We start from the raw sequence: 63,041 nt of genomic DNA on the forward strand, positions 1-63,041 counted from the left end.
CTGTGAGCAAACAGTGCTGTGACCATATGTTGTAAGGCTGGAAGACAAGGGGATTAGCCTGTTGTCTTTGTTGCTTTGCTCAGAGGAAAGTGGTGTACTACTCCACGTGATGAACAAAAAGAACAAAAATATTCTCTTCAGATGGATTAACTGTCAAATGCCTCTTATATTTTCATTTGCTGTTACCAGCAGAGCCAGGGGATTGATGAGACAAGCTGTACTTCATCTGGTTAGAGCTCTTAAATATATTCACTATGCATGCTCTTGGGAAAAATTTGATATTGGAAGACTTTGCAATGCAGATTTACATATGGTTCCATAGGCCTGGGAGTAACTGCCCATTGATGCTTTCGGATCTCCAGCAGCTCCCATATTTGCAGTAATCTGGAACATCTTTTTACTGGACTTCAGAAGGGGACGGACATCTTTGCTGTGAAACTGGTCATTTCTTGGATTCTGTGCAAGAAAAAAAGCCAAAACATTTAAGGAACCCTTCAGCAGCTTTCTAAAATACAGATAAGGAACACAGGATTTGCTTGAGTTGAGAGGTAGCACAAATCATGAACATTAAATGCATAACAAAACAGGCTATTCTGTAAGATGGTAAGAATGGTGTGAAGGAAAAGGGCTTCAGAATGAATACACTGAAGGTGAGGTTAGGGACACGGGGCAAGGTATGAGGAACTAATCCTACCCTGAAGCACAGACCGAGTGGCCTTTTTGGCTAGCATCTTGTTTCCAACAGTTGTGAATACTTTAAATGTACAAAAGAGGTCATCATCATTGCCCAGGATACTCTCCAGACTTCTATCAATCTAATGGCTTGATGACTTTCCAAATCGGAAGCTGCATATAGATACTCCATTTAACAGCCCCCGGGGCACAAGTTACTAACATACTAAGGGGGTGACAGAAGGCTTGAACCTGCAGTTCAAGGAAAGATGCTTCACTGCAGCTTCTCCGTTGTGAGCCTCTATAAATTAACTGAAATACAAGAGAGTCTACTTTTACTGTGGCACTGGCCACTCTCATCGTAGTGATTATAGCAAAGTCTTTCTCGGTAAAATGGCTGTAAATAACAGCTTAATGAACCCAGTTGGACAGTGAAAATGCAGCCTGAATGCAGAGCAAGATGGAATGGAAGGGCCTTTAGAGCAGGGAACTGGTGCCTCCTTCCATCTTTTTTTCCTCTACTGTAAGCTCCCTTGATTGCCTTGTGCTGGCTGGACTCTCTTTGAGCTACATAGCAGACAACTAGCCCAGAGCAAGGGAAACAAACAAACAAACAGAAACAAAACAAAACAAAAAAAAGGAAAAAAGGAAAAGGAAGTCACTGAAGACCCCAATGAGCATAAAGATTTGTACAAGGAAGGCTGATCAGGAATGAAAAAGAGGAGAAGAGAGGAGACAAATGAAACCTCCACTGTTCAGAAACAGCAATCCAGCAGGCTGATTCCAGAGGTAACATGAATTCTCCACTGAATTCCAGAATGATCCAGTCTGAATCTAGTCAAAAAAACCCCTGCTACCTACAAACTGGACAGGACGTGCCATCATTGGAGAGAAATTAAAAGCAACAGATTTGTAATTCTGAAATTCAAAGGAAGTCTTAGGAGCTTCTGACAATCTAAACACTGCAATCATCTGAAATGATGTCTGAGTTCTCACTAGCCCACAGTGATGAAAATGAAGTGGAATGAAGCTGAAAATTGACCTATCCTCTAGAAACTGGCCGAGAAAAGGTCATACTACTTCGCATATTTCAAAAGAAGCTGTATTAAAAACTCTATGTGGGAAAAAAGTATAGGTAGAGAATGTGCAGAGACCTTTTCAGTTTCCTTACTGAGTGCATTTAGGTAATATATGAGATCCATTATAGCTAACCTTTGTAAAAAAAAAAAGGTTACTAATGAGGTAGAGGCCTGGATTTACAAAAGGAGTCATACTCACATGATAAATATTCTGCATAACTGGAGGTAGCCGAGCATTTGCATGTGCCCATGCGACTTGTCTCCCCAGTTTCCCATTGTTGGAGTTTCTCTCCAGCTGAGGTGGTGGTGCAGAATGGTTCCTGACCACAAGACCAGAATTTCCATTACCTACAGGAAAAATAATATTTAAATAAGAGAAATGAGAACAGAACACAGATTTTAGTGACGGAGGCATGGACAGAACATAAAAACCTGAGTCGGCTCATGCCACCTTGCCTCCTCTCACAGACTTGGACTACTCAAAAAAGGAAAAAAATATTCAGAATCAAATTAGAAAGCAGAAATAAACAAAGAGTTTAAAAAGGCATGGGAAAACATAACAGCAATAGAAAAATAGCAAAGAGAAAAGAGAAAGAAACAGTCAAGACTGATGCAGCAATGAGATTAATGACAATGTCATACACAGAACTCATTCAACAGTGTCTTATTCTTCAAGTATTTTTCCTTCCACTCATCCATCCTCTCATCCTGCCATGTAAATTCCTTCTGTTAAACTCCTCTTTCCCCGTTCAATCTCCTTCCTTACTTCTCACACAATAATGCCTCATGGTGAATTACATCCCCATGTAGGAAGGTTAGACCTACTTTGAGCAACGGTGTGTGTTATGGGATTGTATATCATGTTGGTCCTTGACCTCTGACATAAAGTTCTTGCTAAATCTTCACTCTGGTTGGATACTTCTGTCTGGATGCAAGTTGTGGTTGCAGCATGCATATGTGTTTTTTTTAGAAGAGGTGATCTTGGTTCTCTCTGGCCTTTCTTGGTAGGTAAAGTCACAGAATGAGAATTTGGAAGAAGTGGCCTGGATTGAGACTGACTTTGCTGAATTGTTTCTCTTGCCACTAGCTCTTTTGGATAGCTATTTGTTTTCTTTTCAAGGATCATCTGCAAGAAGGAAAAGTTGATTAGACTTAAAACAGCTGTACAGCAGAGCAGAGCAATAAAACAGAAATAAAGAGAAAGGTAGGAAAATCACTAATTTCACAAGATAGGCAACAATTACAAATGGAGAATTAAAATAGAGTTAGAAAGAAGAGAGAAATATAAAGCTCAGTGGAAAGAAAAAATAGGCTAAAGAATTAAGGAAAAAAAACTACTTGGATGAACAGACAATGTCAATATATCCTGAGGAAGAACACTACTACATAACATAGGCAATAGCCTTGGAAAAGAGAAAAATCTGCATGCCAGAAGGTTAACACAATGCCATTTCTTACCATCCCTTTCTAGATTTTTCCAGATCTATTTTTAAATAGTCAAGATGACATTCATTTCAATCATTGCATAATCTTTCCTTACCTAATTCTGCATGGCAATTATCTAGCATCAAAATCCTTGGCAAGCTTTTCAGGTTTTGGTGTAACCTGCTCACTTTCCTCTAATCACAGTCCTCATCAATTTGACACACTATCACTAAAATTATTCAAAACTATGCATTTATTTCTCAGCCTTGTGCCTAGGTTATCTGTGAGGAATCTGTTGTCCTTTATGATCCTTTTTCTAATTACGCTCACTATCTATCCACTTGACTCGGTCATCTGCTCAGGGCTTCTAAAATACTTTCATGGTAAATTTTATTAGATTCCTTCTATTGTTGAAGACCTGAACAGAAAATTTATAAATATGTCCAACTTTTAAAATTTTAACTTTATTTTTTTCTATTTTAATTGCTGTTAACAGAAGCAATAACATTGTTCCTTGCTCTCTGGGAAGGTGAACACATTTTCTCGATCTTGTATTTTCTAACCTCCAAGCGTCCTTTTTTGGTCTTCTGTTTACACAACCAATCTTCCCAGCTGTTAGCTTTATTCTGCTCTCTGCAGAACTTCCTCTACTCTCTCATCTTTCCTTTCTCTTACTTTTTTTTTAAGCAGATCTAATCTACTCATGGCTTTTCATTCATGATCTACTTCTCCAATTTCACATTCTTCCAAGTCAGCTTAAAACTAACATCAACTTTCTCACTCCATGACCGTTTCTGCCTTGTCACTTGAAGTTTTCATTTTCCTTGTTTTTTTTTTTTTAATCTGCCTCTCTTTCCCTATTATGTAAACTTGCTAGGAAAGTTCAGCTTTTATTTTCCTTTTGATCTTATCCTATATATCAAATAGCATCTAAAATACTATCTTTCCATTTCCTCTGCACAACTAAAGGTTAAGACCTTCAGCTTTTATTTCTTCACTTGATTATTGGAAAAAGGAAAAAAAAAGAAATGGTAAAAGTGCAATTTTCCCATGTTAATACATTCAAAATATGGCTCCTAAAGAATTGCTGTTTTTTATTATTATTTTTGCATATCAGCTACACATTAAATTCACTTCCTTGCTTTTCTTTCTATTAGTTTTAATTCTTCTGGAATCTGATAATCCTGTTTACATGGTACAGCATGACTTGGCACTTGACTACTCTTTAGCACCAAGCTGCAGTCTTTCTCAGCTATCATGCTTTACTGACTCTTCTTTTCCCAGCAGGAATGTAGATTTGAAGATCTCTTTTAAAAGTCAGGACAGTTGGGAACTGAATAGTAAGAAATGACAAAATGTAATTGTAGATATTCATGGAAAATCCAGGGATGACAAATAGGAGAAAATGACAGAATTCAATGAGTGTGTGCAAAAACAGCACGTTATCTAGAGGAGTAGGGTTTTGGGAAATAGGATAAGAGGAACTACCTCATATAATTTATTTCGATACTCTGCTACAGAGAGCTGGATATCATCATGTAAAGGAAGAATCACATCATAACCCAGAGAGGGTTCCCTGGCAGGACAGTGAAACCTGGGAAGAAGATAACACATAATGTTACACACTAAGACAATACACAGATTCATATCACATCAGAAAAGATTGTTCAGTCACTTAATGTGATCTCCATTCTAAATGGAGTTAGAGAGAAATACGAATTAGCTTTGTCTCTTTTTTTAGCATGTTACAATGGGAGCTTGTGACAAGAGCAGTTCTATCATGGTTCACAAGACAGCAGGGGAAACTGCACATTGACATCATTCTCACCTTTTCACATAAGGATGCTGCAGTGCCTCCTCTGCTGTTAGCCGTTTATCAGGGTTAAATACTAAGAGTTTTTTCAGAAGATCCAAGGCATGTAGTGGAGTAGAGGATGGCAAAATCTCCTCAAATGTTACTCTTTGCCTAAAAGTCAGGAAACAATGGCATAAGCTCCCTATGTCTAACTCACAGTTAAAAGTCACGAATTACAGTTCTGGAAATCACATCAATAGAACATCTATGCCCAGAATTCGCTCACCAACAGTATGACATAATCCAGGAGCACTCCACCATATTCTCTGAACTAAGCTCTCACCTTGTCGATTAGATTGGATGCCTCCCTCCTAGCCTTGGAACCTACACAAAGTGCCTAATTTAGAAGTCTACTCTTTCTCTTGCTTTAGAAATAAACTTGCAATACCACACCAAACACATTAAAAACTACTTTTTAATTAAAGTTAAATAAATAAACTCTTACAACCATTCCTTAGAGGTAGAAAAATAAGCAGAAAGGAAAATTATTTCCAGTGGTGAACACTGGAAAGTCAGCATCAAGTGAAGAGGTGACATTTCTGTCCATGTGATGCTGTGAATGGTTGACCTCTGAGACATGGCTATACAGGGCTTACCGGGAGCTCAAGCGGTTGATAACTGAGGCCCTGTAATCTGACTGCATAGCCAAAATATCTGCAATAGAGAAAAGATAATTAGGACAACAAAACTCAGTGAGAGATCTTATGGAAGAAGGATGAAATATTCATTTACAAATGTTCTAAGTTGAGTTTCTCGATTCCTATTCATCCTCTTATACACTGCATATTCCTGCCCTCATATACCCACACACTCAGAAGTACCACAACATCTTAAGCAAAATGGTCTGGCCAGGATTGCTTGTGTGTGAGGCAGTGGACAAAGGGTATCAGCTATTGAGTTCCTCATCCAGTCCCTGGGTTTCTTCTTGGCTGATGATGAACTATTTTCTGTACATATATTTCAAGCTCTTTAAGAGTAAAGAGTTGTACTGGAATGGTCTTTTGCTTCAGAACCGCACATCTTTCGTGTCCATAAATTTTGGTCAAGAGGCCGAAGACTACTTGTTTGTTTTCCCTTCTTTGAAATAACGTTTTGACCATATGTTTGTTCTACTTATTTGGCTAGTAGAAAATGTCACCTGTGATATGATGCAATCTATCATCCTGTGTTTAGGATGCAGGACCATCTGCTAGTCATGTGTCCTGTGGTCTTATCAGAGTGTAGGTCTCCTGATTTTGACATAATCAATGCATTCCTTAAATTTTATTACTGGGGAGCTAACATTTTGTTACCTTTGTAGGTTACTGCTCAGTCCTTGTTCTGTTCTTTTTCTTGGTGTTTTCACACACACATTTCCTTTTAGATTTCATTCACCCCAACCTGTTATAAATCTCTAATAAAGAATATAAATAAATGTAAACTAGAATGTATTTTTTCAAGACTGATGCCCTTAAATCAAAGGTGGCTATTTTTCTAAAAATATTCATGAGCTATGTCAGAACACAACAATATGTTGCAAAAAATAATAACCTCTATGGATTGGAAGTCAGAAAAGATTATCATAATGAAAAATCTTTTAAATATATGTACTCTGGCTTTCATGTCTGTTTTTAGATTAGCATTCTAGAAAGTCCAATTTACTGCTACCATACAAGTCCCATTGAAACGCAATATTCTGTTTAAAGCTGTTATTCTCTTAGAAATCTCAAAAATGTTTATGAGAGCTTAGTTCTTACTTCTCATTTAATCAAGCACAATTCTGTTTTCCTCTAATACTGATATTTCACAATTAATTCTCTAATTTCCTTGGAAAGATGCAAGAATGAATCATAACTGATATCCTCTTTCCTGATACAGCTGCCCTGCTTTCCTTTCTCTCTTTTCATCACTTCTCTGTGTATCTTCCTCCACAGAAGAATCTTACCTTCTGCAGATGGGGCAGGGATGACTCTCAAGATGCGCTCTATTTGATTCATGGTTGATGTTCCAGGAAAAAGAGGTTTTCCAAGTAGCATCTCCCCCAGAATACAACCAATGCTCCACATATCCACCCCTTTAGTGTAGCTATAAACAAGAATAGAACAGTGTTAGGACATGATCAAGCACGCATATTCCTGTATGTGATATTTTCAACCTTTATGTGAGCTTTTTCCTGTAGGAAAACAAGTTCAATCTATTACTTGAAAAAGAATCCTAACAAGTTTTGACCATAAGGTAAATGAGATTAGAGCAATCATTAATCAGAGTATTGTGTCCAATCCTGGGCTCCCCAGTACAAGACAGACATGGATTTACTGGAACAAGTTCAGTAAAGGGTCATAAGGATGATTAAGGGAATGGAGTAGAAAAGAAACTAGAAAAGGTGAATATCCAGACAAGCTCGTATGTACTTAACATATGACCAATAATGAAGATACAAGTTGCTGCTGTTTGGAAATAGACGGCATAACATGACTTTTCAGGAGAAAGTAATTACAGTTAAGCAGAGTAAGTGGCAACTAATAGGTATATGACAATATGCAAAATACACACATTTCAGAATTGGAATCTTTGCATGTTGTTCAAGTTTAGTCTTATTTTTTATTTTAGTAGACAAAATCAGAAAATAAAATATATATAGTCAACATTTGGTTATAGATATATACACTATATGTATATATATGTATACACTATATATAGGTATAAGGTGTATGGAAAACAGATTCTTTGATTACTTTGAAAAAACAACAGATTCAAGTAATGCAGTGAGTGCAACCTTTTTGTTTACTTTATTGTAGGTTCAAATATGCCATCTAATCTATTGACAACAGCACTGTAAAGCAGACTGTTATGAGACTTCTATTTGAAAGCCACAGAGAATGTCAGTGGGATTTCAAAGTTAATGAGGAAAGGGAATATACATAATTTGAGAGGCAGGCAAGTGTGAAGAACAGCTCTCTTATTAGCACTGGCCAATGGAGACTTCCAGCTAGGGCTTTGTCTGAGGCTACCACTAACTATTGAACGTGATGTAAGAAATTGCTGGATGCAAAAGCAACAGTACAAAAAGCTAACCAAAATTACATATAGCATTGTGAAGACTGGATGGATTTCACAGGCAGTTAAGGGAAAGCTCCAAATTATTGAAGAGGATTTTGGGAGTCTTTTTGGGGGATCAGTAAGGATGAACTAATTATGGATGGGTTGCTTGTTTGGGAGGGGATGGGGTGGTAGACAGGGGAAAAAATGGGAAAGAGAAAGAGAAAAAAATATGAAAGGGGTAGTGAATAATGTGATCTGGGCTATTTGGGAGTCCCTGTCAAACAGACCTCCATCAGACTGCTATTCTTTGAAGCGGGACAGTAAGCTGCTGCTACCACCACACATGTATCTGACTTGCTTCACCCATCAGCAGCAAGCTGGTACATCTTGCCTGCTATTGGCAAGGAAACCCTGGAGAGTAACAACTGCCAATGTACCATCCCCTCCCAAATCTCCCTTAAAAAATAACAAAATGCTAACACTTGTATCATTGATTAAGTCTTTTCAGAAGACATCCTTAGATGGAGAGGATTGATGATTATTCTACACTAGCCAGGACATAAAGGCAAGGCAGAGAAAGTCTGCAAAAACGTGATAAAAAATACTGAAGTGAGATTTGTGACCTAGAGAGGCATGGTCTGAAACACAGATCTGCACAAGGAGGAGGAAACTTCTGGGAAAGAAATCGCTAGGAAAATAAAAAGGCGAAAGCTGATTTATCTGCTAGGCTTAGAAAGAAGAGCGTAAAGTTCCTTAAGCAAGCAAGCATACAAAAATATAAGACAAAACAAAAGCAAAACAAAAAAACACATACACACAGAAAAAACAATACCATAAAGAAACACCAGCTACTACTGTGGTTTCTCGTTGGGTAAAAATATGATGGGCCAAAACTTTCAGCTCTGTTCACACAGAGAGGGAAAGAAGTAATTGAAAGCCCACCTTCAAAGAATCTTAAAGCAAAATTTGGAAAAGAGGACTGAGATACTGAAAAAAAATGTAAAAATGCAGATTTAATGGGAGAAAGAATATGTTTGACGAGAGAATGGATGACAATCATACAAACTGGATGATGTATGCAAATGGGAACCCTAAGAAGACAGCAAGGAACATGCATGTAATGAGACACTTTTCTGCTGCAAAGCAGAATTACAGGCGCACATTGAGATTTTGGCCTGAATCTGATGACTTTGTATCTGATGACATCTACACTAAAATAATGCAAAACTCCTCAGCCAATAAGGCTGAGCAAAAGCAAAATTAGGCTTTTGACACCGTCCCTCACAACATCCTCCTGGGCAAGCTCCAGCAGTGTGGGATAGATGAGTGGACAGTGAGGTGGATTAGGAATTGGCTGGATGGCAGAGCTCAGAAGGTGGTGATCAACCGTGCAGAGTCTAGGTGGAGGCCTGTAGCTAGCGGTGTCCCCCAGGGGTCAGTCCTTGGTCCAGTCCTGTTCAATGACCTGGATGAAGGCACAGAGTGCTCCATCAGCAAGTTTGCTGATGATACGAAACTGAGAGGAGTAGCCGATAGCCCAGAGGGCTGCCTCTTTTCAGTGGTGGCCACAGATAAAACTAGAGGAAATGGCCAGAAACTAAAGCATCAAAAGTTCCACAGGAACTTAAGGAAAAATTTCTTAACAGTGAGGGTGATGGAGCCCTGGAGCAGGTTGCCAAGAGAGGTTGTGGAGTCTCCTTCTCTGGAGATCTTCAAAACTTGTTTGGATGCAGTCCTGTGCCACGTGCTCTAGGTGACCCTGCGTGTGCAGAGGGGTTGGACTAGATGACCTCTAGAGGTCCCTTCCAACCTTAAGCATTCTATAATTTCTCCCAGTAGTGAAGAAATGATATAATCCCATCCTTCCTGTCACATCAGGCAAATTGTTGCCCACTCTTAAAGTTACCTCTGAGAGGAAAGTAAGATCTCAGGGGCTCGATACCAGCGTGTTGCCACATACTCCGTCAGTGCCGGGTTGCCTTGGTCCTCATTCATCTGACACAGAGAACGAGCCAGCCCAAAATCACAGAGTTTAACAAAGCAGTCTGCATCCAGCAGGATATTTGAAGGCTGTATCAAACAAAGAAAAATTAATAGGCTCTTTACTCTCTGAAGAGTGGGTTATTATTAAAGTTCTTACACTAGTCTCATTCTTTTCACATTTTCACATTATTATTTAACAGAAACATTGAGTGACTGTCCATTCCAATAAAGATTAGTGGCTGAACGATACCTTCTGATCCCTGTGAATAACATTTCCTGAGTGGATGAATTTAGTGGCCTTCAAGAGTTGGTAGAGAATGTAACACTTGTGGATGTCTTTCAACAAATTCCCCTTCTTAATGACTGCATGTAAATCTGTCTCTGTAATACAGATAAGTAAAGGATTACAAACTGTGAATACAAGTTCTCCAGAGAAAGGCCACAGAGACTATTCCCAACGCCGCGATCTTTCAAGCACATCCTCAATGGAAGCTGATACTTCAATTACTGATAGTACTGCGATCCTTCGGTATTATAAGGTCCACTGCTGAGGTATAAATGTACCTATTATACCTCTGAGTCCCAGGTTAGCAGTTTCACATAGACAGAGAAAAACACACTCCTTAACTCTGATTAAGAACACACTAATTGTAAAGCTAGCATAACACCTCCTGACTTATTCACATTCTGCATTATATATACTGATGTATACTTTGACCTGTAGAACTCATGCTATACTAGTTCTATTGCATAATTTTATTACAGTAAAGACACATACAATCATCCCATGCAATTTTTATGTTTCCACAAGCCTTCTAATTTGGTGCTCACTGCCTTCCTTCCACCTCCTCACTCAAACCAGTTTTCATAATTTTTTCCATTTAAGTTTTACTGTTATTCCCATCTAACCACAACCAACCTAAAGACCTGTACAGCTCCTATGAATCTGCCTACCTCCATCATTACTCACATTAGTCATTGTCACAATACTGTCAGGGAACAAAGACAACCCATAAGAGAGGATGAATTTAAATGGTTGGTGCAGTGTTGATTCTCACCCATGGACTCAAAGATGAGGTAGATGTCCTTGTCATTCTGAGCTCGAATAACATCATGTAGCTTAATGATATTTGGATGTTCTCCAAACTCCTGCAGAGGAAATAGACAGACTCAACTGTTGAAATCAAGAGCCTTTTTGTGAAGCAAATAAAGAACAATAGCTTATTTTATTTTGTATTGTGCTCTACCACATTAAAATTTTATCTCGTTCATTGCGCTTTTGCAGAAAAACAATTTTTTTTCTAAACTTGCTCCACAGTATGAAACTGTCAAATTAATCTAAAACAAACAAACAAAAAACACACTTGTTTGAGACGTCAAATAAAAACCTTTCAAATTTTATAAACTTATTAAAATTGATACAAAATTGTGTAAAAAGAATGTATAAATAAAATCCGATCAACATTATGTACCTCATATTTTGTACTCAGGACAAAGAATTATTGTGGCAGTGAAACTATGATAAAGGAGTCATCAACATTTATTATTTAACAAACAAATAAACACACCAACACAATTCAGCTGGCCAATCAGAAACTACGTATTTGAGGGTAAGCTGAAATGCTCTATAGGTTGCACTGAACTGACTTTGATGGGAGATCTGTGAGCATGCACTAGATACCTAAATACAGATATTCTATTCTGAAGGGTCATCCTACCCTCAGTTTGCAAGCTGATAGTGCTGCCAGGAACACTTGCTTGGTCCTCAGCCACAGCAACTTTCATTTCCTATAACTCACAACATAAACTAACATCACTGTTAACATTTCACAGTATGCCACTTTCAAAAACCACCCTGCGCTGGAAAAGTAGGTGCACCATAAAACCTATGCATGAAATACATAAATTAAAGCATCATTATTCGCACTAGTAACATAGACTACTCATCACAAGTTCATTTAAAAACAAAAGAATCACATTAAACTATCTCCACAGTAATCTTAGAAGAGCATCAGCTTCCTATGCTCTGAAAACAATACAAAGAATGGTTACAATGTACATCCAGGAAAATTTGCAACTAACACACCCATTTGCAGCAACCAGTGCAAATACAGTACAAACCTGTAATATAGAGCCAGGCCATCAAACATGCTTATGTTTATTCTGGGAAAAAATATTCATAATACCCACTTTAATCACCTGAAGAAATCTTTACCAAATTACAAAGTTTAAGAACTTAATACTGAAGGAAGCATCCACTCTCTCACACTGCCTTGCCCTGGAACTAATAATGGCAAGTTATGAAAAAGTTTCAATCAAAACTATAAAAAAAATCCAAAAAATCCTACAATGAATAAAAACTTGACAGAGCCAGTTCTGCTTATCTTTGCTTAAGGAACCATACTCTCATTAACTCATTACCAAAACCACTTTTTACACTGGGACCCAAAAAGCACCAAACAGATCTGGATTTCTGCTGAGCAATAAATGCAAAACACGTCAGTAACATTATGATCAACATACTACATATCAGATCAACATACTACATATCAACCAGAAGAAAACCATCAAAACCCCTGGATTCTACACACACACTTCTCCGGTATAATGAACTACATCCTGGGCATCAAATACCCTATAGCAAACGTGCAGCTGCAACTAAATAATCACTACACACAGGAAGGAACTCACACAGACAAGGAATATAAAATACACTATCCAGTGTGTCAGTTCTGATCCTCAAGGAAGAAGTACAAACACATTCAAAAAGAAGAGGTGGCAACTAAAATTCTTAAGTTTACTGAACATCAAAAGCCATGAAAGTAATGCCCCAACAGCACATTATAACATCCCTTGGGTCTTGTTCTCTCCTTTAGGGGGTACCCACCTTCACTCACCTGCTCCAAAAGTGCTATGCTTTCAGAATCTAACTTGTAATGTAAATTAATCTTTAAGCAACTTTACTTAGGAATTTTTAGCTCTTAAGTCTGTCGCTTCTATTTCATGTCTAAAGAAAGGTTTGGGTGTCCATTCTTCCTTAAGACCTCTCATGTAGAAACATGAATGTTTTGGAAAAGTGGCAATGTTGTTACAACCATGATCATCTAAGGGAACAAACAAGACAGGGTTCATAGCAAGAGATAGTTCTGAAGATCGTTAAGTTTAGGTGAAGAAGATGAGAGGTTTTAGAGATATGATTCTAAAGCCACTGCCACTGATACTGTAATTAGGTCTAGTGCGGTTACTAAATAATAAGAGCAACCTTAAGCAACTCTATATAGAACTTCTCCCTTTAGTTATGCTTTAATTATTTCAAGTGGTTGAATTTCTTCCTACACAAGCGAGGAAGAAAGTTTTAACATGCAATTCTCTTCCATTTGTCGTCCCCACCTCCGAATCACAGCATTTAAACTTCAAGGAAAAAGATCTTTCCATCCATAAAGAAGGAAGACATGAGAGAGAGTGCATATCCACAGTGGTTATAGAGTAGACACATTACTAAAACTGGTGAAAGAACAAGGCACATCTGAAGGAAAATATAAGACAATTGTCCATTTCATTCGGGAGCTTTTGCAGAGTCATGGAAAGACTGTTTGCCAAGACAGACAGCAAAGGAAAGAAGCAAAAAAAAAAAAAAAAGAACCATGACAACATTGAGTACTGCATTTTGAAAAAGAATGAAAAGGAGATACGTGAGTGACAGCAGAAATAATTAAAAATCAGAAAGGACGAGCTTACCTGCAAGAACATAATCTCTCGAAAAGTTCTCTAAAAACAGAAACATTTATTGTCACAACAGGATGACAGAAATTAATATGCACTTTCAGTGAAGAAGGATCCATTCTAATGATAAAAAGGCTAAACATCGTAAGTCTGCTCTCAGTTCTTAGAGAAAAGTAACAACATAAGGGAGAATCAAACTGTACATTTCTATACGGACACTTTCCCCTCAGTAACATCAGTCAGTAGTTTGTAGAGGCTATGATACACAGAGCCTCATATTTTTGCTCATTTTTATCATAATATAATTTCAGACTATAATATCACAACTGTCAAATAGCTAACCTTTTTCAAAGTGTAGCCAAGTTGCCTGTAGGTCAATACACATATGTAGGTCAATATACAAATCCTCAATAGGAGGATGACCAGAGGCCTGGACATCCCTATGAGGAGAGACTGAGGGAGTTGGGCCTGTTCAGCCTGAAGAAGGGAAGGCTGAGAAGGGACCTGAGCAGTGTATACAAATACCTCAAGGGAGGGAGTGTAGAGGATGGGGTTGGCCTCTTTTCAGTGCTAGCCACTGACAGAGCTAGAGTTAATGGCCACAAACTGAAGCACCAAAAGTTCCATAGGAACTTAAGGAATTTTTTTTTTTAACAGTGAGGATGATGGAGCACTGGAACAGGTTGCCAAGAGAGGTTGTAGATTCTCCTTCTCTGGAGATCTTCAAAACCTGTTTGGACGCAGTCCTGTGTCACGTGCTCTAGGTGACCCTGCGTGTGCAGGGGGGTTGGACTAGATGACCTCTAGAGGTCCCTTCCAACCTTAACGATTCTATGATTCTATGAATAGCTATGAATTCCCAACAAATCCTTCAGGACATGTCAATACAATGATTTCTTACCTGAGCATCTGTTCTGTTCCTGAAGGCATCAAAAATCTTTTTAACAGCAACTGTTTCTCCTGTCCTGCGATCAATTGCTTTCCACACAATGCCATAAGCCTGGGGAAGGGGAAGCGCAGATGAGCAGTGTGCTCAAGCTCAGCCCACACTCTTAGTCTTGAAGCAGAATGTACGCAACAGCTTAAAAAAAAACAATTACTAACTACCTAGGACACAGAAAATGAACAGTACTTCTTGACTGAAGGACTAAGGACATCCATACTGAGTCAGAGCAAAAGCAGCCAATAGCAAAAAAATATAAATAGAATAAATATATAATACCTCCCCTTAAATAATTTTTGGCTATATACCTGAGCGAGATGGTTTCAATGTAATTTAACACAGGTTTACCTTCTATTAGCTGGCCCAGTTTCCTCTCAACAACATGCTGAAGTATCAATAACAGGCTGCTCCGAGAAGAATGTTTGATTTTCTAAGAAAGAAATCCTAGCGTGACATAGCTCAAACTAGTAGGATCCTCCTGATTCAGTGTTTTGATTTTGAGCAAAGGCATAAAATGCTGACCACAGTGACCCCACAACAGCAAGGTAGAAATCTTTGGAGTAGCTTCTATTGGTAAAGAAAATATCTTAAATCTTGGAACCAACCACTTAAAGCAAGCGCCACCAACATACCTACAGAGCAATAATGACAAATATCCTCAGCTGCATTTGCCACATTAGTACCTAAAAAAAACTATCTGGAAGGAGGTTGTAGTGAGGGGGAGGGTCAATCTCTTCTCCAGAATAACTACAGACAGGACAAGAGGAAATGGCCTGAAGTTGCACCAGAGGAGGTTCAGGTTAGTCATTAGGACAAATTTCTACACGGAAAGAGTAGTCAAGCGTTGGAATGGGCTGCCCAGGGCAGTGGTGGAGTCCCCGTGTCTGGCAGTGTTGAAGAACCGTGTAGATGAGGCACTTAGGGACATGGTTTAGCAGGATGCTGTTGAAGGGTTTCCCATTGGACTCTATGATCTTGAAGGTCTTTCCCAACCATAATGATTCTATGATTCTATTCTGTGATTCTCAGAAACCAGATAAATGAAGAGTTATTTAAACTGTATAGTAAAATAAAATAAGAAAACAGAAGGGATGTTTTTGACAGTTACAGAGCCAATGTGGCCAGAAAGATACATTTATTTCTGATCACGCAGACATGTTTGTCTCAGAGATTAGAACCACACACACAAACAAAAAAATTGCCAATTGCCAATGTCTCAGCACTTTTACTCTATTTGCTTATTTTGTCTGACATGCAGCAAAGGTCTGGAACCCATATTCCAGGCCAATTAATATTCTTGGGGAATCCTACCTTAATATCAGAGAATTTAAGCATAGAAATCAGTCATTTTCTCACACTAGAGCGGTTTTATTTTGTACAGTTGCTTAAATATTGACTGAGCAACAGAGCAAGAAATGACTCTATTGTGCAGGAGTTAGGCATCCCCTAGAATGTGGAAAGTTGAGATTCAGATCTATTAAAAAAAAATGGAGCTGTTCTACAAGGGAGGCTGTATATACACCATTGCAAATATCACACAAGTTAACTCCTCCAGAATAGGAAAAACCTCATGTTAAGGTTCCTGTTCCCCTCATAGGCAATACTGATTTTAATCTGAAAAAAAGAAAAAAAAAAAAGAAAGAAAAAAAAGGAATTGTCTGAATGCCCTCATGGTAAAGGAAACACTTATCTCCCTTGTTGCTGCCCATCTTCCCTGTTCTATTTCTGCAGCAGTCCTCACTTGTTTCAGAACCTACAACAGTCTTTCAAAGCCTCGGGTGAGATCATGAGCTGGGGAATCTAGCAAATATAGGACTTTCTGCATACAAGAGGCAGAAAACACTGATATTTAGGAGACTCGCACCACCAAAGTTAAGAGCTTCACTAGTAGTCTTGATAATGTCAGTGATGCCTAGATGATGAATCTAAAGCCACTGAGGGCATTTAAAGGATCCATGTTTCTGAAACAGCCTCCAAACAAAACCCTCAATCTGGTATTACAGATGAGAGAATAAAACTATTCTGCTATCAGAACATAACATGTTAAAAGATGCAACATATTATACTCAGTCAAAAAAAAGCTGGTAAGTACTAACGAGATGGCAAAAAAGCTCAGACAAACTTAGAATGAAATATGTAGAAAAGACTGGCATGATTTCAAACTAGAAAAACTAGGAGAAAGGAGAAAACAGCGCGCGTCACATCCAGCTGCACATGGAACACTTAGCTGTAGGTATCAGCGCAAGTAAGCAATGGCCCAGCTGTCAGAACAAGAAAAACGGATCATTAGGAAGGGCTCAGAGACAGCCTTCAGGAGAAAGAGCTGAGGAAATAACTCTGCCTCTTTAAAACCATATATAAAAAAATATATAAATACTTTATCAGGAAAAACTACATGAATAGGGCATTATACTTGACATGATATGGTTACAATAAGTGTGAAAGAACCTGACTCTCACAATCTCTTTTTGAGACACATTTTACTATAAAGTAGGTGTGTATGAATGGTCTGGTACTGCTTTCTGTGGTAATGTGAATTTATAGCAAAAAAATATGGAAATGGGAAGGCTTCACCAACAAAACTGGGGGGAGGGGTGGAAGGGGAAGTGACAAGGAATTTTAAAGGCACTTTTTTCTTTTTATGTGTTACACATCATGCCTATCTTATTTTTATCGAGAAACAGGAAAAATCAAATAAAGCATGAGGGTGAGAGTTCTGATTTTCCTCCTCTCTCGGGCACTGTAAGTAATTCAGGCCTCAGTACTTCCTCAGCTTTTTGGCAGCCTCTCCAGCTCTCCCGCTGGCCGCAGCCCCCGCGCTCCGGGCCCCGCGCCGCGCTCACCCCCTTGCCCAGGCGCCTCCTGATCTCGTAGTGCTGCGCCACGAGCGCCTCCACCTCCGGCGCGCTCATGGCGGCCGCGCCGCGATCCCCGCGGCTCTGCTGCTATGGAGACGGCCGCGGGCGCCGCGCGCATGCGCCGGCTCTGGTTGCTACGCAGCCCCCTTCCCGCCCCAGCAACCTCTCCGCCTGCCCGGGCCTGTGCCCAGGTCCCGGCCTCCGCTACAGGTTGGTATTTGAGGAATTCTATTTAAGTATAAGGAAAAAAAAAAGAAAAAAAAAGCCTTTCTTGCCATGCCAGTGATCAAACACTAGAACATGTTGCCCAGGCAGATTGTGAAGTCTCCTTCCTTGGAGATACTAAAACCTCTACTTGACACAGCCCTGAGCTACCTCCTCTGGTTGCCCCTGCTTTGAGGTCCCTTCCAACCTCTGCTATGTGATGGTTGTATATAAAATATCTCTGTGGGAATATCCAAAAATGGAGGAAAAGTGACTTCTGATGTTGGCCCTGATGAGGTAATTGTTATTCAAAAGTTTTCACCTTGGAAAGTGAATATGCCTGTAGGCTATCAGAAACAAGAGTTGATTGCCCGTTGTTTCCAAAGTGAAGCATTGAAGTAGGCAAAAAAAAGAAAATTGATAAGAATATGTTCAGTGAATATAGCTTATTGACAGGTCTGACTAAAAGTTGAATATCTTATATTACTACATATATTAGTTAAAATAATGTAGGTGCTTGGTTATTTATTTAAACTCCTTTTGAGACTAATGAAATATTAAATTAATTACAGTCCTTCAAGAAGTTTTGGGAAGATGAATTTTTTTGGATGTAGGAGTTGGCCTACGCCAGTTCAAATTGTGGTATCTGTAGATATAGTTGGCAGTGAAAAGTAACGAAGGTTGCATCACTAGGTCTAAGAATATAATTCACAGGTGTAAAGTTACTATATATTAAAAATAATAAATGATGAAATATCAAAGCCTATTTTGAAAAAGAGAAAATCTCATTTTATTGTGGGGAGTGAAAGAATTGCAGTTTCAACTGTTACTTAATGTGGATGTTGTGAAAGTTAAAGGCAAGTTACCTTTCAGATGTATTTGGCTGTGTTCTCAGCACAAACTCTGAATCAAACCGTTCCTGCACCCGCAGAAACGTGTCAGCCATTGGCCTTGCTTCTGCCTCCTTCGTTGCCTGACGCAGCAGCAGTCCCCTGGGTCCAGTGGTAAGCAGTGTGAGTGAGGAGCAGAGAAGTGCTTCTTCTGGGCTACTGAGCACGTCTGAAGGGCTGGTGGAAGCTGTAGGTTTATCTGTTTGCATCGGGTACCTCACGACGGGGAAACCAGCGACGGATGCGTGCCATGTCCTGGCTGTACTGGTTCTCCTGAAGAAGCTGCTGCTGCTGCCCCTTCAGTTGAAGCTTGATTGCTTTAAGAATGTGTGAGCATTGGATGAGATTGAGCAATTCCTGGCGTAGATGCCAGTTCTCTGCCTTTATTTGTTTGGCATGCTGAATCAGAGATTGTACTGCTGCTTCTTCTGCTTTCTTGGTCAGAAACTGGATCCTCTGATGACACTCTGCCTCACAGGCAGCCTTGGCCTGGAGAAAACTGCTCTTGATTTTGTGCATTTGTTCTGCATGCCGGATCTTTGTGACCAACAACTCCTTCTCCAGGTCCTTAATCTTGTTAATCTGTTCCAGCTGCAGGTCTTTGAAAGGCTGCAAGCTTTCAACCTCCTTGTTCATAAGAGAATATTTTGCCTCCATATCCATGAGGTAGTTCCTTACTTCCTTCTCTTTTTCTGCATACTGTGAGATTAGCTTCTCTTTCTGCTTCTTGATTTGAGACAGATCAGTGTGATTCTGCTCATTTAATTTTATTATCATATTCTGGCACTTCTGGCTGTGTTTTGTTATGTAGGAGAGATAAGCATTGCTCTCTTCCTGATTCTGTTGAGCTTCCTTTTCTAGGATATCATTCTCATGAAGGAAATGCTCCACTCTTCCCATATATGTATTCATATGTTCTGAAAGGGTCTTGTATTCCTTCTGCAAATACTGCTTCCTCTCTCTGACAAGTGCTTCTGTGTGGCTTCTTCCTTTGGATATTTCTCCATTTCTGGTTCTTAGTCCTTCTTTATTTGTTCCTGCACGTATAGTGTCTTGTTTCAGCTTCTTTTTCTTGGATGTCATACTTCACACTTAATCTGGCAGAATGAAAAATCAGGAATTCTAGGGAGTGTTCTGGTCACACACATGAAGGTTGCTGTTTCCCGCCCCCTGGTCATGTCCTCTTATTTTCAACTGCTTATAATTGACAGCTAAAATGTTTTGCCTAAAATGTTTCATATCTGACCTCCATCTCGACTTGAAACTCACATATGCACCCATGTGTATGTGCATTTTTTATAGTCCTAGATAACTGATAAGTATTTTTACTAATCTAATTATATATATTTATGTATATATGAAGATCTTTTTGCTGTTGTTTTTCAGTGTTGTGCTATTTCTGTAGTTTGGAGGATGGAGTCAAATCCCTCTGGGCAATTACTACAGTTTTACCCTATGTGCTGTTTCTCTGTAGGCAGTGGGATAAACCTTCAGCCAGACAATTGGTACTGACTAGAGACATGACTGAAATCCATAAATTTATAAATTATAAAATATGGCTGCAAAATAATTGAACTAGAAGGTATCTGAATTACTCTGAGGAGAGTTACGTTATGGAGAGAAGTTCCATTTCTCCATCAAAATCAGATTCCTGTTTTTATACTTGAAGAAGCAGAATTCACAGCCACGTCTTTTTTTTTGTGAAATTACTGTCTTATGAAATGAGAGCAGAGAGGAAAGTGTTGCTTCCTGTTTAAACCTAAGGCTTCAGTGATTGATCAGGATATTCAGTTACTTTGGGGGGTGACTACGTTCTTATCCTTCCTCTACTTGAGATAACATGAACTGACACCTTCTTGGACATCATCTTAACTATTATGCCATAGTATAATTTGAGATACAACTTTTATTAACTGATGCAAATATTCACGCACACAGGAAGAGTGAAAGAATAACTGTGAAGACTAATGTTGCAATCTAAGGACACTCACCAGAATGAGGAGAGAGTTGTGTTCCAACACTCATTACTCTTAGATGTACACCCAGGTTTCCATGGCCAGGAAACAACATCCCAGGTTAGAGACAAGAGGAAGAAACATATGTGTAGTGCAAATAATGACAGTAATTATCATCATGTAAGAAAAAAATGGCCACAGTAAGATGTACCTTTAGAGCTCACAATTTCTTTCCAGAAGGGCCAAACATTGCAGAACAATAATGGGCAAGCACACTAGCAAGCAAGAAGCTGTATACATCTGGAATGTATGTTTTTTCTTTAGTTTCAAAATAATGCTTCTGTCAATCCTGATGTCTGTATGCCAAAGGCTCATACTGTTAAGTATAGCTTGCAATCCTGAATCCAAGAAGTAAGTTGAAAGACTTGTTTTGTAATGTTTGTGGGTTACTTAAGTGACTTAAGACTTTGCTTTTTTTTTTTTTTTTTTTTAAGCAAACATGGTGAAAGCAAAACTGGTGAGATAGGTGCAATATAAGGGGCATGGGTAGAAATATTGAGGGAAGGGAAATTCATCAATTTGAATCACTCTTGCAGATGTAACTGTGAAAATAAAAGTGCATGGTAGTTTGTATGCTGAACTTTTAAACTACTTTTTCAGAGGAGGAATACTGTGATCAAGGCTTTAATCACAACCAAGAAGTCTAGTAAGTGTTCTCTCATTGAAAACTCAAGTTTGTATTCTAATAAAAGCGGTATCTTTCAAAAAATGTCCAAAATTCAAGTAGATATATGAGCAAAGTTGAATAAATATACAAAAATTGTGTAGTAAATATACAAAATTTGTATAGTAATATTAGAACAGGTTCCAAGCTGTGAATATGGCAGTTGCATTGAAAGTACAGTGCGTACAGAGGGACAGAAGAATCTGAGGGAGAAATCATTCCATCTTGTTTTGGGAAACACACTGGAAGACTAGAAGGGTGTCACGGTGGAAAGTAGTAGAGATCAGTTAACGCAAGGCAGTTAGGGTCAGGGGAAAGACAGTTGTAGAACTGTGTGAATGTGAGGGGAATGGCTAAACCTGCAGGGGAAAAAATAGGCTTCGCTAAAGCTGGTATTATACAAAATGTGCTTTTCAGAAAGCCACTGACCTTTCCTGCTCGTGCCGCCTTAAAGTTTCGGGATCGCTTCTGAGGTTGCTTCTCGTGGCTCACAGAGCAGTGTTTGAAGAGCCACGCGGTGCATTCTGAACAGTGGCACTGTTTACAGGCTGGCGTGTCCATGGCGATGGAAGACTGCAACCGCAACCAAGGCCGTGCAGCGAGATTCTGGGAAAAACCTCAGTTCCCAGCTGGGTTGTTAAGCTGGACTGTAAGATATTCTGTTACCTACCTGGTGATGAGCTGTCAGTTAAACAGAAGTGTAAGGGCAGAATACCTTGTAAGAACAGATTTTTAGAGGCCACTAGATTAACGCGGGAAAAAGTCTCAGCTAGCTGTTAGGATTTGTTGAAGGAAAACATATGGATTAAGCCCTGGTCATCCTTGGGAATTAGATGCCAATATCTCTTCAAGGATTTGTAGACATCATATATTTGGATTTCCTTCGATGAGGCATCTGAGGTGTTAAAAGTTCTGTGGGTGTGCGTGCACGTGTATGCGTGTATTCTTCTCCATGTTGTGCTTTTTGTGTTGCTGCTCTTTTAATGACAGTAGCCAATATTAGGAGGGATGTGTCTCCTCAGGGAGAGAAGTGTGGAGTTTCTCCTCTTCGGAGGGGGAGACAGCTGGAACTTGGATGTATGTCTTGCTTCTATGCTCTGCTTTTAAGTTGTGCTTCTCTGTAACTTCAGCTAGTGAAATAAAGTATTGCTTCTTTCCCCTTTCCTGTACGATAGCAGGTAGATGATAACCAAGTAGGTGACATTTGCCCCAGTGACAACATTTAGAGCAAGGATGGGGGGAAAGAGTGAAACTCTTTGAGGCTCCGTGAATCTGTTTAATTTCCTTTTCAACGTCTTCCTTTCTTTGCCTTCTCACAGGGCATCCATCCGCTAACAACACGAGAAGATGGAGGAGCCTGTGCAGACAGTAGAAGTGATGAAGGTGGCAGGACAGACGGTCAATGTAAACACGCCAGAGCTCCGCCACGTCCCAGGCACTCAGGTGTGCAGTTCCCCGCTCGGGACTGCCCTGCGCAGGGGCAGGGCGCCCTCTCGCGGCAGTGTCGGGAGCCCGTGGCCGCGGGGTCCCGCGGGGCTCTGCGGCGCAATCCGGGCGCGCCCCGCTCTCGAGGGAGCCGCCCCAGAGCGCCGCTGCCCCGGCCGGCCGCAGCAGGGGTGTCCCGGGACGGCGCTGCCGCACGGCCATGGCGTTTGCACGGCAAGCAGGGAGCTGCGGTCTGGTGAAGGGGATCCGGGCGGCCATGTCGTAGCCTGCAGGGCATGCCGGGAGCTGTAGTCTTGTTACGGCGTTCCGGTCGGCCATGTCGTAGCCTGCAGGGCATGCCGGGAGCTGCAGTCTCGTGAGGGGTTTCCGGGCGGCCATGTTGTAGTCTGTAGGGCATGCCGGGAGCTGCAGTCTCGTGAAGGCGTTCCGGTCGGCCATGTCGTTGGCTGCAGGGCATGCCGGGAGCTGCAGTCTCTAGGGGGGGTTCCGGGTGGCCATGTCGCAATAGACACGGCATGCCTGCAGAGGCCGCCTTCCTAGTCGGAAGCAGGGACGATCCCGTGAGATCCGGGGAAGCTTTCAAAGGAATAAGCGGTCCTGCCCCGGTATGGCCGTGGCCACTGCTGTCCTCGCGCGGCGATGAGACATCAGTGCCCAAGGGGAGGGGTCCGCGCATGCGCCGTACTGCCGGCCCCGCTTGCCCCACGCGCAGCCTCCGCACCGCCAGGGGGCGCACGCGCACTGCTCCGCACCGCGCTCTGCTGCCCTCGGCTGCAGCCCCGGCCGCGGAGGTCCCCGCGGGCGGCCGCGCACGGGCGGTGCCGGCCGCGGAGGTCCAGCCCCGCGGAAGTTGGGGGCTGGCGGCGGAGGTCCAGCCCCGCGCTCGGGCAGTGCCGCTCCCCGCTGCTCTGCAGGGCTTTGGTACCAGGTGAGGGGATGGGCTGTGATTGCAGGGCCCTTCCCGGGGCTCCTGCGGCAACAGCGCTCCATTATGGTCTAGATTACCTGAGCTCCAAAGTACCTTGGGCGTTTTTGCAATAATGCCAATAATGCTATCCGGTCTTGTAACTCTCCTCTTCTAATATACCAGGGTGCAAACACTGACTTAACTGCATCACGTTTTAGACTGAGAAGGCAAGAGGTGACTACACCAGCACTCCAGGGATCCTAGTCAATGAAATCTTCAAGTACTGCTTCTTTCCCCTTTCCCGCATGATAGCAGACAGATGATAACCAAGTAGGTGACATTTGCTGGAATGACAACATTTAGGGCAAGGGTGGGGGAAGAGTGAAACCCTTTGAGACTCGGTGAATCTATTTAATTTCTTTTGGAATGTCTTCCTTTGGGAGGAAGTCCAAAGCAAGGCTTCCAAGCCTTCTTGTTGGAGCCGCCCTCAGAGAAGCTACCTGCTTCAGTCCAGGGAAGAGTGGTGGAAACAGACATATCAACATCAAAGCACCCGTTCTTCTTATTGACACACTACCAGCTGTTAGAGTGTGGTCACTGTTTAAAAAAAAATAAAAGCAGAAAACAAAGCAAAAGCGAACAAAGAAAGATCTGGAGGGTCTGGAAAAGTGTGCAAGCCCCTCACCCTGGGGCTTTTTTTTTCCCTTTGGCATCACTGTTGTCAAAGTGAAGCCAGTAACTACTGTTGTTGTTCTTGTGGCCCAGATAAAAAGAAAAGCTTTCTCGTGGTTCTTTCTTGTAGTAGTAAGGGAGCATGATGTTCTTGCTGAAATGCGCGGAATGAGTGGAACTGTTGGAATGAGTGTGAAGGCAGTGAAATTAAGGAGGAGACCCCAAATGTGTGATGTAATGAAATGAGTGCTGGGGGGCAGAATGGCTATGGTGGGTAAATAGGTCGTATTTTCAACCTCAGGAGTTACTGGAAGAGGTTCCCTATCCTTGTCCTTGAATTGCTAAATCCCGTGTCTCAGAAATTCTCATGAGGAAAAAGGTAATGAAGACCTTTTAAGTTTGGATATCGTTGAGCGTTCTTTAAGTGTTTCCTTTGGCAAGTCCGAATACTACTTGGAAGGAAAAAGTAGAAAAAATACCAATGCTTCCTCTTGCAAAGCTGGCACAAGCGCAGCGTCTCAATAGCAAAGTTAAGGGTGTTAGTAATCGTAGTGCCTTGAGTAACTGTTTTTTTCCCTTGACGGAGCTCCTATAAGCAGCATTCTATTCTGCTGGTAGGTTGCATCCAGGAGATATCGGACAGATAGAATCGGGGAAGACTACTTTGGGAATGGGAGGAATGCACCCCTGTGGTCTGCTAAGTGCTGGAAAGCAGCTGGGTACTTCGCTAGTGGTGTTTCCTTTTTGCCATGTCCCAACTCGAGTTGCTTGTACTGATGCAAAAAGAAGCGGTGCAGGGGGAGTGCCGCCAACTCAGTAGGGACGGTGAAGCAAAGAGAAGGAGAGCGCAGGCGAAAGCCGGGCACGGCTCAGTGAGAGGTCAGGCCCCAACCCACGGGGAGGTGGTTCGTCCCGTTCTGGAGTATGCATGGTGGGTAGGAGCTCCCTTTAGAGTGTGCCAGAGAATTGGATGTGTTAATTTTGGGGTATTTCTGGATGAAAGTCGTCTCTTTTTTCCTGTTAAGATAAGGCGTAAAACGGGTGCGTGCTTTGGGAAGAATTGCTGTTAGTGTATTTGCGGGAGGGGCGGAGGAGGCTTAATTTCCACGCTTAGCCCAGGTGTCCAGGCTTGTGGAATTGTGTGTGCGTCAGCAAGCTCAGCTCAACACTGAATGCCCAGCGTGTACTGCAGCGTTGGCGGCAGGCTGGAGTTAACGCTCCGCTTCCCGTCTGGGAGAGGCTTGTTCCAAAGCAGGCTGTGTGAGCAGGGTGGGCAGAGCAGGGCGTGTGAGCGGTGCCCGCTTGTGGTTATGGAGCTGCCCCTGCTGCTTCTTGGTGGGGATGTGCTCTCGCTTTTTGTCGCTGAGTGGGGGGTTATAAACTCCATGTTTTCAGTGGAACAGGTGGGTTGGCGCCAGAGAAGTGAGGATGTCTCTGCAGACCTGCGTATTTTAAGTATCACGGCCTCTGGCTTTCTAGAATTTGTCTAGGTGCTTTCGTTTAGTGCTTCTCCTTTTTGCAAGAGCCTCTGATTTGACCATGAAGTTCCCTGACAATAGGGTCTCCATGGCTGTATACTGCTGTTCTGAGGCGTGTATCCCTCTCTTGTATTGGGCGAGATGGAGGATCCTGCATGTTCTCCTTTTATTTTCCTAGAATGAACAGTGCCTACTCTCCTAGAATGAACAGTGCCTACTCTAGCAGCAGAACTCCCAGTGCCATCTTGCAGTTGCTGTCTTCCTCTTCCTCTTGTTGTTCTTGCTCAAGCCTGCTGTGGGTGAAATGGAATGTATCAAAGGATGTGCGTAGTAAAAGCTTGGGGTTGTTTTCAGACGAGCGCCTGAAGGCCTTTATGTCCAGGGCAGCTAATAAAACCCAGCATTTCATTTAAAAAATACCCCTATGTGAAAGAAAGATAAGTACCGCTAAAAGAAATGTTCGTAGAGTAGCTGGAAGGTAAGAAATACCTCTTTCTGAATGCAGCAGCTCTGCTTAGAATTTGAAGTTTTGACTCAAAAAGGAAGCTTGGTGCAGTACAACAATGAGCACAGCCTAAAAAGCAGGCTTGAGTGGCCTTAGGCCTAGATTTGCTATAATGCAGGACTGTTCCCTTTTCTAAATGGGCCATCCTGAGCTGAGGGACACTGCAGTGTATTCCTTTGCTGGAATGGGCGAGCCCATTTCCCTCTTGATTGAAGTGGATCTTGTCCCATTTTGACGCAGGAGGGTGGAGATCTTAGAGGTTTTCTCCTACCTGTTTGGTTCTTTTGTGATGCCCCGCAGCTCTTGAGGCTCTCTTTGCCCCAGCTCTTTCAGTTCCGCAGCCCCGTGTGCGGCAGCCCTTGTCACTGCTTCCTCCGGCGAGAGCAGATGTTCCCTACAACACTGCCAGAACGCGCTTGCCTCACTTCATTGCTCCATTTAGCATGCCGCTTACTTAAGAAATAAGGGATTCTTTAGGAAGAGAGAGGGAGGACAAGAGAACTAAATAAATGCAGTTACCTGCTGCTGCAGGCGAAGCTTGTCTCCGTCCGGCTCTTTGACCTTGGAGCTTTCCAGCTCGGCAGGAGGTGCGCGTTCCTCTCTGGCTGCCGCAGAAGCCTGGTCTTCCTGTGCGTTTTGCTCGGGCTCTGCTCGGAACTCCTCCTTTACCCTTTGAGGCTTCAAAGTGAGACACAGGGAGGGCATATCAATGCATAGTTGAGAGATCTTTGCGTCCTTCATTTAGGACAGGAAAGCTTGTTACCTGTATCAGACGTTAGACAGGAGCTATGAGGAAACTTGCATCTCTCACCTGACTCAATTTTAGAATGGGTTCTTGAAGGGTCTTACCGTCTAAAACAGGGGCCATTCCTATTCAGAAAAGTATGATCTAAAACGAGCTTCCAAGACCTAATGATGAAGTTAGCCTAGAGCGCCTTTGCTTGTGCTCCAGTGCAGGCTCAGGCAGCGGAAGCTCCTACCACAAGGCGCCTTTCCCTAGATGCATAGAGTGTGTTTTAGCACATGGCGGATCTTCCAGAGAAAACTTGAGCTGTAATGGAGAGAGTCCTGAGAGCCTCTCCTGAGCAGCCAAATAAAACAAGAAATTGAAATGTAAGCCCCTGCTATATTGTAAGTGGGGATTCAGTTGTGATACTAAAAGAGGCTCTCTTGAATGATGCTCAGTAGCATAACATAGCCTCCTTTTCATATAGCCTGTGAAAAAGCAAGATGCAAAGTGAGCCTCAGATTGAGTAAAATGGCCTCACTGAAGAGACAGTGGAGTGGCGGCGGCGTTCAGAAAAGCAGCGGCCGTTTGTACGAGTGGCCGTCTTGGCTTGCAAAGCAACAGTCCTAGTAGAAGCAGAATTCCTTCAACAGCAGAAGGGCAACCAGAGATGCTGACTGACAATAAAGAAATGTAACCTTAATGTTTGACAGTAATAATCTGCATCTGGAGTTTCCATTGCATTCTGAAGTGAGGAGGGCAAATTCTGAAGGGCATAAAAATCCTATTTTCACAGAGGGCTTCTTGTCTTTCCTTCCAGCTTCTGGAGGTTGCGGCTGCCTTTGCGGAAGGCGACGCCGAGGCTGAGGGAGCTGCCCCTGTTGAGCAGCACCTGCCCGCCGATTGCCGTAACAGGGGATTTGTTGGTGAGTAGAAAGATTTTCAAGGAATTTCTCTAAGCAAACTTAGAAAATTAAGTGAAAGCTACCTTGAGAAGAATCAGAACTTCGTGCATTTTCACAAGACCATTGTCTTGCAAAGCGATGGCATAAGAAAGCTCTGCTGTTCTGTTACTTGACCTGTAAATTGCATGAGAACGAACAAACAAGATCATCCGTGCATCAGTGAGCTCTTGGTCCCAAACTCTTAAGGAAGACCTCAAGCAAAAAGACAACCAAAGGACTCCTGCAGGATTTGAGTCTTGCATTTCAACAGCTGGTGAAACAACAGCTGGCACTCGAGTGCCCGCAGAAGAAGAGGACTTATGAAAAGAATTGGGTACTGACTTAGTCTAGTTGGAATTAGCCTCTTGCACTTGAGGCTGAAAAGGACAGAGCGCCAAGGCCGTTGCAGTGCCCCGGGTGAGGCAGCTGCAATTTCTGTGCCCAAACTGAAAGCTAGCGAGTGAAAGAAAAACTGCAGTGCTGTAGCTAGAAGTGTAAAGAGCGCATCTGCTCATCAAAAACACATTCAAATTTCCTGCCGTGCTCATACCATTTTTTCTGTCTATGTTCTGGACACGTTTCCTAAAAAGGGCTTAATCGTTGCTCAGACAAGGCCAGTTGTAATGAATTATTTTTTTCTGAATGAGCAGGCAAAGCGCAATTTGTCTTAGGAGCACGTCCTAAGATACAGATTTTGGTGTGCAGAACTGTGTCTCTATAGGAGCAATCTCCAAAGAGCAGTAATAGAAGCATCATTAGAAAAGAAACCTTCAGCTGTCTTTGCTAAACAGCCCGGAAGATAAAGCGAGCAAAAACATTCTCCCTTCCTGCTTGACTCTCCGATTAGAAGGTTTCTTCCCTCTCATCTTCCCCCTTCTCTCCTCAGCCTGGCCCTTCAGTTACAAGTCAAACAAGCAAAAGCCTCAGAAGGGCAGTTTGGATGATCAACTCGCCAAGGCCTGCAATGGGATTAATATTAAAAGCAACAACAAAAGCCCAGCTGCTTGTCTTTGTCCAGGAATTTGGAGAGTACCGCTATTGAAGCATTCATAGGAGATTGAAAGTGTCTTACAAAATCTTACATCTCTTCTGTTTTCTTATTTGATAAATCTGAAGGTTGCTTCAGTTCCTGTCTTCTGTGCTCCAATGAGTTTCTTCGTGGCTTTGTGCTGAACACTCCCGTTCTCAATGTTGGACAATTCCAACTCTTTCTGCTTTTGTATTTCACAATTGTTTTAAAATGCTCCATTTCCTCTGCTTTCCTCTTTAATAAATGTGCATGTTGCATGAGTCCATCTCTTCTGCAGTCTAGTGAGTTTCTTTGTGGCTTTGTGCTGAACCTCCCCATTGTCAAGTGCTGGACAATTCCAAGCGCTTCTGCTATTGCATTTCACAGTGCTTTTAAACTTCTGCATTTCTTCTATCAAGTGTTGGACAATTCCAACGGTTTCTGCTTTTGTTTTTCGCAATCGTTTTAAAATTCTGCACTTCCTCTGCTTTCCTCTTTAATAAATGTGCATGTTGCATCAGTCCATCTCTTGTGCAGTCTAGTGAGTTTCTTTGTGGCTTTGTGCTGAACCTCCCCATTGTCAAGTGCTGGACAATTCCAAGCGTTTCTGCTATTGCATTTCACAGTGCTTTTAAACTTCTGCATTTCTTCTATCAAATGTTGGACAATTCCAACTGTTTCTGCTTTTGTATTTCGCAATCGTTTTAAAATTCTCCCTTTTCTCTGCTTTCCTGTGTTGTAAATGTGCATGTTGCATTGGTTCGTCTCTTCTGCAGTCTAGTGAGGTGGCTTTGTGCTGAACCTGGCTGTTGTCAAATGTTGGGCAATTCCAAGCGTTTCCTGTATTGCATTTTAGCGTCCTTTTTAAATTCTGCATTTCCTCTGCTTTCCTGCTTCGCAAATGTGCATGTTGCATGGCTTTGTCTCCTTTTCAGTCCAGTGAGTTTCTTGGTGGCTTTGTGCTGAACCTTGCTGTTGTCGAGTGTTGGACAATTGTAACCAGTTCCTGTATTGCATTGCACACTGCTTTGAAAATTCTGCATGTCCTTTGTCAAGTGGTGGACAATTCCAACCGTTTCTGCTATTGTATTTGAGAATGGTTTTCAGCTCGTGCATTTCTTCTACTTTGAAATGCTTCTTTGCCTGAAACACGTAAGCACAAGTAAGGAGTAGGTGATGGAAGATGGAACTTTAGCAAGAGCTGGGCGGGGGAAGTAGATCTACATAGATCTTGTGCCTTTGTCTGACTTAAGCCTTTCCATTTCCTTTGTGATGCTTTATCTTCTGTGGGAGAAGACTGCTGAGCATGAGATGGGACACTGTGGGATCTCTGTTCCAGGCCCTCCGTTTTTCTCCTTGGAGGTGACAGAACATTGTTCTGTGAGCATGCGGGTTCATGTGGAGCTTTTAAGGGGACCAAAGGCTGAACGAAATGATTCCCTTTTCTTATTTATCGTTGCTTGCATTGAAAAATGTGGTCTACAACTTTTGTATATTTTAGTATTATTTTCTGGCACAGATAAAAAGGAAGCCATGAGAGGATGATTGACAGAGTGCCGCTTATTGCTTCATGCTTTTCTTTATATACCTAACTGTCAGATAGGATTTAGAACTATCCAAAAAAGGAAAAGAGAATGTCAAAAGAACCTGTGCAACACCAGCTAAACCAAAAATAAACTAGTGAGAGTCCACTTTGATAGCGGGTGTTTCAGGAAATAAGCAAGATTCTGCCACTGGTGCTGAGCAGCTCTATGAAAGAAAGAGATGGGGAAAAGAAGCCTAAAGGAAGAGTCTCTTGGTGAGCAAGTTGTAAGTTTGTCAGGGTTGTAACACTCACCAGGTGGTGCCTTCCGCTCGTTCCAAGGACTTTTGGCAGCTTGGACCCCCCCAGCCCTGCCCCCACCCCCCACCCCCCACCCGCCCCTCCCCCCTCCCCCCACCCCCACCCCCACCCCCTACCTATCCTAAGCCTATCTATGCCTTATAGCCTACGTGCCTTAAGCCTACCTGGCCTAGCCTAAGCCTAGCCTAAGCCCTGGCCTAAGCCTACCTACCCCGATGCTACCTGCCCTAGCCTAGCCCTGGCCTGACGCTGGCCTGATCCTGCCCTCACCTAGGCCTGCCTGCAGCTGCCTACCCCAGCCCGTAGCTCCACCCTCCGCTCTGCTCTAGCCCCCCCCTAGCTCCGCCCTGCCCTGGGCTCTGCCCCAGCCACTACCTTCCGCCCGCCCCTCTGCTCTACACTACCCCCTACCTCCACCCTGGCCTCTACTCCGCGCCAGCGGCCCCCTGCAGCCTCCCCTGCAGCCCCCCACCCCCTGCCTTCCGCCCTCCCCTCTGCTCTAGCCGCCCCCTGCCTTCCGCCCTAGCCCCTGCTCTGGCCCCGCTACTCTGCCTGCCGGGCCCTGCACCCTCCCCTCTGGCCTGCACTGCCCTGCTCTGGCCTCGCCTGCCCTCCGCCCGCCCCTCTGCTCTCCGCTCCCCTCCATCCCAGCCTCTGCCCGACCCGGCCCTCCACCCGCTGCTCTGCTCTAGCCTCTATACTAGCCTGCTGGCCTACACTGAGCTCCCCTCTGGCCTCCCCTCCGCCGGCCCCCCAGCCCAGCCCCAGCCCACGCCCCGCCTCTAGCCTAGTGATTAAATAGCCCAGTCCACTATGACATTCCCATTGCCATCGCCCCGACATGTCGTTCCCATTGCGAGCCCCGCCCCCGCCGTGTCCTTGCCATTGGGACCCCCCCGCCCGTCCTTCCCGTTGCCACTACTCCCGCCGTGTCGTTCCCTTTGGGACCACAAGACAATTTCTTGCAGAAGACTTGCAACAAAGATGCCAAAGTGGAAATCTCTCGGAATACAAATGTTGCAATCCCTCCGCCAGCCACTTGATGCGTGAATACACACGGTGCCTGTGTAGCTTTTGGCAGTGCCTTTGATTGCAGAATCTGGCTTCTGCTGTTTGCAGTTTGAAGCTGCCTGTAAAAGAGCTCTGCTCCTCCCAGAGCAAGGCTGTGTGCAGGTGCAGTCCCCCAGCCCCAGTGTTGCAAGGCTGCATTTAATGGAAATCTGCGGGCTTCTCAGTTCTCTGTGTGTGTGTGCGCGCACGTGCATGTGCGTATTCTTCTCCATGTTGTGCTTTTTGTGTTGCTGCTCTTTTAATGACAGTAGCCAATACTAGGAGGGATGTGTCTCCTCAGGGAGAGGTGTGTGGAGTTTCTCCTCTTTGGAGGGGAAGGCTGTTGGAATTGGATGTGTGTCTTGCTTCTACGCTCAGCTTTTAAGTTGCGCTTCTCTCTGACTTCAGCTAGGGATATGAATCTTCAAGTATTGCTTCTTTCCCCTTTCCCGCATGATAGCAGACAGATGATAACCAAGTAGGTGACATTTGCTGGAATGACAACATTTAGGGCAAGGGTGGGGGAAGAGTGAAACCCTTTGAGACTCGGTGAATCTATTTAATTTCTTTTGGAATGTCTTCCTTTGGGAGGAAGTCCAAAGGAAGGCTTCCAAGCCTTCTTGTTGGAGCCGCCCTCAGAGAAGCTACCTGCTTCAGTCCAGGGAAGAGTGGTGGAAACAGACATATCAACATCAAAGCACCCGTTCTTCTTATTGACACACTACCAGCTGTTAGAGTGTGGTCACTGTTTTAAAAAAAAATAAAAGCAGAAAACAAAGCAAAAGCGAACAAAGAAAGATCTGGAGGGTCTGGAAAAGTGCGCAAGCCCCTCACCCTGGGGATTTTTTTTTCCCTTTGGCATCACTGTTGTCAAAGTGAAGCCAGTAACTACTGTTGTTGTTCTTGTGGCCCAGATAAAAAGAAAAGCTTTCTCGTGGTTCTTTCTTGTAGTAGTAAGGGAGCATGATGTTCTTGCTGAAATGCGCGGAATGAGTGGAACTGTTGGAATGAGTGTGAAGGCAGTGAAATTAAGGAGGAGACCCCAAATGTGTGATGTAATGAAATGAGTGCTGGGGGGCAGAATGGCTATGGTGGGTAAGTAGGTCGTATTTTCAACCTCAGGAGTTACTGGAAGAGGTTCCCTATCCTTGTCCTTGAATTGCTAAATCCCGTGTCTCAGAAATTCTCATGAGGAAAAAGGTAATGAAGACCTTTTAAGTTTGGATATCGTTGAGCGTTCTTTAAGTGTTTCCTTTGGCAAGTCCGAATACTACTTGGAAGGAAAAAGTAGAAAAAATACCAATGCTTCCTCTTGCAAAGCTGGCACAAGCGCAGCGTCTCAATAGCAAAGTTAAGGGTGTTAGTAATCGTAGTGCCTTGAGTAACTGTTTTTTTCCCTTGACGGAGCTCCTATAAGCAGCATTCTATTCTGCTGGTAGGTTGCATCCAGGAGATATCGGACAGATAGAATCGGGGAAGACTACTTTGGGAATGGGAGGAATGCACCCCTGTGGTCTGCTAAGTGCTGGAAAGCAGCTGGGTACTTCGCTAGTGGTGTTTCCTTTTTGCCATGTCCCAACTCGAGTTGCTTGTACTGATGCAAAAAGAAGCGGTGCAGGGGGAGTGCCGCCAACTCAGTAGGGACGGTGAAGCAAAGAGAAGGAGAGCGCAGGCGAAAGCCGGGCACGGCTCAGTGAGAGGTCAGGCCCCAACCCACGGGGAGGTGGTTCGTCCCGTTCTGGAGTATGCATGGTGGGTAGGAGCTCCCTTTAGAGTGTGCCAGAGAATTGGATGTGTTAATTTTGGGGTATTTCTGGGCGAAAGTCGTCTCTTTTTTCCTGTTAAGATAAGGCGTAAAACGGGTGCGTGCTTTGGGAAGAATTGCTGTTAGTGTATTTGCGGGAGGGGCGGAGGAGGCTTAATTTCCATGCTTAGCCCAGGTGTCCAGGCTTGTGGAATTGTGTGTGCGTCAGCAAGCTCAGCTCAACACTGAATGCCCAGCGTGTACTGCAGCGTTGGCGGCAGGCTGGAGTTAACGCTCCGCTTCCCGTCTGGGAGAGGCTTGTTCCAAAGCAGGCTGTGTGAGCAGGGTGGGCAGAGCAGGGCGTGTGAGCGGTGCCCGCTTGTGGTTATGGAGCTGCCCCTGCTGCTTCTTGGTGGGGATGTGCTCTCGCTTTTTGTCGCTGAGTGGGGGGTTATAAACTCCATGTTTTCAGTGGAACAGGTGGGTTGGCGCCAGAGAAGTGAGGATGTCTCTGCAGACCTGCGTATTTTAAGTATCACGGCCTCTGGCTTTCTAGAATTTGTCTAGGTGCTTTCGTTTAGTGCTTCTCCTTTTTGCAAGAGCCTCTGATTTGACCATGAAGTTCCCTGACAATAGGGTCTCCATGGCTGTATACTGCTGTTCTCAGGCGTGTATCCCTCTCTTGTATTGAGCGAGATGGAGGATCCTGCATGTTCTCCTTTTATTTTCCTAGAATGAACAGTGCCTACTCTCCTAGAATGAACAGTGCCTACTCTAGCAGCAGAACTCCCAGTGCCATCTTGCAGTTGCTGTCTTCCTCTTCCTCTTGTTGTTCTTGCTCGAGCCTGCTGTGGGTGAAATGGAATGTATCAAAGGATGTGCGTAGTAAAAGCTTGGGGTTGTTTTCAGACGAGCGCCTGAAGGCCTTTATGTCCAGGGCAGCTAATAAAACCCAGCATTTCATTTAAAAAATACCCCTATGTGAAAGAAAGATAAGTACCGCTAAAAGAAATGTTCGTAGAGTAGCTGGAAGGTAAGAAATACCTCTTTCTGAATGCAGCAGCTCTGCTTAGAATTTGAAGTTTTGACTCAAAAAGGAAGCTTGGTGCAGTACAACAATGAGCACAGCCTAAAAAGCAGGCTTGAGTGGCCTTAGGCCTAGATTTGCTATAATGCAGGACTGTTCCCTTTTCTAAATGGGCCATCCTGAGCTGAGGGACACTGCAGTGTATTCCTTTGCTGGAATGGGCGAGCCCATTTCCCTCTTGATTGAAGTGGATCTTGTCCCATTTTGACGCAGGAGGGTGGAGATCTTAGAGGTTTTCTCCTACCTGTTTGGTTCTTGTGTGATGCCCCGCAGCTCTTGAGGCTCTCTTTGCCCCAGCTCTTTCAGTTCCGCAGCCCCGTGTGCGGCAGCCCTTGTCACTGCTTCCTCCGGCGAGAGCAGATGTTCCCTACAACACTGCCAGAACGCGCTTGCCTCACTTCATTGCTCCATTTAGCATGCCGCTTACTTAAGAAATAAGGGATTCTTTAGGAAGAGAGAGGGAGGACAAGAGAACTAAATAAATGCAGTTACCTGCTGCTGCAGGCGAAGCTTGTCTCCGTCCGGCTCTTTGACCTTGGAGCTTTCCAGCTCGGCAGGAGGTGCGCGTTCCTCTCTGGCTGCCGCAGAAGCCTGGTCTTCCTGTGCGTTTTGCTCGGGCTCTGCTTGGAACTCCTCCTTTACCCTTTGAGGCTTCAAAGTGAGACACAGGGAGGGCATATCAATGCATAGTTGAGAGATCTTTGCGTCCTTCATTTAGGACAGGAAAGCTTGTTACCTGTATCAGACGTTAGACAGGAGCTATGAGGAAACTTGCATCTCTCACCTGACTCAATTTTAGAATGGGTTCTTGAAGGGTCTTACCGTCTAAAACAGGGGCCATTCCTATTCAGAAAAGTATGATCTAAAACGAGCTTCCAAGACCTAATGATGAAGTTAGCCTAGAGCGCCTTTGCTTGTGCTCCAGTGCAGGCTCAGGCAGCGGAAGCTCCTACCACAAGGCGCCTTTCCCTAGATGCATAGAGTGTGTTTTAGCACATGGCGGATCTTCCAGAGAAAACTTGAGCTGTAATGGAGAGAGTCCTGAGAGCCTCTCCTGAGCAGCCAAATAAAACAAGAAATTGAAATGTAAGCCCCTGCTATACTGTAAGTGGGGATTCAGTTGTGATACTAAAAGAGGCTCTCTTGAATGATGCTCAGTAGCATAACATAGCCTCCTTTTCATATAGCCTGTGAAAAAGCAAGATGCAAAGTGAGCCTCAGATTGAGTAAAATGGCCTCACTGAAGAGACAGTGGAGTGGCGGCGGCGTTCAGAAAAGCAGCGGCCGTTTGTACGAGTGGCCGTCTTGGCTTGCAAAGCAACAGTCCTAGTAGAAGCAGAATTCCTTCAACAGCAGAAGGGCAACCAGAGATGCTGACTGACAATAAAGAAATGTAACCTTAATGTTTGACAGTAATAATCTGCATCTGGAGTTTCCATTGCATTCTGAAGTGAGGAGGGCAAATTCTGAAGGGCATAAAAATCCTATTTTCACAGAGGGCTTCTTGTCTTTCCTTCCAGCTTCTGGAGGTTGCGGCTGCCTTTGCGGAAGGCGACGCCGAGGCTGAGGGAGCTGCCCCTGTTGAGCAGCACCTGCCCGCCGATTGCCGTAACAGGGGATTTGTTGGTGAGTAGAAAGATTTTCAAGGAATTTCTCTAAGCAAACTTAGAAAATTAAGTGAAAGCTACCTTGAGAAGAATCAGAACTTCGTGCATTTTCACAAGACCATTGTCTTGCAAAGCGATGGCATAAGAAAGCTCTGCTGTTCTGTTACTTGACCTGTAAATTGCATGAGAACGAACAAACAAGATCATCCGTGCATCAGTGAGCTCTCGGTCCCAAACTCTTAAGGAAGACCTCAAGCAAAAAGACAACCAAAGGACTCCTGCAGGATTTGAGTCTTGCATTTCAACAGCTGGTGAAACAACAGCTGGCACTCGAGTGCCCGCAGAAGAAGAGGACTTATGAAAAGAATTGGTACTGACTTAGTCTAGTTGGAATTAGCCTCTTGCACTTGAGGCTGAAAAGGACAGAGCGCCAAGGCCGTTGCAGTGCCCCGGGTGAGGCAGCTGCAATTTCTGTGCCCAAACTGAAAGCTAGCGAGTGAAAGAAAAACTGCAGTGCTGTAGCTAGAAGTGTAAAGAGCGCATCTGCTCATCAAAAACACATTCAAATTTCCTGCCGTGCTCATACCATTTTTTCTGTCTATGTTCTGGATACGTTTCCTAAAAAGGGCTTAATCGTTGCTCAGACAAGGCCAGTTGTAATGAATTATTTTTTTCTGAATGAGCAGGCAAAGCGCAATTTGTCTTAGGAGCACGTCCTAAGATACAGATTTTGGTGTGCAGAACTGTGTCTCTATAGGAGCAATCTCCAAAGAGCAGTAATAGAAGCATCATTAGAAAAGAAACCTTCAGCTGTCTTTGCTAAACAGCCCGGAAGATAAAGCGAGCAAAAACATTCTCCCTTCCTGCTTGACTCTCCGATTAGAAGGTTTCTTCCCTCTCATCTTCCCCCTTCTCTCCTCAGCCTGGCCCTTCAGTTACAAGTCAAACAAGCAAAAGCCTCAGAAGGGCAGTTTGGATGATCAACTCGCCAAGGCCTGCAATGGGATTAATATTAAAAGCAACAACAAAAGCCCAGCTGCTTGTCTTTGTCCAGGAATTTGGAGAGTACCGCTATTGAAGCATTCATAGGAGATTGAAAGTGTCTTACAAAATCTTACATCTCTTCTGTTTTCTTATTTGATAAATCTGAAGGTTGCTTCAGTTCCTGTCTTCTGTGCTCCAATGAGTTTCTTCGTGGCTTTGTGCTGAACACTCCCGTTCTCAATGTTGGACAATTCCAACTCTTTCTGCTTTTGTATTTCACAATTGTTTTAAAATGCTCCATTTCCTCTGCTTTCCTCTTTAATAAATGTGCATGTTGCATGAGTCCATCTCTTCTGCAGTCTAGTGAGTTTCTTTGTGGCTTTGTGCTGAACCTCCCCATTGTCAAGTGCTGGACAATTCCAAGCGCTTCTGCTATTGCATTTCACAGTGCTTTTAAACTTCTGCATTTCTTCTATCAAGTGTTGGACAATTCCAACGGTTTCTGCTTTTGTTTTTCGCAATCGTTTTAAAATTCTGCATTTCCTCTGCTTTCCTCTTTAATAAATGTGCGTGTTGCATGAGTCCATCTCTTCTGCAGTTCAGTGAGTTTCTTTGTGGCTTTGTGCTGAACCTCCCCATTGTCAAGTGCTGGACAATTCCAAGCGTTTCTGCTACTGCATTTCACAGTGCTTTTAAACTTCTGCATTTCTTCTATCAAGTGTTGGACAATTCCAATGGTTTTTGCTTTTGTTTTTCACAATCGTTTTAAAATTCTGCATTTCCTCTGCTTTCCTCTTTAATAAATGTGCATGTTGCATCAGTCCATCTCTTGTGCAGTCTAGTGAGTTTCTTTGTGGCTTTGTGCTGAACCTCCCCATTGTCAAGTGCTGGACAATTCCAAGCGTTTCTGCTATTGCATTTCACAGTGCTTTTAAACTTCTGCATTTCTTCTATCAAATGTTGGACAATTCCAACTGTTTCTGCTTTTGTATTTCGCAATCGTTTTAAAATTCTCCCTTTTCTCTGCTTTCCTGTGTCGTAAATGTGCATGTTGCATTGGTTCGTCTCTTCTGCAGTCTAGTGAGTTTCTTGGTGGCTTTGTGCTGAACCTGGCTGTTGTCAAATGTTGGGCAATTCCAAGCGTTTCCTGTATTGCATTTTAGCGTCCTTTTTAAATTCTGCATTTCCTCTGCTTTCCTGCTTCGCAAATGTGCATGTTGCATGGCTTTGTCTCCTTTTCAGTCCAGTGAGTTTCTTGGTGGCTTTGTGCTGAACCTTGCTGTTGTCGAGTGTTGGACAATTGTAACCAGTTCCTGTATTGCATTGCACACTGCTTTGAAAATTCTGCATGTCCTTTGTCAAGTGGTGGACAATTCCAACCGTTTCTGCTATTGTATTTGAGAATGGTTTTCAGCTCGTGCATTTCTTCTACTTTGAAATGCTTCTTTGCCTGAAACACGTAAGCACAAGTAAGGAGTAGGTGATGGAAGATGGAACTTTAGCAAGAGCTGGGCGGGGGAAGTAGATCTACATAGATCTTGTGCCTTTGTCTGACTTAAGCCTTTCCATTTCCTTTGTGATGCTTTATCTTCTGTGGGAGAAGACTGCTGAGCATGAGATGGGACACTGTGGGATCTCTGTTCCAGGCCCTCCGTTTTTCTCCTTGGAGGTGACAGAACATTGTTCTGTGAGCATGCGGGTTCATGTGGAGCTTTTAAGGGGACCAAAGGCTGAACGAAATGATTCCCTTTTCTTATTTATCGTTGCTTGCATTGAAAAATGTGGTCTACAACTTTTGTATATTTTAGTATTATTTTCTGGCACAGATAAAAAGGAAGCCATGAGAGGATGATTGACAGAGTGCCGCTTATTGCTTCATGCTTTTCTTTATATACCTAACTGTCAGATAGGATTTAGAACTATCCAAAAAAGGAAAAGAGAATGTCAAAAGAACCTGTGCAACACCAGCTAAACCAAAAATAAACTAGTGAGAGTCCACTTTGATAGCGGGTGTTTCAGGAAATAAGCAAGATTCTGCCACTGGTGCTGAGCAGCTCTATGAAAGAAAGAGATGGGGAAAAGAAGCCTAAAGGAAGAGTCTCTTGGTGAGCAAGTTGTAAGTTTGTCAGGGTTGTAACACTCACCAGGTGGTGCCTTCCGCTCGTTCCAAGGACTTTTGGCAGCTTGGACCCCCCCAGCCCTGCCCCCACCCCCCACCCCCCACCCACCCCTCCCCCCTCCCCCCACCCCCACCCCCACCCCCTACCTATCCTAAGCCTATCTATGCCTTATAGCCTACGTGCCTTAAGCCTACCTGGCCTAGCCTAAGCCTAGCCTAAGCCCTGGCCTAAGCCTACCTACCCCGATGCTACCTGCCCTAGCCTAGCCCTGGCCTGACGCTGGCCTGATCCTGCCCTCACCTAGGCCTGCCTGCAGCTGCCTACCCCAGCCCGTAGCTCCACCCTCCGCTCTGCTCTAGCCCCCCCCTAGCTCCGCCCTGCCCTGGGCTCTGCCCCAGCCACTACCTTCCGCCCGCCCCTCTGCTCTACACTACCCCCTACCTCCACCCTGGCCTCTACTCTGCGCCAGCGGCCCCCTGCAGCCTCCCCTGCAGCCCCCCACCCCCTGCCTTCCGCCCTCCCCTCTGCTCTAGCCGCCCCCTGCCTTCCGCCCTAGCCCCTGCTCTGGCCCCGCTACTCTGCCTGCCGGGCCCTGCACCCTCCCCTCTGGCCTGCACTGCCCTGCTCTGGCCTCGCCTGCCCTCCGCCCGCCCCTCTGCTCTCCGCTCCCCTCCATCCCAGCCTCTGCCCGACCCGGCCCTCCACCCGCTGCTCTGCTCTAGCCTCTATACTAGCCTGCTGGCCTACACTGAGCTCCCCTCTGGCCTCCCCTCCGCCGGCCCCCCAGCCCAGCCCCAGCCCACGCCCCGCCTCTAGCCTAGTGATTAAATAGCCCAGTCCACTATGACATTCCCATTGCCATCGCCCCGACATGTCGTTCCCATTGCGAGCCCCGCCCCCGCCGTGTCCTTGCCATTGGGACCCCCCCCGCCCGTCCTTCCCGTTGCCACTACTCCCGCCGTGTCGTTCCCTTTGGGACCACAAGACAATTTCTTGCAGAAGACTTGCAACAAAGATGCCAAAGTGGAAATCTCTCGGAATACAAATGTTGCAATCCCTCCGCCAGCCACTTGATGCGTGAATACACACGGTGCCTGTGTAGCTTTTGGCAGTGCCTTTGATTGCAGAATCTGGCTTCTGCTGTTTGCAGTTTGAAGCTACCTGTAAAAGAGCTCTGCTCCTCCCAGAGCAAGGCTGTGTGCAGGTGCAGTCCCCCAGCCCCAGTGTTGCAAGGCTGCATTTAATGGAAATCTGCGGGCTTCTCAGTTCTCTGTGTGTGTGTGCGCGCACGTGCATGTGCGTATTCTTCTCCATGTTGTGCTTTTTGTGTTGCTGCTCTTTTAATGACAGTAGCCAATACTAGGAGGGATGTGTCTCCTCAGGGAGAGGTGTGTGGAGTTTCTCCTCTTTGGAGGGGAAGGCTGTTGGAATTGGATGTGTGTCTTGCTTCTACGCTCAGCTTTTAAGTTGCGCTTCTCTCTGACTTCAGCTAGGGATATGAATCTTCAAGTATTGCTTCTTTCCCCTTTCCCGCATGATAGCAGACAGATGATAACCAAGTAGGTGACATTTGCTGGAATGACAACATTTAGGGCAAGGGTGGGGGAAGAGTGAAACCCTTTGAGACTCGGTGAATCTATTTAATTTCTTTTGGAATGTCTTCCTTTGGGAGGAAGTCCAAAGGAAGGCTTCCAAGCCTTCTTGTTGGAGCCGCCCTCAGAGAAGCTACCTGCTTCAGTCCAGGGAAGAGTGGTGGAAACAGACATATCAACATCAAAGCACCCGTTCTTCTTATTGACACACTACCAGCTGTTAGAGTGTGGTCACTGTTTTAAAAAAAAATAAAAGCAGAAAACAAAGCAAAAGCGAACAAAGAAAGATCTGGAGGGTCTGGAAAAGTGCGCAAGCCCCTCACCCTGGGGATTTTTTTTTCCCTTTGGCATCACTGTTGTCAAAGTGAAGCCAGTAACTACTGTTGTTGTTCTTGTGGCCCAGATAAAAAGAAAAGCTTTCTCGTGGTTCTTTCTTGTAGTAGTAAGGGAGCATGATGTTCTTGCTGAAATGCGCGGAATGAGTGGAACTGTTGGAATGAGTGTGAAGGCAGTGAAATTAAGGAGGAGACCCCAAATGTGTGATGTAATGAAATGAGTGCTGGGGGGCAGAATGGCTATGGTGGGTAAGTAGGTCGTATTTTCAACCTCAGGAGTTACTGGAAGAGGTTCCCTATCCTTGTCCTTGAATTGCTAAATCCCGTGTCTCAGAAATTCTCATGAGGAAAAAGGTAATGAAGACCTTTTAAGTTTGGATATCGTTGAGCGTTCTTTAAGTGTTTCCTTTGGCAAGTCCGAATACTACTTGGAAGGAAAAAGTAGAAAAAATACCAATGCTTCCTCTTGCAAAGCTGGCACAAGCGCAGCGTCTCAATAGCAAAGTTAAGGGTGTTAGTAATCGTAGTGCCTTGAGTAACTGTTTTTTTCCCTTGACGGAGCTCCTATAAGCAGCATTCTATTCTGCTGGTAGGTTGCATCCAGGAGATATCGGACAGATAGAATCGGGGAAGACTACTTTGGGAATGGGAGGAATGCACCCCTGTGGTCTGCTAAGTGCTGGAAAGCAGCTGGGTACTTCGCTAGTGGTGTTTCCTTTTTGCCATGTCCCAACTCGAGTTGCTTGTACTGATGCAAAAAGAAGCGGTGCAGGGGGAGTGCCGCCAACTCAGTAGGGACGGTGAAGCAAAGAGAAGGAGAGCGCAGGCGAAAGCCGGGCACGGCTCAGTGAGAGGTCAGGCCCCAACCCACGGGGAGGTGGTTCGTCCCGTTCTGGAGTATGCATGGTGGGTAGGAGCTCCCTTTAGAGTGTGCCAGAGAATTGGATGTGTTAATTTTGGGGTATTTCTGGGCGAAAGTCGTCTCTTTTTTCCTGTTAAGATAAGGCGTAAAACGGGTGCGTGCTTTGGGAAGAATTGCTGTTAGTGTATTTGCGGGAGGGGCGGAGGAGGCTTAATTTCCATGCTTAGCCCAGGTGTCCAGGCTTGTGGAATTGTGTGTGCGTCAGCAAGCTCAGCTCAACACTGAATGCCCAGCGTGTACTGCAGCGTTGGCGGCAGGCTGGAGTTAACGCTCCGCTTCCCGTCTGGGAGAGGCTTGTTCCAAAGCAGGCTGTGTGAGCAGGGTGGGCAGAGCAGGGCGTGTGAGCGGTGCCCGCTTGTGGTTATGGAGCTGCCCCTGCTGCTTCTTGGTGGGGATGTGCTCTCGCTTTTTGTCGCTGAGTGGGGGGTTATAAACTCCATGTTTTCAGTGGAACAGGTGGGTTGGCGCCAGAGAAGTGAGGATGTCTCTGCAGACCTGCGTATTTTAAGTATCACGGCCTCTGGCTTTCTAGAATTTGTCTAGGTGCTTTCGTTTAGTGCTTCTCCTTTTTGCAAGAGCCTCTGATTTGACCATGAAGTTCCCTGACAATAGGATCTCCATGGCTGTATACTGCTGTTCTCAGGCGTGTATCCCTCTCTTGTATTGAGCGAGATGGAGGATCCTGCATGTTCTCCTTTTATTTTCCTAGAATGAACAGTGCCTACTCTCCTAGAATGAACAGTGCCTACTCTAGCAGCAGAACTCCCAGTGCCATCTTGCAGTTGCTGTCTTCCTCTTCCTCTTGTTGTTCTTGCTCGAGCCTGCTGTGGGTGAAATGGAATGTATCAAAGGATGTGCGTAGTAAAAGCTTGGGGTTGTTTTCAGACGAGCGCCTGAAGGCCTTTATGTCCAGGGCAGCTAATAAAACCCAGCATTTCATTTAAAAAATACCCCTATGTGAAAGAAAGATAAGTACCGCTAAAAGAAATGTTCGTAGAGTAGCTGGAAGGTAAGAAATACCTCTTTCTGAATGCAGCAGCTCTGCTTAGAATTTGAAGTTTTGACTCAAAAAGGAAGCTTGGTGCAGTACAACAATGAGCACAGCCTAAAAAGCAGGCTTGAGTGGCCTTAGGCCTAGATTTGCTATAATGCAGGACTGTTCCCTTTTCTAAATGGGCCATCCTGAGCTGAGGGACACTGCAGTGTATTCCTTTGCTGGAATGGGCGAGCCCATTTCCCTCTTGATTGAAGTGGATCTTGTCCCATTTTGACGCAGGAGGGTGGAGATCTTAGAGGTTTTCTCCTACCTGTTTGGTTCTTGTGTGATGCCCCGCAGCTCTTGAGGCTCTCTTTGCCCCAGCTCTTTCAGTTCCGCAGCCCCGTGTGCGGCAGCCCTTGTCACTGCTTCCTCCGGCGAGAGCAGATGTTCCCTACAACACTGCCAGAACGCGCTTGCCTCACTTCATTGCTCCATTTAGCATGCCGCTTACTTAAGAAATAAGGGATTCTTTAGGAAGAGAGAGGGAGGACAAGAGAACTAAATAAATGCAGTTACCTGCTGCTGCAGGCGAAGCTTGTCTCCGTCCGGCTCTTTGACCTTGGAGCTTTCCAGCTCGGCAGGAGGTGCGCGTTCCTCTCTGGCTGCCGCAGAAGCCTGGTCTTCCTGTGCGTTTTGCTCGGGCTCTGCTCGGAACTCCTCCTTTACCCTTTGAGGCTTCAAAGTGAGACACAGGGAGGGCATATCAATGCATAGTTGAGAGATCTTTGCGTCCTTCATTTAGGACAGGAAAGCTTGTTACCTGTATCAGACGTTAGACAGGAGCTATGAGGAAACTTGCATCTCTCAGCTGACTCAATTTTAGAATGGGTTCTTGAAGGGTCTTACCGTCTAAAACAGGGGCCATTCCTATTCAGAAAAGTATGATCTAAAACGAGCTTCCAAGACCTAATGATGAAGTTAGCCTAGAGCGCCTTTGCTTGTGCTCCAGTGCAGGCTCAGGCAGCGGAAGCTCCTACCACAAGGCGCCTTTCCCTAGATGCATAGAGTGTGTTTTAGCACATGGCGGATCTTCCAGAGAAAACTTGAGCTGTAATGGAGAGAGTCCTGAGAGCCTCTCCTGAGCAGCCAAATAAAACAAGAAATTGAAATGTAAGCCCCTGCTATACTGTAAGTGGGGATTCAGTTGTGATACTAAAAGAGGCTCTCTTGAATGATGCTCAGTAGCATAACATAGCCTCCTTTTCATATAGCCTGTGAAAAAGCAAGATGCAAAGTGAGCCTCAGATTGAGTAAAATGGCCTCACTGAAGAGACAGTGGAGTGGCGGCGGCGTTCAGAAAAGCAGCGGCCGTTTGTACGAGTGGCCGTCTTGGCTTGCAAAGCAACAGTCCTAGTAGAAGCAGAATTCCTTCAACAGCAGAAGGGCAACCAGAGATGCTGACTGACAATAAAGAAATGTAACCTTAATGTTTGACAGTAATAATCTGCATCTGGAGTTTCCATTGCATTCTGAAGTGAGGAGGGCAAATTCTGAAGGGCATAAAAATCCTATTTTCACAGAGGGCTTCTTGTCTTTCCTTCCAGCTTCTGGAGGTTGCGGCTGCCTTTGCGGAAGGCGACGCCGAGGCTGAGGGAGCTGCCCCTGTTGAGCAGCACCTGCCCGCCGATTGCCGTAACAGGGGATTTGTTGGTGAGTAGAAAGATTTTCAAGGAATTTCTCTAAGCAAACTTAGAAAATTAAGTGAAAGCTACCTTGAGAAGAATCAGAACTTCGTGCATTTTCACAAGACCATTGTCTTGCAAAGCGATGGCATAAGAAAGCTCTGCTGTTCTGTTACTTGACCTGTAAATTGCATGAGAACGAACAAACAAGATCATCCGTGCATCAGTGAGCTCTCGGTCCCAAACTCTTAAGGAAGACCTCAAGCAAAAAGACAACCAAAGGACTCCTGCAGGATTTGAGTCTTGCATTTCAACAGCTGGTGAAACAACAGCTGGCACTCGAGTGCCCGCAGAAGAAGAGGACTTATGAAAAGAATTGGTACTGACTTAGTCTAGTTGGAATTAGCCTCTTGCACTTGAGGCTGAAAAGGACAGAGCGCCAAGGCCGTTGCAGTGCCCCGGGTGAGGCAGCTGCAATTTCTGTGCCCAAACTGAAAGCTAGCGAGTGAAAGAAAAACTGCAGTGCTGTAGCTAGAAGTGTAAAGAGCGCATCTGCTCATCAAAAACACATTCAAATTTCCTGCCGTGCTCATACCATTTTTTCTGTCTATGTTCTGGATACGTTTCCTAAAAAGGGCTTAATCGTTGCTCAGACAAGGCCAGTTGTAATGAATTATTTTTTTCTGAATGAGCAGGCAAAGCGCAATTTGTCTTAGGAGCACGTCCTAAGATACAGATTTTGGTGTGCAGAACTGTGTCTCTATAGGAGCAATCTCCAAAGAGCAGTAATAGAAGCATCATTAGAAAAGAAACCTTCAGCTGTCTTTGCTAAACAGCCCGGAAGATAAAGCGAGCAAAAACATTCTCCCTTCCTGCTTGACTCTCCGATTAGAAGGTTTCTTCCCTCTCATCTTCCCCCTTCTCTCCTCAGCCTGGCCCTTCAGTTACAAGTCAAACAAGCAAAAGCCTCAGAAGGGCAGTTTGGATGATCAACTCGCCAAGGCCTGCAATGGGATTAATATTAAAAGCAACAACAAAAGCCCAGCTGCTTGTCTTTGTCCAGGAATTTGGAGAGTACCGCTATTGAAGCATTCATAGGAGATTGAAAGTGTCTTACAAAATCTTACATCTCTTCTGTTTTCTTATTTGATAAATCTGAAGGTTGCTTCAGTTCCTGTCTTCTGTGCTCCAATGAGTTTCTTCGTGGCTTTGTGCTGAACACTCCCGTTCTCAATGTTGGACAATTCCAACTCTTTCTGCTTTTGTATTTCACAATTGTTTTAAAATGCTCCATTTCCTCTGCTTTCCTCTTTAATAAATGTGCATGTTGCATGAGTCCATCTCTTCTGCAGTCTAGTGAGTTTCTTTGTGGCTTTGTGCTGAACCTCCCCATTGTCAAGTGCTGGACAATTCCAAGCGCTTCTGCTATTGCATTTCACAGTGCTTTTAAACTTCTGCATTTCTTCTATCAAGTGTTGGACAATTCCAACGGTTTCTGCTTTTGTTTTTCGCAATCGTTTTAAAATTCTGCATTTCCTCTGCTTTCCTCTTTAATAAATGTGCGTGTTGCATGAGTCCATCTCTTCTGCAGTTCAGTGAGTTTCTTTGTGGCTTTGTGCTGAACCTCCCCATTGTCAAGTGCTGGACAATTCCAAGCGTTTCTGCTACTGCATTTCACAGTGCTTTTAAACTTCTGCATTTCTTCTATCAAGTGTTGGACAATTCCAACGGTTTTTGCTTTTGTTTTTCACAATCGTTTTAAAATTCTGCATTTCCTCTGCTTTCCTCTTTAATAAATGTGCATGTTGCATCAGTCCATCTCTTGTGCAGTCTAGTGAGTTTCTTTGTGGCTTTGTGCTGAACCTCCCCATTGTCAAGTGCTGGACAATTCCAAGCGTTTCTGCTATTGCATTTCACAGTGCTTTTAAACTTCTGCATTTCTTCTATCAAATGTTGGACAATTCCAACTGTTTCTGCTTTTGTATTTCGCAATCGTTTTAAAATTCTCCCTTTTCTCTGCTTTCCTGTGTCGTAAATGTGCATGTTGCATTGGTTCGTCTCTTCTGCAGTCTAGTGAGTTTCTTGGTGGCTTTGTGCTGAACCTGGCTGTTGTCAAATGTTGGGCAATTCCAAGCGTTTCCTGTATTGCATTTTAGCGTCCTTTTTAAATTCTGCATTTCCTCTGCTTTCCTGCTTCGCAAATGTGCATGTTGCATGGCTTTGTCTCCTTTTCAGTCCAGTGAGTTTCTTGGTGGCTTTGTGCTGAACCTTGCTGTTGTCGAGTGTTGGACAATTGTAACCAGTTCCTGTATTGCATTGCACACTGCTTTGAAAATTCTGCATGTCCTTTGTCAAGTGGTGGACAATTCCAACCGTTTCTGCTATTGTATTTGAGAATGGTTTTCAGCTCGTGCATTTCTTCTACTTTGAAATGCTTCTTTGCCTGAAACACGTAAGCACAAGTAAGGAGTAGGTGATGGAAGATGGAACTTTAGCAAGAGCTGGGCGGGGGAAGTAGATCTACATAGATCTTGTGCCTTTGTCTGACTTAAGCCTTTCCATTTCCTTTGTGATGCTTTATCTTCTGTGGGAGAAGACTGCTGAGCATGAGATGGGACACTGTGGGATCTCTGTTCCAGGCCCTCCGTTTTTCTCCTTGGAGGTGACAGAACATTGTTCTGTGAGCATGCGGGTTCATGTGGAGCTTTTAAGGGGACCAAAGGCTGAACGAAATGATTCCCTTTTCTTATTTATCGTTGCTTGCATTGAAAAATGTGGTCTACAACTTTTGTATATTTTAGTATTATTTTCTGGCACAGATAAAAAGGAAGCCATGAGAGGATGATTGACAGAGTGCCGCTTATTGCTTCATGCTTTTCTTTATATACCTAACTGTCAGATAGGATTTAGAACTATCCAAAAAAGGAAAAGAGAATGTCAAAAGAACCTGTGCAACACCAGCTAAACCAAAAATAAACTAGTGAGAGTCCACTTTGATAGCGGGTGTTTCAGGAAATAAGCAAGATTCTGCCACTGGTGCTGAGCAGCTCTATGAAAGAAAGAGATGGGGAAAAGAAGCCTAAAGGAAGAGTCTCTTGGTGAGCAAGTTGTAAGTTTGTCAGGGTTGTAACACTCACCAGGTGGTGCCTTCCGCTCGTTCCAAGGACTTTTGGCAGCTTGGACCCCCCCAGCCCTCCCCCCACCCACCCCTCCCCCCACCCCCACCCCCACCCCCTACCTATCCTAAGCCTATCTATGCCTTATAGCCTACGTGCCTTAAGCCTACCTGGCCTAGCCTAAGCCTAGCCTAAGCCCTGGCCTAAGCCTACCTACCCCGATGCTACCTGCCCTAGCCTAGCCCTGGCCTGACGCTGGCCTGATCCTGCCCTCACCTAGGCCTGCCTGCAGCTGCCTACCCCAGCCCGTAGCTCCACCCTCCGCTCTGCTCTAGCCCCCCCCTAGCTCCGCCCTGCCCTGGGCTCTGCCCCAGCCACTACCTTCCGCCCGCCCCTCTGCTCTACACTACCCCCTACCTCCACCCTGGCCTCTACTCCGCGCCAGCGGCCCCCTGCAGCCTCCCCTGCAGCCCCCCACCCCCTGCCTTCCGCCCTCCCCTCTGCTCTAGCCGCCCCCTGCCTTCCGCCCTAGCCCCTGCTCTGGCCCCGCTACTCTGCCTGCCGGGCCCTGCACCCTCCCCTCTGGCCTGCACTGCCCTGCTCTGGCCTCGCCTGCCCTCCGCCCGCCCCTCTGCTCTCCGCTCCCCTCCATCCCAGCCTCTGCCCGACCCGGCCCTCCACCCGCTGCTCTGCTCTAGCCTCTATACTAGCCTGCTGACCTACACTGAGCTCCCCTCTGGCCTCCCCTCCGCCGGCCCCCCAGCCCAGCCCCAGCCCACGCCCCGCCTCTAGCCTAGTGATTAAATAGCCCAGTCCACTATGACATTCCCATTGCCATCGCCCCGACATGTCGTTCCCATTGCGAGCCCCGCCCCCGCCGTGTCCTTGCCATTGGGACCCCCCCGCCCGTCCTTCCCGTTGCCACTACTCCCGCCGTGTCGTTCCCTTTGGGACCACAAGACAATTTCTTGCAGAAGACTTGCAACAAAGATGCCAAAGTGGAAATCTCTCGGAATACAAATGTTGCAATCCCTCCGCCAGCCACTTGATGCGTGAATACACACGGTGCCTGTGTAGCTTTTGGCAGTGCCTTTGATTGCAGAATCTGGCTTCTGCTGTTTGCAGTTTGAAGCTACCTGTAAAAGAGCTCTGCTCCTCCCAGAGCAAGGCTGTGTGCAGGTGCAGTCCCCCAGCCCCAGTGTTGCAAGGCTGCATTTAATGGAAATCTGCGGGCTTCTCAGTTCTCTGTGTGTGTGTGCGCGCACGTGCATGTGCGTATTCTTCTCCATGTTGTGCTTTTTGTGTTGCTGCTCTTTTAATGACAGTAGCCAATACTAGGAGGGATGTGTCTCCTCAGGGAGAGGTGTGTGGAGTTTCTCCTCTTTGGAGGGGAAGGCTGTTGGAATTGGATGTGTGTCTTGCTTCTACGCTCAGCTTTTAAGTTGCGCTTCTCTCTGACTTCAGCTAGGGATATGAATCTTCAAGTATTGCTTCTTTCCCCTTTCCCGCATGATAGCAGACAGATGATAACCAAGTAGGTGACATTTGCTGGAATGACAACATTTAGGGCAAGGGTGGGGGAAGAGTGAAACCCTTTGAGACTCGGTGAATCTATTTAATTTCTTTTGGAATGTCTTCCTTTGGGAGGAAGTCCAAAGGAAGGCTTCCAAGCCTTCTTGTTGGAGCCGCCCTCAGAGAAGCTACCTGCTTCAGTCCAGGGAAGAGTGGTGGAAACAGACATATCAACATCAAAGCACCCGTTCTTCTTATTGACACACTACCAGCTGTTAGAGTGTGGTCACTGTTTTAAAAAAAAATAAAAGCAGAAAACAAAGCAAAAGCGAACAAAGAAAGATCTGGAGGGTCTGGAAAAGTGCGCAAGCCCCTCACCCTGGGGATTTTTTTTTCCCTTTGGCATCACTGTTGTCAAAGTGAAGCCAGTAACTACTGTTGTTGTTCTTGTGGCCCAGATAAAAAGAAAAGCTTTCTCGTGGTTCTTTCTTGTAGTAGTAAGGGAGCATGATGTTCTTGCTGAAATGCGCGGAATGAGTGGAACTGTTGGAATGAGTGTGAAGGCAGTGAAATTAAGGAGGAGACCCCAAATGTGTGATGTAATGAAATGAGTGCTGGGGGGCAGAATGGCTATGGTGGGTAAGTAGGTCGTATTTTCAACCTCAGGAGTTACTGGAAGAGGTTCCCTATCCTTGTCCTTGAATTGCTAAATCCCGTGTCTCAGAAATTCTCATGAGGAAAAAGGTAATGAAGACCTTTTAAGTTTGGATATCGTTGAGCGTTCTTTAAGTGTTTCCTTTGGCAAGTCCGAATACTACTTGGAAGGAAAAAGTAGAAAAAATACCAATGCTTCCTCTTGCAAAGCTGGCACAAGCGCAGCGTCTCAATAGCAAAGTTAAGGGTGTTAGTAATCGTAGTGCCTTGAGTAACTGTTTTTTTCCCTTGACGGAGCTCCTATAAGCAGCATTCTATTCTGCTGGTAGGTTGCATCCAGGAGATATCGGACAGATAGAATCGGGGAAGACTACTTTGGGAATGGGAGGAATGCACCCCTGTGGTCTGCTAAGTGCTGGAAAGCAGCTGGGTACTTCGCTAGTGGTGTTTCCTTTTTGCCATGTCCCAACTCGAGTTGCTTGTACTGATGCAAAAAGAAGCGGTGCAGGGGGAGTGCCGCCAACTCAGTAGGGACGGTGAAGCAAAGAGAAGGAGAGCGCAGGCGAAAGCCGGGCACGGCTCAGTGAGAGGTCAGGCCCCAACCCACGGGGAGGTGGTTCGTCCCGTTCTGGAGTATGCATGGTGGGTAGGAGCTCCCTTTAGAGTGTGCCAGAGAATTGGATGTGTTAATTTTGGGGTATTTCTGGGCGAAAGTCGTCTCTTTTTTCCTGTTAAGATAAGGCGTAAAACGGGTGTGTGCTTTGGGAAGAATTGCTGTTAGTGTATTTGCGGGAGGGGCGGAGGAGGCTTAATTTCCATGCTTAGCCCAGGTGTCCAGGCTTGTGGAATTGTGTGTGCGTCAGCAAGCTCAGCTCAACACTGAATGCCCAGCGTGTACTGCAGCGTTGGCGGCAGGCTGGAGTTAACGCTCCGCTTCCCGTCTGGGAGAGGCTTGTTCCAAAGCAGGCTGTGTGAGCAGGGTGGGCAGAGCAGGGCGTGTGAGCGGTGCCCGCTTGTGGTTATGGAGCTGCCCCTGCTGCTTCTTGGTGGGGATGTGCTCTCGCTTTTTGTCGCTGAGTGGGGGGTTATAAACTCCATGTTTTCAGTGGAACAGGTGGGTTGGCGCCAGAGAAGTGAGGATGTCTCTGCAGACCTGCGTATTTTAAGTATCACGGCCTCTGGCTTTCTAGAATTTGTCTAGGTGCTTTCGTTTAGTGCTTCTCCTTTTTGCAAGAGCCTCTGATTTGACCATGAAGTTCCCTGACAATAGGGTCTCCATGGCTGTATACTGCTGTTCTCAGGCGTGTATCCCTCTCTTGTATTGAGCGAGATGGAGGATCCTGCATGTTCTCCTTTTATTTTCCTAGAATGAACAGTGCCTACTCTCCTAGAATGAACAGTGCCTACTCTAGCAGCAGAACTCCCAGTGCCATCTTGCAGTTGCTGTCTTCCTCTTCCTCTTGTTGTTCTTGCTCGAGCCTGCTGTGGGTGAAATGGAATGTATCAAAGGATGTGCGTAGTAAAAGCTTGGGGTTGTTTTCAGACGAGCGCCTGAAGGCCTTTATGTCCAGGGCAGCTAATAAAACCCAGCATTTCATTTAAAAAATACCCCTATGTGAAAGAAAGATAAGTACCGCTAAAAGAAATGTTCGTAGAGTAGCTGGAAGGTAAGAAATACCTCTTTCTGAATGCAGCAGCTCTGCTTAGAATTTGAAGTTTTGACTCAAAAAGGAAGCTTGGTGCAGTACAACAATGAGCACAGCCTAAAAAGCAGGCTTGAGTGGCCTTAGGCCTAGATTTGCTATAATGCAGGACTGTTCCCTTTTCTAAATGGGCCATCCTGAGCTGAGGGACACTGCAGTGTATTCCTTTGCTGGAATGGGCGAGCCCATTTCCCTCTTGATTGAAGTGGATCTTGTCCCATTTTGACGCAGGAGGGTGGAGATCTTAGAGGTTTTCTCCTACCTGTTTGGTTCTTGTGTGATGCCCCGCAGCTCTTGAGGCTCTCTTTGCCCCAGCTCTTTCAGTTCCGCAGCCCCGTGTGCGGCAGCCCTTGTCACTGCTTCCTCCGGCGAGAGCAGATGTTCCCTACAACACTGCCAGAACGCGCTTGCCTCACTTCATTGCTCCATTTAGCATGCCGCTTACTTAAGAAATAAGGGATTCTTTAGGAAGAGAGAGGGAGGACAAGAGAACTAAATAAATGCAGTTACCTGCTGCTGCAGGCGAAGCTTGTCTCCGTCCGGCTCTTTGACCTTGGAGCTTTCCAGCTCGGCAGGAGGTGCGCGTTCCTCTCTGGCTGCCGCAGAAGCCTGGTCTTCCTGTGCGTTTTGCTCGGGCTCTGCTCGGAACTCCTCCTTTACCCTTTGAGGCTTCAAAGTGAGACACAGGGAGGGCATATCAATGCATAGTTGAGAGATCTTTGCGTCCTTCATTTAGGACAGGAAAGCTTGTTACCTGTATCAGACGTTAGACAGGAGCTATGAGGAAACTTGCATCTCTCACCTGACTCAATTTTAGAATGGGTTCTTGAAGGGTCTTACCGTCTAAAACAGGGGCCATTCCTATTCAGAAAAGTATGATCTAAAACGAGCTTCCAAGACCTAATGATGAAGTTAGCCTAGAGCGCCTTTGCTTGTGCTCCAGTGCAGGCTCAGGCAGCGGAAGCTCCTACCACAAGGCGCCTTTCCCTAGATGCATAGAGTGTGTTTTAGCACATGGCGGATCTTCCAGAGAAAACTTGAGCTGTAATGGAGAGAGTCCTGAGAGCCTCTCCTGAGCAGCCAAATAAAACAAGAAATTGAAATGTAAGCCCCTGCTATACTGTAAGTGGGGATTCAGTTGTGATACTAAAAGAGGCTCTCTTGAATGATGCTCAGTAGCATAACATAGCCTCCTTTTCATATAGCCTGTGAAAAAGCAAGATGCAAAGTGAGCCTCAGATTGAGTAAAATGGCCTCACTGAAGAGACAGTGGAGTGGCGGCGGCGTTCAGAAAAGCAGCGGCCGTTTGTACGAGTGGCCGTCTTGGCTTGCAAAGCAACAGTCCTAGTAGAAGCAGAATTCCTTCAACAGCAGAAGGGCAACCAGAGATGCTGACTGACAATAAAGAAATGTAACCTTAATGTTTGACAGTAATAATCTGCATCTGGAGTTTCCATTGCATTCTGAAGTGAGGAGGGCAAATTCTGAAGGGCATAAAAATCCTATTTTCACAGAGGGCTTCTTGTCTTTCCTTCCAGCTTCTGGAGGTTGCGGCTGCCTTTGCGGAAGGCGACGCCGAGGCTGAGGGAGCTGCCCCTGTTGAGCAGCACCTGCCCGCCGATTGCCGTAACAGGGGATTTGTTGGTGAGTAGAAAGATTTTCAAGGAATTTCTCTAAGCAAACTTAGAAAATTAAGTGAAAGCTACCTTGAGAAGAATCAGAACTTCGTGCATTTTCACAAGACCATTGTCTTGCAAAGCGATGGCATAAGAAAGCTCTGCTGTTCTGTTACTTGACCTGTAAATTGCATGAGAACGAACAAACAAGATCATCCGTGCATCAGTGAGCTCTCGGTCCCAAACTCTTAAGGAAGACCTCAAGCAAAAAGACAACCAAAGGACTCCTGCAGGATTTGAGTCTTGCATTTCAACAGCTGGTGAAACAACAGCTGGCACTCGAGTGCCCGCAGAAGAAGAGGACTTATGAAAAGAATTGGTACTGACTTAGTCTAGTTGGAATTAGCCTCTTGCACTTGAGGCTGAAAAGGACAGAGCGCCAAGGCCGTTGCAGTGCCCCGGGTGAGGCAGCTGCAATTTCTGTGCCCAAACTGAAAGCTAGCGAGTGAAAGAAAAACTGCAGTGCTGTAGCTAGAAGTGTAAAGAGCGCATCTGCTCATCAAAAACACATTCAAATTTCCTGCCGTGCTCATACCATTTTTTCTGTCTATGTTCTGGATACGTTTCCTAAAAAGGGCTTAATCGTTGCTCAGACAAGGCCAGTTGTAATGAATTATTTTTTTCTGAATGAGCAGGCAAAGCGCAATTTGTCTTAGGAGCACGTCCTAAGATACAGATTTTGGTGTGCAGAACTGTGTCTCTATAGGAGCAATCTCCAAAGAGCAGTAATAGAAGCATCATTAGAAAAGAAACCTTCAGCTGTCTTTGCTAAACAGCCCGGAAGATAAAGCGAGCAAAAACATTCTCCCTTCCTGCTTGACTCTCCGATTAGAAGGTTTCTTCCCTCTCATCTTCCCCCTTCTCTCCTCAGCCTGGCCCTTCAGTTACAAGTCAAACAAGCAAAAGCCTCAGAAGGGCAGTTTGGATGATCAACTCGCCAAGGCCTGCAATGGGATTAATATTAAAAGCAACAACAAAAGCCCAGCTGCTTGTCTTTGTCCAGGAATTTGGAGAGTACCGCTATTGAAGCATTCATAGGAGATTGAAAGTGTCTTACAAAATCTTACATCTCTTCTGTTTTCTTATTTGATAAATCTGAAGGTTGCTTCAGTTCCTGTCTTCTGTGCTCCAATGAGTTTCTTCGTGGCTTTGTGCTGAACACTCCCGTTCTCAATGTTGGACAATTCCAACTCTTTCTGCTTTTGTATTTCACAATTGTTTTAAAATGCTCCATTTCCTCTGCTTTCCTCTTTAATAAATGTGCATGTTGCATGAGTCCATCTCTTCTGCAGTCTAGTGAGTTTCTTTGTGGCTTTGTGCTGAACCTCCCCATTGTCAAGTGCTGGACAATTCCAAGCGCTTCTGCTATTGCATTTCACAGTGCTTTTAAACTTCTGCATTTCTTCTATCAAGTGTTGGACAATTCCAACGGTTTCTGCTTTTGTTTTTCGCAATCGTTTTAAAATTCTGCATTTCCTCTGCTTTCCTCTTTAATAAATGTGCGTGTTGCATGAGTCCATCTCTTCTGCAGTTCAGTGAGTTTCTTTGTGGCTTTGTGCTGAACCTCCCCATTGTCAAGTGCTGGACAATTCCAAGCGTTTCTGCTACTGCATTTCACAGTGCTTTTAAACTTCTGCATTTCTTCTATCAAGTGTTGGACAATTCCAACGGTTTTTGCTTTTGTTTTTCACAATCGTTTTAAAATTCTGCATTTCCTCTGCTTTCCTCTTTAATAAATGTGCATGTTGCATCAGTCCATCTCTTGTGCAGTCTAGTGAGTTTCTTTGTGGCTTTGTGCTGAACCTCCCCATTGTCAAGTGCTGGACAATTCCAAGCGTTTCTGCTATTGCATTTCACAGTGCTTTTAAACTTCTGCATTTCTTCTATCAAATGTTGGACAATTCCAACTGTTTCTGCTTTTGTATTTCGCAATCGTTTTAAAATTCTCCCTTTTCTCTGCTTTCCTGTGTCGTAAATGTGCATGTTGCATTGGTTCGTCTCTTCTGCAGTCTAGTGAGTTTCTTGGTGGCTTTGTGCTGAACCTGGCTGTTGTCAAATGTTGGGCAATTCCAAGCGTTTCCTGTATTGCATTTTAGCGTCCTTTTTAAATTCTGCATTTCCTCTGCTTTCCTGCTTCGCAAATGTGCATGTTGCATGGCTTTGTCTCCTTTTCAGTCCAGTGAGTTTCTTGGTGGCTTTGTGCTGAACCTTGCTGTTGTCGAGTGTTGGACAATTGTAACCAGTTCCTGTATTGCATTGCACACTGCTTTGAAAATTCTGCATGTCCTTTGTCAAGTGGTGGACAATTCCAACCGTTTCTGCTATTGTATTTGAGAATGGTTTTCAGCTCGTGCATTTCTTCTACTTTGAAATGCTTCTTTGCCTGAAACACGTAAGCACAAGTAAGGAGTAGGTGATGGAAGATGGAACTTTAGCAAGAGCTGGGCGGGGGAAGTAGATCTACATAGATCTTGTGCCTTTGTCTGACTTAAGCCTTTCCATTTCCTTTGTGATGCTTTATCTTCTGTGGGAGAAGACTGCTGAGCATGAGATGGGACACTGTGGGATCTCTGTTCCAGGCCCTCCGTTTTTCTCCTTGGAGGTGACAGAACATTGTTCTGTGAGCATGCGGGTTCATGTGGAGCTTTTAAGGGGACCAAAGGCTGAACGAAATGATTCCCTTTTCTTATTTATCGTTGCTTGCATTGAAAAATGTGGTCTACAACTTTTGTATATTTTAGTATTATTTTCTGGCACAGATAAAAAGGAAGCCATGAGAGGATGATTGACAGAGTGCCGCTTATTGCTTCATGCTTTTCTTTATATACCTAACTGTCAGATAGGATTTAGAACTATCCAAAAAAGGAAAAGAGAATGTCAAAAGAACCTGTGCAACACCAGCTAAACCAAAAATAAACTAGTGAGAGTCCACTTTGATAGCGGGTGTTTCAGGAAATAAGCAAGATTCTGCCACTGGTGCTGAGCAGCTCTATGAAAGAAAGAGATGGGGAAAAGAAGCCTAAAGGAAGAGTCTCTTGGTGAGCAAGTTGTAAGTTTGTCAGGGTTGTAACACTCACCAGGTGGTGCCTTCCGCTCGTTCCAAGGACTTTTGGCAGCTTGGACCCCCCCAGCCCTGCCCCCACCCCCCACCCCCCACCCGCCCCTCCCCCCTCCCCCCACCCCCACCCCCACCCCCTACCTATCCTAAGCCTATCTATGCCTTATAGCCTACGTGCCTTAAGCCTACCTGGCCTAGCCTAAGCCTAGCCTAAGCCCTGGCCTAAGCCTACCTACCCCGATGCTACCTGCCCTAGCCTAGCCCTGGCCTGACGCTGGCCTGATCCTGCCCTCACCTAGGCCTGCCTGCAGCTGCCTACCCCAGCCCGTAGCTCCACCCTCCGCTCTGCTCTAGCCCCCCCCTAGCTCCGCCCTGCCCTGGGCTCTGCCCCAGCCACTACCTTCCGCCCGCCCCTCTGCTCTACACTACCCCCTACCTCCACCCTGGCCTCTACTCCGCGCCAGCGGCCCCCTGCAGCCTCCCCTGCAGCCCCCCACCCCCTGCCTTCCGCCCTCCCCTCTGCTCTAGCCGCCCCCTGCCTTCCGCCCTAGCCCCTGCTCTGGCCCCGCTACTCTGCCTGCCGGGCCCTGCACCCTCCCCTCTGGCCTGCACTGCCCTGCTCTGGCCTCGCCTGCCCTCCGCCCGCCCCTCTGCTCTCCGCTCCCCTCCATCCCAGCCTCTGCCCGACCCGGCCCTCCACCCGCTGCTCTGCTCTAGCCTCTATACTAGCCTGCTGGCCTACACTGAGCTCCCCTCTGGCCTCCCCTCCGCCGGCCCCCCAGCCCAGCCCCAGCCCACGCCCCGCCTCTAGCCTAGTGATTAAATAGCCCAGTCCACTATGACATTCCCATTGCCATCGCCCCGACATGTCGTTCCCATTGCGAGCCCCGCCCCCGCCGTGTCCTTGCCATTGGGACCCCCCCGCCCGTCCTTCCCGTTGCCACTACTCCCGCCGTGTCGTTCCCTTTGGGACCACAAGACAATTTCTTGCAGAAGACTTGCAACAAAGATGCCAAAGTGGAAATCTCTCGGAATACAAATGTTGCAATCCCTCCGCCAGCCACTTGATGCGTGAATACACACGGTGCCTGTGTAGCTTTTGGCAGTGCCTTTGATTGCAGAATCTGGCTTCTGCTGTTTGCAGTTTGAAGCTGCCTGTAAAAGAGCTCTGCTCCTCCCAGAGCAAGGCTGTGTGCAGGTGCAGTCCCCCAGCCCCAGTGTTGCAAGGCTGCATTTAATGGAAATCTGCGGGCTTCTCAGTTCTCTGTGTGTGTGTGCGCGCACGTGCATGTGCGTATTCTTCTCCATGTTGTGCTTTTTGTGTTGCTGCTCTTTTAATGACAGTAGCCAATACTAGGAGGGATGTGTCTCCTCAGGGAGAGGTGTGTGGAGTTTCTCCTCTTTGGAGGGGAAGGCTGTTGGAATTGGATGTGTGTCTTGCTTCTACGCTCAGCTTTTAAGTTGCGCTTCTCTCTGACTTCAGCTAGGGATATGAATCTTCAAGTATTGCTTCTTTCCCCTTTCCCGCATGATAGCAGACAGATGATAACCAAGTAGGTGACATTTGCTGGAATGACAACATTTAGGGCAAGGGTGGGGGAAGAGTGAAACCCTTTGAGACTCGGTGAATCTATTTAATTTCTTTTGGAATGTCTTCCTTTGGGAGGAAGTCCAAAGGAAGGCTTCCAAGCCTTCTTGTTGGAGCCGCCCTCAGAGAAGCTACCTGCTTCAGTCCAGGGAAGAGTGGTGGAAACAGACATATCAACATCAAAGCACCCGTTCTTCTTATTGACACACTACCAGCTGTTAGAGTGTGGTCACTGTTTTAAAAAAAAATAAAAGCAGAAAACAAAGCAAAAGCGAACAAAGAAAGATCTGGAGGGTCTGGAAAAGTGCGCAAGCCCCTCACCCTGGGGATTTTTTTTTCCCTTTGGCATCACTGTTGTCAAAGTGAAGCCAGTAACTACTGTTGTTGTTCTTGTGGCCCAGATAAAAAGAAAAGCTTTCTCGTGGTTCTTTCTTGTAGTAGTAAGGGAGCATGATGTTCTTGCTGAAATGCGCGGAATGAGTGGAACTGTTGGAATGAGTGTGAAGGCAGTGAAATTAAGGAGGAGACCCCAAATGTGTGATGTAATGAAATGAGTGCTGGGGGGCAGAATGGCTATGGTGGGTAAGTAGGTCGTATTTTCAACCTCAGGAGTTACTGGAAGAGGTTCCCTATCCTTGTCCTTGAATTGCTAAATCCCGTGTCTCAGAAATTCTCATGAGGAAAAAGGTAATGAAGACCTTTTAAGTTTGGATATCGTTGAGCGTTCTTTAAGTGTTTCCTTTGGCAAGTCCGAATACTACTTGGAAGGAAAAAGTAGAAAAAATACCAATGCTTCCTCTTGCAAAGCTGGCACAAGCGCAGCGTCTCAATAGCAAAGTTAAGGGTGTTAGTAATCGTAGTGCCTTGAGTAACCGTTTTTTTCCCTTGACGGAGCTCCTATAAGCAGCATTCTATTCTGCTGGTAGGATGCATCCGGGAGATATCGGACAGATAGAATCGGGGAAGACTACTTTGGGAATGGGAGGAATGCACCCCTGTGGTCTGCTAAGTGCTGGAAAGCAGCTGGGTACTTCGCTAGTGGTGTTTCCTTTTTGCCATGTCCCAACTCGAGTTGCTTGTACTGATGCAAAAAGAAGCGGTGCAGGGGGAGTGCCGCCAACTCAGTAGGGACGGTGAAGCAAAGAGAAGGAGAGCGCAGGCGAAAGCCGGGCACGGCTCAGTGAGAGGTCAGGCCCCAACCCACGGGGAGGTGGTTCGTCCTGTTCTGGAGTATGCATGGTGGGTAGGAGCTCACTTTAGAGTGTGCCAGAGAATTGGATGTGTTAATTTTGAGGTATTTCTGGGCGAAAGTCGTCTCTTTTTTCCTGTTAAGATAAGGCGTAAAACGGGTGCGTGCTTTGGGAAGAATTGCTGTTAGTGTATTTGCGGGAGGGGCGGAGGAGGCTTAATTTCCATGCTTAGCCCAGGTGTCCAGGCTTGTGGAATTGTGTGTGCGTCAGCAAGCTCAGCTCAACACTGAATGCCCAGCGTGTACTGCAGCGTTGGCGGCAGGCTGGAGTTAACGCTCCGCTTCCCGTCTGGGAGAGGCTTGTTCCAAAGCAGGCTGTGTGAGCAGGGTAATTTATCTCATACATTAGATCATATGGTGAACTCTTCAAAACTGCTTGTAAAAACTGGTAAAACTCTTAATCTACTCTTTCACCAAGCATGTAGCAAGCTAGTCAGCACTAGGAGTTTAGAGAAATAGTCCAGGTTTGGGATGATTTTCACCACACACACACCCCGCATTGATAAGGGGCATGCCTCTAAGCATGCACTTTATCCCAATTCACAAATTGACTATATTATATCTCAAAGCAAATCGTTTAAACAATTGCTTGCTACATGTTGGGATAGCTTTATCTCTAAGTTTTTATATTCATTTGATACTTCAAGGTCAAAGCAACATTCTTCTGCATACTAGAATACACTTTACATTTCTTCATTCTTTATTTCTTATGTTTACAAATAAGTTTCTGCAAAGCAACTTCAAAAAATGATTAAAAAGAAAACAATTAGATCCACAGTACTTCATTAACCGCTTTTATAGCATTTACAGCACATGATTAAAGGGTTAATGTCAAACCTACTTAAAAACTGAAGCCATTTAGTTTTGCACCAAGCCAGAATCACAGTGAAACAGAACTCAAACACCCAGCACCTTTCCTGTCAAAATGCTAAGGGAACCAAGCCAACTTCTAGTTAAGACAAACATCTAAAAGACATTCAACTTCAGTATGGATACAGCCAAGACTTTAAGAGTTTGCCTGTTCTTAAATTAAGATTTAGGAGCATTAAACAGTACACATAGTATAAACAACTCACAGTCAGAGAAAAAATGAAACACAAACAAGCAAAGACAGCAGTCTGGACTTTCTTTTTCTTTTTCTTATTTTTCATTTCCGTCAGTAAGAGACTGCAGCCTTTAACCTGCTCAAGGTTCTTTTCCTTGAGGGGTGCCGTGAATTCTCCTGGTATTTAACCTGAGGAGGGAATGACTAATGAGTCTGGTTATGGCTGGAGGCACAACTGGAGAGTTTTAAAAGCAGGAGGGGAGGGAGTTAAAAAGATACACACAGAAGAACCTTACGTGACCTAAAGAATCTAAATAGGTTTGCAATATTCTTGCTGTACATTGTTCATTTAATTTCCTCTCTGGAGAGAAAAAAAAAGCTACTTTTTGCATCCTAGAAAAAAAAAACAAAAACAATTTAAGTGCTTAGAATGGGCTTGTGACGAGGAGAATTTGAGAGATGTAAGCTTCCATACTAACAAACATGTGTATTCACAAGCACTTTTTACTTCATGGTTTATTAAAACCTTGTAGCCAAATATAAAATAACTGAATTAGTGAGTACTGATAGTTGTTTGCTTCCCAGCATAAGTCATGCTAGTTTAAATCTGCCAAGTTTAGCAACATTATATTTCTGTGTATGGGCAACAGTGAGCTCTGCACACAGAAGAGAGGATCAATCTGTGCCACATAATTCCACTTCAAAACTTGGGGAAAAAAAAAGAGCCTGCAAAGTCTTTTATTCCTTCAAAAAGACAATTTATGAAAATATTCCTTCAATTTGGCTCTCTGAACTTGAGGATTTCTCTAGACCCCATGCAGGTTTAATTTTGTAGTTATGCAGATTTTACTCTGCTCATCATGACCATAGAGAGATAGGCAAAGCTACCAGTGAAGAAACAAAACACTGCCAAGCCTAGTTCTGATTCTGAATTAATGTCTCCAGAAACTAAGACATTATAAGGTAGCAAAACTTCTGGCCTATGTCTTGTACATATGCAACATTTGCACAAGAAACAAACAAACAAAAAAAGTTATTTTAGTTTAGTTTTCTACTCTGTTTTGGACTAGTTGCATAGTCAACTAAAGAGAGCACTAACAAACATTTACACTTAGGACTCTCCTGTATGCAAATGAAAAAAAGCTGCCTAATGTGTTCTTACGAGTACCTGCTCCTCCAATGTACCAATTTTCTCCTGTGATACAGGCCCTTGGCCAGTACCATAAAAGCTTCATCATTTCACACAGCTGAACTGCTCCGGAATACAGTAGCTGAGGGCATTTCATAAGTCAAAGTCCCCCTGTCAAAGGGGAAGATAAGAAAGAAAATGAAAGTAGTAATTTTCCTTTGCTCAAGATTTTTCTCCACTTCTTTGATGTAATTTGTTAGAAGCACTTAACAATTTGATAGCATTCTTTTTTTTCCTTTTTCCCTCCAGTCACATTGCAGCAGTACTTTAAAAGTGCCCCGAGGTGCCTGTCACTATCTGACATCTGCTACAGCTGAAGGCCCTTACCTGGGTTTGTTGAAAACAAACTCTCTGCAGCTCCTGTAATTTCTCTGCATTGTGACTGTGCAGCAAAGTAGTATCTATTGACCACCATCTGTTGATGGTGGTAGGTCAGTGATTAATGCTGGTGAGAGCATTAATCCTCTGCCTTGGTACACAGGCATGCATTTATGTAGCTCTAAGGGAGAAGGTAGAGCCCTTGAGAAGTTCTTCTGTAAACAAGGAAACTTTAAAACACTTACATGTATAAACCTGTATCATCTAGAACAGAGCAGCCATGTGGTACAGAAGGAAAAAAAAAAAAAAACTGGAAAACTGAAAGTTGTGTAAGTCAGCAATGATGATCATTTCTAAACTACCTCAATACTCCGTTCTACATCTGATGTTCTAAATATAAATATGCACACACAAGGAATTAAAGAGGTGCTAATATGTTCTGAAAAGTACTAAAAGAAATTCTTAGTTAGAAATGAAGCTGATTTATACAATGTTTCTTCCATTTTATAACATCATGAAATTTTGCAAATTCAGTTCAGTTCTATAGCCTAGTAAAAACTTAGAGCACTAGTTGTAGGTGTCAGAATTGTGAACGACAGGGCTTTTTTGTACAGAGTTACATACATTTACACACTTGTTTTTCTGGAGAAAAAGCTGAAGACTGTGTAAAAACTTGGGAATTATGTGGAACAGCACAAGTTGCTTTGTGTCAGATGACACAGTATATAACAGAAGGCCAATCACATTGGCCAGGGCTCTGGTATTATAGCCCACTATTCCCACTAAGGAGAAATGAACTTCTTTAGATCCAAAAGAGCGCACAGGTTAACAGATGGAATGAGAACTGCCAAACCTCAAGCAAAATCCTATTTTGTCCCTGACAAAGCGGAAATAATTTCTTCAAAATGGGAAAGTATCTTTTGATCAACCATGTTTTTGTGTAGTTTGCTTGATTTCTTCACAGGAAT

The 63,041-nt window shown here is 44.8% G+C and overlaps 2 protein-coding genes across 3 annotated transcripts; both read right to left on the bottom strand.

Moving 5' to 3' along the window:
* Positions 1-223: 223 nt before the first annotated feature.
* MAPK15 (mitogen-activated protein kinase 15) lies at positions 224-17,662 on the bottom strand. 2 transcript variants are annotated; one of them, XM_010211271.2, is made up of 13 exons: positions 17,545-17,662; positions 14,660-14,758; positions 13,774-13,803; positions 11,094-11,184; positions 10,286-10,416; positions 9,959-10,122; positions 6,956-7,095; positions 5,628-5,685; positions 5,005-5,142; positions 4,665-4,770; positions 2,577-2,877; positions 1,951-2,099; positions 224-456 (listed from the first exon to the last, which is right to left on the bottom strand). In XM_010211271.2, the coding sequence occupies exons 1-13, from the start codon at positions 17,611-17,613 to the stop codon at positions 253-255; spliced, it is 1,680 nt and encodes a 559-aa protein (XP_010209573.2). In that variant the 5' UTR covers positions 17,614-17,662; the 3' UTR covers positions 224-252. The 2 variants fall into 2 exon arrangements, with proteins under 2 accessions (XP_010209573.2, XP_088396264.1); XM_088540138.1 differs by lacking the exons at positions 13,774-13,803; positions 14,660-14,758 and having other exon boundaries at positions 17,545-17,646.
* A 1,147-nt stretch (positions 17,663-18,809) lies between these two features.
* On the bottom strand, positions 18,810-20,703 carry CCDC166 (coiled-coil domain containing 166). The gene is given in 2 exon segments (XM_010211274.2): positions 18,810-19,750; positions 20,645-20,703. A coding segment is annotated over 1 exon segment (927 nt). The 5' UTR covers positions 19,737-19,750; positions 20,645-20,703.
* Between the last annotated feature and the right edge of the window lie 42,338 nt (positions 20,704-63,041).

This window comes from Tinamus guttatus, unplaced genomic scaffold (genome assembly GCF_059628265.1).
Source record: "Tinamus guttatus ecotype Peru unplaced genomic scaffold, ASM5962826v1 Tinamus_guttatus_pri_ptg000056l, whole genome shotgun sequence".
NCBI lineage: Eukaryota > Metazoa > Chordata > Aves > Tinamiformes > Tinamidae > Tinamus > Tinamus guttatus.

What these genes read in the sequence shown, in the direction of transcription:
- MAPK15 (XM_010211271.2), bottom strand. Translation starts at nt 17,613, where the DNA reads ATGAGCGCGCCGGAGGTGGAGGCGCTCGTGGCGCAGCACTACGAGATC. An exon ending in GGAACAGAACAGATGCTCAG is followed by an intron (nt 13,804 to 14,659) that starts GTAAGAAATCAT and finishes TTCTGTTTTTAG; the next exon opens with AGAACTTTTCGAGAGATTAT. An exon ending in ATCGAAATAAATTATATGAG is followed by an intron (nt 2,878 to 4,664) that starts GTAGTTCCTCTT and finishes TCCTTCTTGCAG; the next exon opens with ATGATCCTTGAAAAGAAAAC.